This window comes from Stenella coeruleoalba (assembly GCF_951394435.1).
Source record: "Stenella coeruleoalba genome assembly, chromosome: 1".
In the NCBI taxonomy this organism is placed as follows: Eukaryota; Metazoa; Chordata; class Mammalia; order Artiodactyla; family Delphinidae; genus Stenella; species Stenella coeruleoalba.
The window spans coordinates 105,390,590-105,453,098 of NC_137169.1; the positions used below are offsets into that span (position 1 = coordinate 105,390,590).

General features: G+C 38.5%; 1 protein-coding gene across 1 annotated transcript; it reads right to left on the minus strand.

Annotated features, from left to right (window-relative positions):
• Positions 1-31,637: 31,637 nt before the first annotated feature.
• On the minus strand, positions 31,638-55,027 carry SEC22B (SEC22 homolog B, vesicle trafficking protein). The gene is made up of 5 exons (XM_079931520.1): positions 54,767-55,027; positions 46,253-46,362; positions 43,372-43,532; positions 41,629-41,775; positions 31,638-35,710 (listed from the first exon to the last, which is right to left on the minus strand). Exons 1-5 carry the CDS (start codon positions 54,839-54,841, stop codon positions 35,556-35,558), a joined length of 648 nt encoding a protein of 215 aa, XP_079787646.1. The 5' UTR covers positions 54,842-55,027; the 3' UTR covers positions 31,638-35,555.
• Positions 55,028-62,509: the final 7,482 nt, after the last annotated feature.

Below are 62,509 nucleotides of genomic sequence, written 5' to 3' on the forward strand. Positions count from 1 at the left end.
TTTTCCAGGATGGGTACATTTTTGTCAGCAAAAGGGACTAAAATATGCAGAGGGCGTGTGTGGGCAGGGAGAGAAGACCTGAGTGGGGCACCGCAATGGGGAGGAACCCAAAGCCATGGGGAGAAGGCAGGAAGTGAGAAGAGAATATAGAAAGTGCAGGAGAGCGGTCAGAACACTGATCAGCATCACGGTTTGCCTGCCTCACAGGTTTTCTGAGGGCTTCTCAGAAACATGTGTTAGAAAAGGAAAGCTGCCAGGACAACCCGGTCTCCTCCAGGACCAGTTCCCCACCAGGCACCAGTATCCAGCTTGGAACAGATTCGGGGAGGAGAACACAAGAGGAAGCTTGAAAACCATCAAGAAGGCATAAGCGTGAGGGCATTTTTGGAAGGTGGATGTAGAAGGTTTGTCAACTAGGAAGCCCTATAACATGATCATTAAGAAGTCCTACATAGAGTCAGAGAAACGTATTTTCAAATTCTAGCTCTGACACTCGTTCTCCTGTAAGATCTTGGGTACCGTTACTCAGTCTTTCTAAGCTTCAGTTTCCTTGCCTGATAATAGGGGTTGAATATGGGTTGATGTGAGAATAAAAATGAGGTGACTTATGTAAAGAATTAACTGTAGTGCCTGGCATGAAGAAATCACTTCATTCATTCACTCATTCATTCATTCAACAAAAATTAGTATTTACTGTTCAAGGGATGGTACTGAATGCTAAGTATAAGGTGGTAAACAAAACTGACACGGTTCCTGTCCTCATGGAATTGACACTCTGGAGAGAAAGGTAGATATTTAAGCAAATTAACGTATAATGAAACGAAAGCCTGTGATTACAAACTGTAAAAATATTTTGAAGAAAAAAAATGATTTCTAAGACCAAGAAGTGGGAAAGCAGATTTAGTTTTGTGGGGATGGGGTGGGGAGGCCATTCAGGAGGAGCAGCCTGAGGAAGTGATAGGAAGCCGAGACCTAAAAGTCAAGCTGGATATAGCTAGATGGAGGGGTGGGGAAGAGCGGTCCAGGTAGAGGGAAGAGGCCCTAAGGAAATAAGAGCTGGTGCATTAGAGGAGCTGAAGGAAAAGTCAGTGTGACCAGAGTGTAGTGAGCAAGGGAGACAGGGTACACATGAGGTGGGAGACAGAGGCTAGATCCGGCGGGGAGTCAGTGGATCTCTGGGGATGCCTATTCTTCAGAGGTGGGTGGAGGAGAGGGCGGCCAAAGAGAGACTAAGAGAGGTGGGAAAACCAGGAAGTGTGAGAGGTGCAGAATATCGGAGAAGGAAGGGAATCGAGAGAGACAGAGACAGAGAGCTAGCAGGAAGAGGTTTTAAAATTCAAAGGCTTAGGGCTTCCCTGGTGGCGCAGTGGTTGAGAGTCCACCTGCCGATGCAGGGGACACGGGTTCATGCCCTGGTCCGGGAAGATCCCACATGCCGCAGAGCGGCTGGGCCCGTGAGCCATGGCCGCTAAGCCTGCGCGTCCAGAGCCTGTGCTCCGCAACGGGAGAGGCCACAACAGTGAGAGGCCTCAGTATCGAAAAAAAACAAAAACAAAAACAAAAATCAAAGGCTTAGAGAGGTTGAAGAAGATGAGGACTAGATAGGACCAAGGGTTTAGCAGGTAGGAAGTCCTGAGACCTCTGAGGTAGCAGGTTCAGTGCGATGGTCGGAGTGAAAGCCAGATTGCGCAAGGTGAAGAGGCAGCATGTGGTGAGGAAGTAAAGGAAGAAAAGGAAGTTAGCGTGTGTTCTTTTTAGAAGTACTATGATGAAGGAAAAGAGAAAGTCGGGGTGATAGCTAAAGTGAGAATTTCTTCTTTGATCATTTTTTATTTTAGCTGGGTAATGTTTGAGCATTTTTCTAGGCTGAGGAGAAGGATCCAATGGTGAGAGATTGAAGCCAGGATGAGAAAAGAGGACTGAGTCAGCTTTCAAGAGGCCTCATCCCCATGGATATTTAGCCTGCAGTAGAAGGTGGCAGACTCTGGTGTCTTCATGGGGCCATGGACCTAAACAATGTGATTTCAGTCATAGAGATGGCTAAGCAAAACTCTGTAGAAAGCATTTCTATGTTTTCTTTAAATGAAAATTATAAATCAAAATAGTCATATTTTTAAAGTTTGGATTTTAAGGTAATAGGCATTTAAAGTAAAATTTCAAGAAGCGTCTATCCAAACACAATTAAGAATTCACTCCACTGACACTTTAGTGCTATTACTATCCCCCTTAATGTAATGTTGTTTTTATTTTTTAATTTGGTAGAATTATTTCTTTGCAATTACCTGGATCATTTCCTTGGGTCAAAATCCTCCTAGGTCAGCCCCAGATTTCAGGTCAGTTTGGCATCAACAGCTGTTTTAAAATTTTTTAAGTCTTAATTTCCCAGTTGCTCATAATCTTTTTTCCCTACCTCAACAGGAGATGAAAAGACAATGGCCTTGCTGGGTTGATAGACTCAAGAAACAAGTTTCACTTTACCTTCCCAGCTTCCTTCTCAGCTGGGAATGATGCGCATTCTCCATCTCACTTCCTCCCTTTTTCATATAGCAGAATAAAAAAGATAAATGACCAATTTTTATTGTTTATATCAAAATTAAATATGCACATAGTTTAAAGACTTGAATAGTTCTACATTACTAAATAGCAGCCCCCCACTCCCCAGCCCCCCTTCTCACTCCTCAGAGGAAATCACTTCTAATGCTTTTACTAATCCTTTTTTTTGACTCACCATATCTCTAAATAGCTCCTTCATCATTTAATCTATTGACTTTCTAATGTGGGAAATGGGGATTTAGCTTTCACCCCTTCCATACCCCCCCCCACACACATATATTTCCTGGACTTATATAGCTATATCATTATTAGGTTGATACACAGTATTTACATTATTTTGACCAAATAAATACTACTCACACCTGTGTTGTATAATAAATTATAATCATTTTCCTGAAAACATTTCGCTTTCTCTGGAGTTAATAATTGCCTAGATTTCCTATGCATGCCACTAATTTAATCCCTACTGTCCTCCAGTTGTTTAAGTCCCCTCTCAATTCCACCTCTTCCTCTTTCTTGATTCACTCCACTGTTTGGCCGGAGCACATCCTCCAGTAGTTTCCTAAGAAACAGTGCAGGAAAGATAGAACAGCTGCCCTCAGTGCCTGCCCATGTTCTCTTGGTACCTACTAAATCCAGGCATTCTAAATTACCAGCACGATGTCCCTTTGCATGAGGGCTTTTTCTGGCCAGTGAAGGTTTGCTTAGGAAGTATTGGTGAATTAACCCCCTCCTCCCTACGGGCAGCCCTTAATGAGAATTGGTAGATAAATATCCCAGCTTCCTCAGCCCTGAGTGGGGGTAACATTGAGGCATGATTTCTACACTGGCCTCCCAGAGTTCCCCAAAGGAATCAAGTTACAGCTATTCACAGTAACTTGCTGGTTATATTGGTTTCCTTGTTTCACTTCCCTACTGCCCTTCAGGTGTTTGCTGGGATCATCTCCAAAATAAACTACTTTTGCTCTTTATCTTCCATTTCCCATATCTCATCTCTCTGCTTTATTTTCTACCTTCCAAAGCTTCTACTGAGCTTTTTTATTTCTGCAATCATATTTAAATTTCTAAGATCTCGCTTTTGTTCTCTAAATGTTTCTTTAAAAAATAGCCTTCCATTCTTATTTCGTGTGTGCACTATCCCCTCTTATCTCTCTGAGGATATTAATAATTTTTTGTTTTCTTATCCTCTCAGAGATGCTGCTGTTTCCAAATGATCTTTAGGGCATTTCTCTCCAGTGTGTCAGGCTCCTAGAGAATGCTTTCCTATCTCCTGGCTGGATGCCAGGATTGTACAACCTATGTAAGGGAAGAAGGCAGGGGGTCTCTAGGTAATGTTTTTGGTATTTTGTCCTTTCACACAACTGTGCCTGGTCCTCTCTCTGTCTTGCTCTCCCAACAGAAGAAAAAAAAACCCTCTGTTCTTTGGCCACTGCAGGGAAGGGGCCGTCCACCCAACAGCAGCAAGGGAAAAAGGGGTCTAGGGACCTCGCTGCTTCTTGAACTGAATTTCAACTCAGCCTACTGTTTTAACCACAACTTTACTCACAAAAGTACCTGGTGTCTCCAATTGCTGGGTACATGGAGGATTGAAATGTAAAGCAAGTTGCCGTAGCTTTCTCTTCTGCTGGCTTAGAACTCAACTTTCTCTTGATTCAGATATCACACATTTATCTACGTTCCAGCTATTAAAGTCATCCTGCTGTTGTCCCTTTCACATTCTCTTTGTCTTTGTAGGTTTATCCTTTTACCTAAGTTTTTATTGCCTTACATACGCATAAAGAAACTCTGGAAACACACATGAGAAACTAGTAACAGCACTTACGTATGAACAGGAAGGAGGTGGGTCCTGGGCCAATGGGAGACATGGATGAGGGAAACATTTTGGTCTGTGCCTTTTTACATTTTTTGGCTTTAGAACCACATGAATGTGTTACTTCATCAAACATTAACTTTTGGTTGAGTTCTAGGAGGGATCAGAACACAGTGCATGAGTTTAATCTGCTGTCTTCAACCAGAAATCTCAAGTGTTGTTTTTCTAAATAAGCAGCTTTGATGTTGAGACCGTAAGAAGCTTCCCACCCAAAAGGCCTTCTAAGCAAAAATATGGGCAAATTTGACTCCATAAAAATTAGAGATTTCTGCGAGGCAAAAAAAAAAAAAAGAAATTGGGTAAAGTGAGCAAGGTCAGAAAACCAAAAAAAAATTGGGAAAAAATATTTGTAACAAATATGAAAAAGGGCTAGTTCCCTTAAAATATGGAGTTCTTACAAAATAATTTAAAACAAATCAAAATCCAATTTAAAAAAACAGGCAGGGTTTCCCTGGTCGCACAGTGGTTGAGAATCCGCCTGCCAATGCAGGGGACACGGGTTCGAGCCCTGGTCTAGGAGGATCCCACATGTCGCGGAGCAACTAGGCCCATGAGCCACAACTACTGAGCCTGCGCATCTGGAGCCTGTGCTCCACAACAAGAGAGCCTGCAATAGTGAGAGGCCCGCACACCGCGATGAAGAGTGGCCCCCGCTCGCCGCAACTAGAGAAAGCCCTCGCACAAAAACAAAGACCCAACACAGCCAATAATAAATAAATAAATAAATAAATTAAAAAAAAAAAAACAGGCAAAGGGCATGAATAGAATACATAGGTAAATAAATAGTACATATAAGAAAATGCTTTTTCTTTTTATATATAAGAAAAATACTCAAACTCACTTATGGTTTAAAGAATAAACATTAAGACAATAAGAAATCATTTTTTACCTATCAGAATGGCAACACTGTAAAAATCTAATAACACACATTCATTGGGTGAGAATATGGGGAGACATGGAGTTTAAAGCATTTTAGCAGGATTAAAAATTGATGCAATCTCCTTGTAGTATAGTTTGGTGCTATCTGTCAAAATTAAAAAGTTATACCCTGTGACCCAGCAACTTCACTGTCAGAAATTTATCCTATGAATGTGCTTGCACTGAGCATTAAGACATATTTAAGACATATTTTCAGCTTCTATAAAGGGGGGTTGTCTCTGTAACACATCAGGGCCCATAAAGTGGGGTGTGTCCCAAATACAGAAAGTTTAGATAACGGGTTGTAGCAAAGAAAAGAGGGGTAGGGGAGGAAGAGAGTTTTCCATCAATTTTCACTTCGGTTTGGAGGAAAGTAAGAACTTCTCTCCTGGCTCCCATCTGTCGTGCTCACTTTCCTAGCTGGGTCTTTGCATGCACCGTATTTAGAACCATAGGTCTTCAGAGTAGAAAGGTCCCTATAGGTTATTTGGTTTAACAGCCTTGTTTTATCGTCGAGAAATCCAAACTCAACTTAAGTTTGGGCAAATTCAAGTTGCCCAAGATGACTAAATGAGAGTTTTGATGATGTGATTAGGGCCTCCCAGTCTGGGCCTCTACCCTCTGTAGAATCTGTGCATACTCAGTACTTTAGCAAGGGCTCTAATGAAGTATAAAGATGCAGATTTGTTTCTAGCAGAGCCTCTTCTTGAATAGCACGTGCCACTTGTTACAACTATTGTTGAAACATTTGTATAGAACTTCTAAGCTTTATTTTAAAAACAATTTTATCTTTAATTATTAAAATAGTTTATTAAAAACAAGCTAACAATATAGAAGGATTTAAAGTAAATGATAAAATTTCTACCCTCTTCTCCACTCTCCTACACCCTAGAAATAATCAATGTTAAAAGTATGGTGAGTATCTCTCAGTTTTTTTTGCTGGGTATAAACACATATATTTATATTTATTTATAGATATATACAACATACAAAGTCTTTTATAACTTGCTGTCTCACTCTACGTATATAATGGACATTGCTGAGACTGAATGAAAGCGGCTGCATGTCAGTAGTTACTGGTGGTTTGGTAAAGCCCCTCATAGAAACACAGTGTCTGAGGGGGGAATGTCATGCACCATGGAAGGCTGGGGGTAAGGTGATGTTTTTGGTCCAGTGGGCCTCACGCTGCCCCTCAAAGTGTAGTTGTCTCATGTAGAAAACCACCAGCTTCATCTATATTCACGGCTGCTTCAGAGCGTGAAGGGACCTCCATAATCCTGTAGTCCAACCTCATTTGTAGGTAAAGAGCTACTTTCCCGAGAGGAGAGGAGGGAGAAGTGGTTAGGGGCCTCACCCAAGAGCACCCAGCCAGGGAGAGTGACAGAATTGAAACTTCTCCAAGATCCTTGCTCATTGTATTGTGCTGTGTTGTTTTCTGAAGCTTTAGGAGGAAGAGGGAAGGCAGTGCTCAGTTTGAAAACATTCGGATGCTCAGACCACACTTGATTTCTCAGACAGCAGAGCTGGTGCTCCACATCTGACTTTGTGCCCATGGTTCTTCCATGATGTTTTACTCTTGCCTGTTGTGTGCATCAAACTACCATTAAGTATCTTCTTTGGGACTTTCAGCCTTGCACTTTTAATTAATTAATTAATTTATAATTGAAGCATAGTCGATTTACAATGTTGTGTTGGTTTCTGTTGTACAGCCAAGTGATTCAGTTCTATATATACGTTTATAACTGAATATGTATATATTTTCATTTTCATATTCTTTTCCATTATAATTTGTTACAAGGTACTGAATATAGTTCCCTGTGCTATACAATAGAACCTTGTTGTTTATCTATTTTATATATAGTAGCTTAGATCTGCTAATCCCAAACTCCTAATTTATTCCCCTCCCCCTTTCCCCTTTTGTAACCATAAGTTTGTTTTCTATGTCCATGAGTCTCTTTCTGTTTTGTAAATAAGTTCATTTGTATCATTTTTTAGATTCCACGTGTGATATCATATGATATTTGTCTTTCTGCATCTGACTTACTTCACTTAGTATGATAATCTCTAGGTCCATCTATGTTGCTGCAAATGGCATTATTTCATTCTTTTTTATGGCTGAGTAATATTCCATTGTATATATGTACCACATATTCTTTATCCATTCATCTGTAGATGGAAATTTGGGTTGCTTCCATGTCTTGACTATTGTAAATAGTGCTTCAGTGAACATTGGGGTGCATGTATCTTTTTGAATTAGAGTTTTCATCTTTTCTGGGTATAGGCCCAGGAGTGGGATTGAAGGATCATATGGTAAGTCTATTTTTAGGGTTTTTTTTTTTTTTTTGGCCATGCTGTGTTTTATATGGGATCTTAGTTCCCCAACCAGGGATAGAACCTGTGCCCCCTGCAATGGAAGCATGGAGCCTTAACCACTGGACCTCCGGGGAAGTCCCTATTTTTAGTTTTTATACTGTTTTCCATAGTGGCTGCACCAATTTACATTCCCACCAACAGCAGTATAGGAGGGTTCCCTTTTCTCCACACCCTCTCCAGCATTTATTATTTGTAGACTTTTTAATAATGGCCATTCTGACCTGTGTGAGGAGGTACCTCATTGTAGTTTTGATTTGCATTTCTCTAATCGTTAGCGATGTTAAGCATATTTTCATGTATATTGTATGTCTGTATGCCATCTGTATGTCTCCTTTATAGAAATGTCTATTTAGGTCTTCTGCCCAATTTTTGATTGGGGTTGTTTGTTCTTTTTGTTATTGAGTTGTATGAGCTGTTTGTATACTTTGGAATTTAATCACTTGTCAGTCACATCGTTTGAAAATATTTTCTCCCATTCTGTAGGCTTTTTGTTTTGTTTATGCTTTCTTTTGCAAAAGCTTATGTTTGATTAGGTTCCACTTGTTTATTTTTGCTTTTATTTCTATTTCAGTTTTGTACTTTTCAACCTTCTCATAGCACTTGCACTCTTTACTTCTCAAACACAGCTTAATTATTTGCTCAGGTCTTGGCAGAATATTGAACAAGACATGGGATTATAGCAGATGGATGACAAAAGGAGGGGAAAAAGCAAAGAAAGACAGCCAAGTTCATACAGATGCCAAATTCATTTGTTTGGGGAATGGTTAAGTGCTAGATACTGAGGATGAAGTTGGGATACAAATCAGAAATAAGCACATCTCTTGCCCTTGAGGGGCTTACATTCTAGAACAGTTACGTCCAAATTCTTTTCATCATTCCACTCCATCAAAAATATTGAGCATGCACTCCCAATAATTGCATATTTGTTAAAAATTATATATGTTATACGGTACTAATCTTTAAATATTGGTAAAGCTTAATTTTCTTAGTATTTTAAAGAATAAATCAAAGCAAGTGTTCACATATTTCCTTCCCACATCTCACTGTATCATCTTAGGCAACCCACTTTGGAGCTCACTGTTCCAAGGGGAAATCAGATGGACACTCAATAATACTGTAACATGAGAGAGTGTGAAGAAGGCTCTAATAGCAGGGTAAACAAAGTATTCTCAGAGCATCAAGGAAGCACTGCCAAAGGAAAGGAAAGTTGAGAATATTCGAGGACTTCTGACCTAACCCCTGAGCCCAACTTCCCTGGGCTTGGGCTCGGGGTTAGTGCCAGGCTTCATTTCCTAGCTGGTGTCTGTGTAAAGACTGCTTGATGAAAAAGCTGCACATGGAAGCCTACCTCACCCCCGAAGCATCCATTTCCCAGTACCAGAGCACGTGAAGGCTTAATAAATAACATGTCATTCTGTGATGCTAGGGACAGACCATTCTGACCCGTGGCCCAGAGCCACCTTCAACCATCGACACTCAGCAGCGGAGTGGCAAGTGCCCTAGAGGTGGTGTAAGGAGGCTGAGCTGAATCCTGACTCTCTTACTAACCAGTTGTGAGACTACGGCCCTTTAGCCTCTCTGAGCCTTAATTTCTTCATCCGTAAAAAGGGTACAATAAATGCCTCCTAGGGGATTAACAATTTCTACATTTGTTGGGTTTTTCATTGTGCATAACACGTACCATCCCATGAAATCTTCATGAAAATATGATGAAGTAGATGCTATGGTTGTTCCCGTTTCACACGTGTGGAAACTAAGTTGTGGAGAGAGTAGATACTTTGTCCAAGTTCACACAGCTACGATGGGCAGAGCCTGAGTTCGGAGGCTTGTTGGACTCTAAAACCTATGCCCTGCCCGTTCTGCTCAGCCACTGACCTCACAACGCTGCCTGGAGGGGCAGATGAGTAACATGGACTCTGAAGTACACACAAGGTACACATAGGGTAAGATTTAGTTCTCGTCCTTAAGTCTAAATTCAAAATACGTTTTTCTGCATAGCCCTGAAGGTCAACCAAATAGAATTTGGTTAGAAAGAAGAGGTGGAGAAAGAGAACTTTAAAGTTAACTTCCCTACTTTTAGCCCCTTACAACAGTGTATGATAATCTGGAAAGAGCACTAGAATAGGAACGAAGAGACCAGTTCTGCCCCAGGCTTAGTCTCCACCTTTGGGTACATCATTTAAGCTGAGTTTACTCGTCGATTAGGGGGTCCTAGTAAATGAGCTCTACAGAGTCTTCTTATTTGACGAGACCCATACTCCAATCTAAAAACACTCTGCAATGTGGACTCTCCCTGCTCTCCGGGGAGAGCACTGGAGAGAGGCCTGAGGACGGGAGGCGCTGGCCAGGTCAGCCAGGGCTTACCCAAACAAGGCCATGGGGGCAACAGAGAGGGTGAGTGGGCACTCTAGCCAGAGCTCTGGTGGGCCGGGCCAGTAATTTTAAGGAAACATTGCAGAGAAAGTTTCTGTTGTGGTTGTTCCCTCTGTTTACTTTGGGCAGTTCTGTCATTTTTTAACTGACCCTTCCCAGATGAGATCGTCAGTTTTCAGCTGAGTAAAGTCAGAGCCTTGAAACTGATGGAGTATTTGAATTCTCTGTGGCTCCGTTGTTAGAGGGAGGCCAGGGCAGCTGACCCCCCTCTCTCACCCCCGTTCAGGGAAGTGAAGCCAGGGCTTCAAACTTGCTGACAGTGTCCGGCAGCCTGCAAACCCAAACATCCTCCTCTCCTCTGCCTTGGTGTAGCAATGCGAAGAAAACAAAGCCACAAGCTTTCCAGAGCAGGGGAAGGCTCCAGCCATTCCCTTCCAGCCTTTCCCTCCTGGCTTCAGCTCACAGCCATGTGGGTACAAGGTTATAGTTACAGTTGAAAACTGCTGACATCTACTTTTCAGTCACTACTTTTAAAAAAAACAAAACAAAACAAAACCACATACATACACTTTCCTTCATGGCTTAAAACTTCACATAGTTGATTCAAACCCAAAGGTGAATATTTATTTTGTTTTGCTTTTCATATTTTCTTAAGTTTGAACAATATGAATGTGACGGTTTAAGAGTCAAAGAGAAGGAAAACTCATCTGCTTAGTACTTTTCCTAAACTTTCCAGTTTCTTTTGGCTTCTGAAAAACAAAGAATAGACTCTTTTATGCGCCTAAGATTAGAAACATCTGGCCATCACATTTGAGTAAGGCTGGGCCAAAGTGGGGCAAAGCCAGGTGGAATGGCTTGCCTCTTTGAATTATGAAATTCTAAGCACTGATGGCACTAAAAGTCACTAAATTCAACCTCTTCATTTTACAGTTAAGGAAACAGGCCCAGAGAGGTTAGGATTTGCTTAATGTCACACATCTGGTAAGTGTCAGAGGTGAAACCAGACTCAGGAGGTAACTGGGAGAACCTTACCCCCAGCCTACCACTCTGTTCACATACCCATGCATAGGGAGGACTTGATTATTAAAAAAATAAAATGAGGGCTTCCCTGGTGGCGCAGTGGTTGAGAGTCTGCCTGCTGATGCAGGGGACATGGGTTCGTGCCCTGGTCTGGGAAGATCCCACATGCCGCGGAGCGGCTGGGCCCGTGAGCCATGGCCACTGAGCCTGCGCGTCCGGAGCCTGTGCTCCGCTACGGGAGAGGCCACAACAGTGAGAGGCCCGCGTACCGCAAAAAGAAATAAAATAAAATAAAATGAAATATTCTTAATCCCTCTATTTGACATACCCAACTATTTCTACTTTTGTATCCACCCAGTTCTTATCCACTGGATATACAGTCTTCCTCAAGAGAAGATAGGAATTTAATGTTCATAGAGCACCTACTATGTGCCAGGTGTTCACTTATAGTTTCTCATTGAATTTTTACAACAGTACTACGAGGGAGGCATTATCATACCTGGTTCACAGAGGGTGAAACCGAGAGGTTACATCCACTTGCCCAAGGTCACACAACTAGATAGTGGCAGAGTCAAGATCTGAGTCGAGACCTCTCCAATTCTGCAGCTCCCAGACTGCACTACTCCCACGCCACACTGCCACTGCCGCCATGCACCATGGTGCATGCACCACGTCACTGTTTATATCTTTATATTTTACCACTTGCAAAATTACAAACTAGTTTTGATAATTACTGTTTTTATGGAAGTATTCACTCCTTCAACAAATATTTTTTAGACAGCTACTCTGTTCAAGGCAAGTCAAGACACTGACAATATGGTAGCGAGCAACATACGTAAATCCCTGCTCCCATACAGCACAGATTCTATGGGAAGAATAGGACAGTAACCCAAATATATAAGTCAGATAAGTGCAATGGGGAAGAATAAAGCAAGGAAGGGAAATAGGAAATGCTGGGAGCTGGGCGTTGGGGGCAGAGAGCAATTTTAAATAGGATGGTCCAGGGAAAGAAAGTCTCACCTATGACATTTGAGCAGAGAGCTGAAGGTGGTGAGGGAACAAGCCAAATGGATATCTGGGAGAAGAGGGAAGAGTGGGTTCAAAGTCACCAAGGCAGGAGAAGGCCTGGTGTGTTCAGGAAACAGTAAGGAGGGCTGTATGTTCAGAGTGGGGCATGAAAGAGGAAAAGTAGCATCAGATGAGGTCAGAGAGTAATGGGGGCCAGAGCAGGTAGGGCCTGGGACCAGCAAAAGGCATCAGCTTTAAATGAGAGGGGAGCCAAAGTTTTTACATAGAGGATTGACATGTTTAAGTTTTTAAAGGGCTCCAATGACTATTGTGTTGAGAGCAGACAAGGGAGTGGGGTGAAAGCAGAAAAATGAGTTGGGAGGTCACTGAAATAATTCAGGTGAGAGATTATGTGGCTTGAACCCAGGGAAGTAGAGAATGCAGTGCAAAGTGATGCCATTCAGGGTATATTTTGACCATGGAACTGGCATGATAATCTACCATATTTACATGCCATGATGTCATAAAACATTTATTTTAGAGATTTAGGTTGTCTCAGCTGGTGCTATTATAGATAACATCCTCATTAACATTGCCACTCACAGCTTTTTCATGTTTTATTTCCTTAGGATAAACTATCAGGAGTTGGATTCCTGAGGCAAAGAATGTGATCATCCTGACACCTCTTGTTACATATTGTCATATTCCATAGTGGGCTCCTCCCACGGTACCTTAAAGATCTTTTATTTTAAGTGCTCCAGAATTCCTCTCCCACTCCAGCATCTCCAACCCTCTCTTCCAGTATGGTTTTCTTCTTTTTCTCCCTCCCCTCCCTCCTCTTTTGGGGAACTTATAAAGGGGAAGGGGAACAAAGATGGACAAAGGTTAGGGCTGGCCACAGAGAGAGGTAAGAAAAGACGGGGAGGAATTTCTTCATTTTTTCTTGTCTTACAGCCCTAAGAAAGGGCCAGCTGCTTCCCTTAGTTAGATGAGAATCTTCTTCTGTAAGAATCAACAAACTAACAATACTGCTTACTTGGAGATCTTTTTTTCTTCTGGGGAGATCAATGGACTTAACAATTTCAATTATCTTTCACAATGTCCCCTGGTGCTAGATCAAACTGCCTCTTCTGAACAAACATTCCTCTCACTAGGGTGGGAAGTTCACCAAACTTTTTGGCTCCCTTATTCCCCTCCTCCATCAGTTTGGTCCCCCTTTCAAAGGACCACCCTGCTTTACACAACTCCAAAATGTACTTTACTCAGTCCTTCTTATCCAATTTCATCTTGAGTATGGAAGAAAATGTTTTAAATAATTTAGTAAAAGTGGGGACTGATTTTAGGATCAGTTTGTCAATTTCAGCTGATCCTAAAATTCATATGGAAATGCAAGGAACTCAAAATAGTCAGATGATCTTGAAAAAGAAAAAAGTTGGTGGACTCACACTTCCTGATCTCAAAGCTTACTGAAAAAACTACAATAATCAAGACAGTGTGGTACTAGAATAAGGACAGACATATAAATCAATGAAACAGAATTAAGAATCTACAAATAGACCCTAACAGTTCAACTGATTTTTTTTTTTTTTTTTTTTTTGGTACGCGGGCCTCTCACTGCTGCGGCCTCTCCCGTTGCAGAGCACAGGCTCCGGACGCGCAGGCTCCGCGGCCATGGCTCACGGGCCCAGCCGCTCTGCGGCATGTGGGATCTTCCCGGACCGGGGCACGAACCCGCGTCCCCTGCATCGGCAGGCAGACTCTCAACCATTGCGCCACCAGGAAAGCCCTCAACTGATTTTTGACAAAGAGGCCAAGACAATTCAATAGGGAAAAAATAGTCCTTTCAACAAATAGTGCTGGGACAAGTGAATATCTACGTGCAAAAGAATTAATTTGGACCTCTACCGAATAACATACACAAAAATTAACTCAAAACGGATCACGGACCTAAATGTAGGAGCTAAAACTATTAGATTTGTAGTAGAAAACATGGGAGGAAGTCTTTGTGACCTTGAGTTAGGCAACAATTTCTTAGATATGACACCAAATGCACAAGCGATAAAAGAGAAGATTGATAAATTGAACTTGATCAAAATTAAAAACTTTTGTGTTTTAAAAGAGGACTGTATGAAGAAAGTGAAAAAACAGCCCATAGAATGGGAGAAAATATTTGCAAATCATAAATCTGAGAAGGGACTTGTATCTAGAACTCTTACAATTCAATAATAAAAAGACAAATAATCCAGTTTAAAAATGGGTAATTACCATAGACATTTTCCCAAAGAAAATGCTTATGCAAATAGTTAATAAGCACATAGAAAGTCATTCAGGAAATGCAAATGAAAATCACAATGAGATACCACTTCTCACTCACTAGACTCGCTATAATAAAAAAAAGGCAGACATTAACAAATTTTGGTGAGGATGTGGAGAAATTGGAACCCTCACACACTGCTTATGAGAAAGTAAATAGTATGATGCAGTCACTTTGGAAAACAATGTGGCAGTCCCTCTAAATGCTAAAAATAGAGTTACCTTATGACCTAGCAATTCCAATCCTAGGTTTCTATCCAAGAAAAATGAAAACTTATGTCCACACAAAAGCTTGTACATAAATGTTCATAGTAATTTTATTCGTATAATAGCCAAAAAATGAAAACCACCTAAAAGTTCATCAACCAATGAATGGATAAACAGAAAGTGATATAACCATACAATAGAATATCATTTGGCAATAAAAAGGAATGAAGTACAGATGCCACATGCTACAATATAGTTGAACCTCAAAAACATTATGTAGGTGAAAGAAGCCAGTCACAAAAGACCACTAATGTGTGGATCTCATTTATGTAAAATGTTTAGAAGAGGCAGATCTATAAAAAGAGAAAGTCGATCAGTGGTTGCCTAGAATTAGCGGGAGCCAAAGGGTGAGGAGGGGAGTGAAAATAGTGAGTGACTGTTAACTGGTATAAGGTTTCTTTGGGGGATAATGAAAATGTTCTAAAATTAATTAAGGTGATAGATGTACAACTCTCTCTCCTTATATATCAATACTATAAACCACCGAATTGTACACCCCAAACATTTGAACTTTACAGTATGTAAATTATATCTGAATATGGCTATTTTTCATTCATTATTGGAAAAAGACACCAGGTTGTTCCGTTCAATGCCCTCAAAAAATTTGTTCATGTAATGCATGAAGGAGCTTGCTATGGATTGGCCTGAGGGGTTGCTAGTAATAAAAGCTGGAGGTGGAGAGGGGCCAGGGGAAGAGGAGGATGGACTAAGGAATGGAGGAGGGACGGTAAGGAATCAGTGAAGAGATGCGCCCAGAAATGAAGGCATAAATCATCTCAAGGTTGGAAAGCCACACGGGAAAGGGAGAGGAAATGTGGGAGTGGAATTGGTAGGATATCTTTACTGCAAACTGTGTAGGCACGGGGGTGGGATGGCTCAAGCAAAGTTGCAAAGCAAATAATTATGAGGATGAAGACTGATTCGCTGAGTATATAAAGCTGTGTAGAGCTGATGGGAATTGTTCGATAAAAGGAATCATGATTGCTGTGGCCAAATTTGTTTCAAAGCAAAATTACAATGTGATCCTGTAAATAGCCAGAAAAGATAAGAGGTTAACCCTTCCTACAAAAGCTGTGGATTAACATTAGGTAACTTCTAGGAAACTGCTCCTTTGTCTAAGCAGAAATTCATGTCTATAATATTATTTGTCCATTCCCTTGCATTTCAAGAAGGGTATTTTTAGTTTCTAAAAATGTTTTCCCTAAATTACAGCTGTTTGGAGAGATGTTGGATCTGAATGTGTCCATTTTTTAATAAGAATTTAAAATAATAGATAATAAAATAAGAAACAAAAATAATATTATTTAATATTATTATTTCTAATAGTATTATTTGGTAGCAAAGTATCTAGTAAGACACACACATGCACACACACACAGACACCATCCCCCAAGGTTCAAAGCATGACAAGATACAAATCATACCACTATTTATTAGCCTCTTCCTGTATGTCTTGGCCCTGCCTACTCAAGAGCCCATCTTGTCCTCACAGCTGTCATATAGGGTAGAAGACACAGAGACAGAACAGCTGTGACTAGGGCTTACTCATCTGTATAGTCACTAGATGATGATAGTTGTAATAATCAACATGTTTAAAAGGGCTTTGCAGTGTTCAAGCTACTACTGTGGATTTGATTTTAATTTAATTGTAACCTTCATAGAAACTTCTTTTTTTCCCCAGAGGAGAGAATCAAAGTTTAGAATGCAGTAACTTGCTTAAGATCTCTCACCACTTTCTCCTCAAGTATGTGTACTTCCCTAAACCTCTCAATTAAAAAAAAAAAATGAAATCCATTATTTACTCCGTATGTCCTCTAGCCAACCTCTCTTCTTTCATAAGTAAGCTTTTGCAAAAAGTAGCTCACATTCCCTGTCTCCCCCTTTGCACTCATAGTGTGAATTTTCCTTGTCTATGGAATGGAACGTATTAAGGCAGGTCACCGGCTGAAAGATGGTACCTGGGGAGCAGAGTCACCCAGCTCCTGCAGCTTGGATCACACATAATTATTAAACACAACTTGAGGGTTTAACAAGAGGAATGTCCTTGACCACTGAAGAAAGTAGGCAACCTCTGGGCAGGCACTCAGTCTTGGGAAGCTTGCAGAATTCTCCTGAGCTTCAAGGAGCTTCCCATTCTATGGCTACCTTTCCCTCTCCTCCTTTCTGAGAGGAAGGGAGGAAAGAAGGAGGCAGGAAAGGAGGGAAGGAGGATAGTTTCAAAACAAAGTCATCTGACTACAATTCCATTCCCTTTTTCCTTGACTAGGATCCCTTCCAACTCACTGCTGTTGGTGTTGCTAAAACAGGCCACATTTTTATCACCTGTAGCTCTGGCCTTGTGAGAGAAGATGGTCCATCTACTCAAGAATTGTTTCCCTCACCTCCTATCAAAGTGCCCATACTCCTCCATTTAAATTTCATTGATGATCTAGATCTTGGAAGATTTTCTGGGTTGAAGAGAAGAAAGAAGCTGAACACGACCGGAGAGGTGAGACTGTTGCAAGGGAAGGGGGTACACCTCAGGGCACGTTTCACCTGCTTCCCAGTGCTGCCCACACTCGGTCCCTGTCACTTACAGGATAGGAAAGTGTGATGCAGAAAGGTCAATGGGTAACTTAATGGTCTTGGGTACACAGTAAGTTCTCTCTCACCTCTCAGCTGCACTAACCATACTTCCTGTTCTGTTATCTGAAGTGTGAGTCTGGCACTCTGTGAAGACACAAGTGCCCACTTCCAGCCAAGCAAAGCAGACTTTCTTCCAGACCAAGATGGTCACCCCTGGTCTCTGTGCTCTCCCTCTCCAGCTGCAAAAGTGGGGCCCAGCTCTCGCCTCCCGAGATTCTGAGGTAATGAGTAATGAGCTGCTGTGAGACTCTGCAATTCCAAGGAGTTCCCAGCCTTACCAGTGATTAAAATCTAGACCTAGTTACTACGCATTTTTCCATACTTTTCAACCCCTTCCCTATAATTCTGGCTGCTGAAGAATTAGTATCTCCTTTGATAGCAAAGATGACAAGCATAAATAGTCAGGGTAGGCATGGGCTAAATCATAAAGTGGAAATATATCTTTGATGCTCTCCCCTCCTTCCCTTCTTGTTCTTCCTCTACTGAAGTCAGGAAAGAATCTAAAAATAGTCATTTATACCTTAATGTGAACTTAAAGCTCTCTAATTATATCTCATGGGGGCTTTATCTTCAGTTATAAAATAAAAAATTTTGGCCACTACTAACACAGCCTTTCAGCCAGGTAGCAAAGGTATTTTCAGGGAACATGGGAGCCTACCTTTGGGAATCACCCCAGGTAGAGAGCTCCTTTGAAACACTCATATACCCTGGATCTTCCTGCTCACAGAGCTGGACCATGTGGGGAGTTTGAGATAAATGGACCACAGTCATTCATTTTAGGGACTTTCCCCCAGCCTCTACCTCTCTGGTGGCTTTTCTGTCCTCACCCGCCTTCTTAGGCCAGTACCTGGTGACACTCATGGTGACCCAGGAAGGCTGGATCACGGGAAGTGGAGAACGGGCCGTGCTGATGATTTATTAAGCTCTGTGGCTTCTTACTCCTCCACAAGGCTCCTCATCAGAGGGTGCGGCTTGGGTCATGCTGGGCACTCAGCAGCTTTGTGGTGGGTATCGGTTTGTGCTTCCTCCCCCTTGCTTTCGATTCAATGCTTTCCTGTTGCAGTCTGAGCAGTTCTATTTAACCACAGCCCCACAGCAGCTACCGCTGCATGCAAACTGGATCCACTGAGGGGCAAGTGTAGGGTAACCAGAGGGGAAGGGTTGAGAGGTAAGAAAGGAGAGTAGTAGAAACCAACTGGAAATGAACAAAAAATTCCAAAGATAGAATGTCATGATGAATAATAATCAAGGAAACATTCCAGTAATTTAAAAAATATGTTCCAGTTCACATGGAGCTATGGAAAAACTCAATCCTGATCTAAGTTAATTAGTTCAAATACATTTTCATTAGAACACACCCTTGGATGTATTTTTCAGAGAAATAAGAAAAACATCAGATGAGATAAGGTTAGTTTGGGTTTTAATTCAAGAACTGATTTAAAATTAAGTATCCAAATTCAGTTCTGATTGAGGAATAAGATAAATGACAATTTGGGGGTAGAATTTAGACTGGATATGTTTGAGGTCCTATAATAAGAGTGTTCCAGGCAAAGGAAAGAGCATTTGTGAAGGCCAAGAAGCAAGAGGAAGTACTGTGTATTTGAAACATTGGAATCCAGTGGGAGTGGAGCACAGACTGATGGCAGGTAGGCAGGCTGCCGATCATGAAGGGCTTATAAGCCATGCTAAGAAGTTTGGACTCTAGCCTAAGGACAGTGGGAAGCAACTAAATGATTTTAAACAAAGGAGGTGAATTTATCAGAATTACATTTATAAAAAAACTTTCTGGTGACTGGTAGAAAACAATCCAAGGGGAGAAAAACTGGAGGCAGGAAACTAGCAAAGACTTGCAAAAATCCAGAGGTGATCACTTAGGTCAGATGGGGATGAGGGTAAGTGGGTAGATCCAAACAAACAGATTTTACTGGACTTGGTTATGGATTGAATGTGGAGGGTGAGCAAAAGAGTAATCGAGGATGAATCCTACATTTCTGGCTAGAGTATCTGGATGGGTGTTGTGGCATATATCTGGATAAGGAACATTAGAAGAGGAGTAGTTTGAAGGAGTGAGTTCATATGGTTTTAGGAGTTTCCAATTGGACAGATTCTAGAAGGCAGTTGATACGTAAGTCTGGAGTTCGGTGGAAGGAGAGATTTGGAAGTCATTGGCATATAGATCTCAACTAAAGCCATGGAAGGGGATGTGACTTCTCAGAGAATGTGTAGAAGAAAGAGAGGCTGACATAAGATGGGGTCCTGAGGAACACCAACACTTAAAGGTTCCTAAAGAAAGACGAGCTTGCAAAGGATACTGAAGACCCATGACGAAGGTAGGAAAATAACAGTGTGTGGAAACCAAAGGAAGATGGTGGGTCCATCAAGGAGGTCAAGGAGCATCAAACGCTGTGCAGTCAAGTAAGATAGAGACTGATGTATCCACTGACTGGATTTAGTAATATGGGGGGGGGGGCGTTACCGTCCTTAGTGAAAGCCCCTCCACCCTTCAGCACAGTGGGAGCCAATGCTGGATTAGACTGGGTTGAAAAGTGAGGGTGAAATGAAGAATTAGAAACAACAGGGTAGACAGCTCATTCCGAGAGGCACACAGACTACTCCCTCTGCCTCAAAAGCCCTCCCACACTGTTCCTACTTGGTAAAATCTTGCTCATTCCAAGGATATGGACGAAGTGAAGGGGATTTATAAACAAAAATCTGAGATATATTTTTTTTCCAGAGGCAAATTCAGCCAGGGCTGGGAGTCAGGAAGTGAGTGACTTATTCTGTGATCACCAGACAAGAACTTTCAACCAATAAAGAAGAGGCCTGTGCACTCCCTGGTGCCAGTGTGGGGGTGCTGGTCTACCGTAAGCCCAGAATGTGATGCAATTCTTAGGAACAGGAAGAGGTTTAGCTGGAATGGAAAGAGGACTCTGACTTGGGGAAGGCAACAGAGGGGGCAGAGTGAGAAACAGGAATTTTTTCAAAGTGTAGAGCCAGAAATGAACCGACAAAAGCAGAATGAATTGAAAAGCTGTCACTGAAAGCCTTTCTACCCCATCTCTGATTGTGGTAAAGCAGACAGAAAAAGCATCAGTTTCTGAACTGGCTCTTCTATCATTCATTAGGAAAGAGAAAACACCCACCCCTTGGGACTCTCTTGACATATGAGGCATCTCCCTGAACTTTCCTCTTTAAGCAGAGAGCAGCTAGTCTGCTTACAGATGAGAAAATTTATCTGTAAAATGGGGAGCATGGCTATCAACCTCACATGAAAACAAGTATGAGACTACCTTATATGCTATTAAGAACAGTTCGAAAAAAAAAAAAAGATCAGTTCAAATGTTAGCTGCTGATGTTCTTAGAAGGTATAAAAGCAGAAGGATATTTTAAAACAAATTTAAATAATAAAAAATTAGAAACAGGTGATACAGATAACATTTGCTCCAAATGACACAGACACACTATATAACAGACATTTAGACACCAGTGGAAATCATTCTTTGGACTTTTAGCCGGGCATCTTAAATGGAAAGAATCAGGCTTAAGAATCAGGCCTAAACATCTTACTTTCATCTTATTAAAAACATTTTTATTTAAAAACCGGTGCAGTGTGAGATCTAAAAATCTGGGGTTAAATGGAAAAACTGGCTGGAGGCGGGGGTGGGGGGTGGGTTCTGGCTACACAGGTCAAATCGTTAAAATGAGATTAAAGAAACAGCCCCGATTATTTTCTTCAGAGGTTACAGAAAAAGAAAATATTATTTGAAATGAGTGAATGTTTGTTGTGGCATTTATAGTATCGGGATTTGCCTCATCTGTCACCTAAAACCATCATTGTTTAAGGGCTGTTGTTCTCTTTACAGTACAGTTGTTTTCCTCTCAAGGAAACACTGCTTTACTTTGAGGAAGTGGCAGACTCCTCATATTGGAGTTTTGCTGCCCTCTTCTGGAAACACTAAGTCATGGCCTGAGAAATGGACTGTGCTAAAGGATCCTAAATACTGCAGTACAGCCAGACTGCAGTATCAAGAATAAAATAATTATGGAACTGGGTTGTTAGTTTTCAGAGGAACAGGCAGGGCTGCACTCATAACGAATGCTTTCCTTGATCAGTTAGAATAATAATAATAGTAATACAGTACAGTATTTACAGGTCACTTCACAGTTCATAAAACCCTCAGAACTATTACTGCATTTTTACCTCCTTTTATACTCAAATAGTTCATGTGAAGTAGGTAGAGCAGATACCATTCCCATTTTTTCAACCATGGGAAATTGAGGTACATAGTGCCTAAATAACTTACCCAAAGCCTTACAGCTGCAGAGTGTGAGATGATCTAGAAGCCAAGTCTTCTGACTCCCAACTCAGTATTTTCTACCCTTTCATATCCACAGACCACAGCTGCATGTGATGTCAGTAATTTGTCTTTGTTGCAGTTTATATAAATCTCTGTACTTCTTCAGCAATGTCCATTTTACACTATAGTGTTCACCTAACTGATGAAAATAAATATGTATATGATTCTAGCAAGGCTATGGTTATTGTAGCAAAAACAGTAACAACAAAAAACCCCCAAATATAGCCACATAAATACCACAAGCAAGTGGATGGGCTAAAGCAGAAATTCTTAAACTTTTGCTTGGAAGTTCTTTACAGTCTTTTTATTTTTAAAGAATCTTTAGCAAGCACCGTTTTGTACTGTTAACTCCCAACTCTACTACTGGGGAAAATCGAGTTTGAGAAAGACGGAAGAAAAATCAGAGTGTCAAAATGAAAAAAAAAATCAAGAAAAACCAATTTGAAAGTCAAATTAGTTTATTCTAAAGTTCCAGGTGTGCAAATTAACACACTCTGAACATTTATGCAAATAGCCAAATAAAAGACATACAAATGATAAGCTCTTCAGTCCTCACTACCTCCCCCTGTGTGCCCAGTTCAACATACCTCATTGCCTACCTACACTATTTGCAAGGGAATCCTTGAGAGAAGTCTGGCAGGTGCAAACTGCCATCGGTTGGTCAAAACTAAGTCTTAAACCAGTTTCTTATCTTTAGCATGGTAAAATATGCCTTACTCTGTATGGCATATGGGTCAAGGTATTTATAGCTGAACTGGAGTCACTTTTTCAGATGACAAATTGGTAAGGAGTTAAGTGACATGAAAAGCTCATTTAATATTATCCACACAACATACAAGCAACCATAGGCTCTGTGGTCAACTGGACACATTTCCAGACTGAGATCTGCCAGTCTGACTTTTGTGCTTTCTCTTCAGGTCTAATTTGACTCCATGCCTTACTCTTCACCCTTTTACCTTTCAACTGTTTCTGTCCTAAAGAACCAATTTCATTTGCTATATTATCTTTCTTCCTCTTCCCCAATGTGTTTACTATATATAGATAGAATCTTCCTGTTGGTCCTCTATTTTGTTCTGACTTCTTTTTAATGTGCCTCTCTCCTTTCCAATTCCCGTATTAGGCCTATACCATTTTACCCCACTTTGTTTTCCCCTTCCATTCAAATTACGTGTATATCCATGACTTAAAGCACAGCCCAGTTCCAGAAAACTTGTGCATAAATTTTTGTAATCCAATGTACTCATTCTGCAATTATTTGCTGAGTACCTCCAACGTGTCACTGTATTGAGTGCCAAGCACTCAAAAGACATGAATATCAATTTGTCTCTACCTTAGGGACTTCACATGGTATACAGCCAAGGAGACAAACGAGTACACGTCAACCACTATTTTAAATTGGTAGGTTCTATGCTGGAAATATGAACACGTTGCTATGGGAGGATGAAACCACAACATCTCCCAGGTTGATAAGAAAGAGGATGTGAGAACGTTAGAAAGGCTTTACAAGGAGGTGTTAGAGCTGGGTCTTTGAGAGATGAGCAGAACTTTAGTAGGTTGAAAGTGAAAAGGAAAGGGGTAAAGTATACACACAAAAAAATTCTGGAGAGAAGGTCCCAATGAGCCAGGGCACAAGGTAAAGTGGTAATCTGACTGATTAGAGAAAGCCAGAGAATTTGGTGTGGATGAAACAAAACAGGTGGTGGGGAGTGGCAAATGAGTCTGAAAGGATACGAGGTCACACTGTGGAAGGCAGACTGGAGTATGTGACCTTTTATTCTATAGGAAATGGGGGTGCGATTGGCTCTTTATGAAAGTTTATGGTATTAACATTGTAGTAGTACTGGGCTGAAAGAGGGACGTGTATAAGGAAAGTAGTAAGAAGGCTACTGCAAGAGTCCAACTTAAAGTTAATGAGAGCTTGAATCTAAGACCAAAAAGAAAGGAAGTGATGAATGAGAAATATCTTGGCCGTTAAGAAAAACAAGTTTTGGTTAACAGTTGAGAGGTGGAAGGAGAAAACAGAGGAGTCAAATGCAATTCATGACTTGTAGCTCAGGTAAAGGAGTTGCAGGTGATGTCTGAAAATCAGAAATACATTAGAAAGCACAGGTGAGGTTTTAACTTTGAAAGTAATGGAATGAAGGTAATAAGATGTTTTAGGTGCACTTAAGTTTTATGGGATACTCAAACACAGATATCCAATAAGCAGCAAAAAATTGGATCTAGATCTCAAGTTTAAGGATAGACAGGTATATTTGGAGCTATCAGTAATACAAGTGATAGTTGAAGCCCTAAATATAGAAGACAAACTAGAGGAGCTTCTTCTTGAATTCTTGCAGTGTTTGAAATATTTTAAATATTCCTTAAAGCAGGGGCATATCTGCATTGACTAATAAGAGAACACAGTATATTATGAAATCAATTAAAGGTAAGATAAATTAAGATCTAAAAATAACGAGTAAGTATAACAGTTAATTTTAAAGCTCTTGCTTACAGAAGTAAAGTTGTAGTAACATATTAACTGCTAAGTAAAAGCAGCATCTAGGGAAATGAAGTAAAATGGAGAGGAATAGGAGTGAGGAAAAAGTAGGGGAAAAAGAGAAGAGAATGGGCAAAAGGACATAAGAAACAAAGGGGAGATTTATTTTAAAAAATCACTTTGCTAAACCTTAAGTGAATCAGATGTAGAAAAATTTGAATTAACACTGAGATCAAATGTAAAAGTAAAGGAACAAATAAAATAAGACGTATTACAGGAGATTAGCTCAAGATGGAGGAGTAGAAGGACGTGAGCTCACCCCCTTCTTAAAAAACACCAAACCCAAAACTAACTGCTGAACAACCATTGATAAAAAACGCTGGAACCTACAAAAAAGGATATCCTACATCCAAAGACAAAAAGGATGCCACAGCAAGATGGTAGGAGGGATGCAATCATGATAAACTCAAATCCCACACCTGCCGGGTGGGTGACCTACAAACTGGAAAACAATTATACCACAGAAGTTATCCCACAGGAGTGAAAGTTCTGAGCCCCATGTCAGGCTGCCCAGACTGGGAGTCCAGCAATGGGAGGAAGAGTCCCCAGAGAATCTAGCTTTGAAGGCAAGTGGGATTTGATCACAGGACTTCCACAGGACTGGGGGAAACAGAGACTCCACTCTCAGAGGGTGTGCACCAGGACCCAGGGGAAAAAAACAGTGACCCCATAAAAGACTGATCCAGACTTACCTGCTAGTAGTGAAGGGTCTCCTGAGGAGGTGGGGGCAGCTGGGGCTCATTGTGGGGACAAGGACACTGCCAGCAGCAATTCTGGGAAGTACCCATTGGCATGAGCCCTCCTTGAGGCCATCATTAGCCCCACCAAACAGCCTGTAGGCTCCAGTGCTGGGTTGCCTCAGGCCAGACAACCAAGAGGGTGGGAGCACAGCCCCATCCATGAGTGGACAAGCGGATTAATGTTTTACTGAGCACAGCCCTGCCCACCAGAGGGACAAGATCCACCTCCACCCACCACCAGGCCCTCCCATCACGAAGCTTGCACAAGACTCTTAGACAGCCTCATCCACCAGCCTCACCCCCTTCTGCAGACAGCAGAAATGAGAACTACAATCCTGCAGCCTGTGGAATGGAATCCACAATCACAGAAAATTAAACGAAATGGCAAAGGTATATGTCCCAGATGAAGAAACAAGATAAAACCCCAGAAAGACTAAGTGAAGTGGAGATAGGCAAACTTCCAGAAAAATAATTCAGAATAATGATAGCGAAGATGATCCAGGATCTCGAAAAAGAATGGAGGCAAGGATCGAAAAGATGCAAGAAATGTTTAACAAAGACCTAGAAGAACTAAAGAACAAACAAACAGAGATGAACAGTATAAAAACTGCAATGAAAAATACACTAGAAGGAATCAGTAGCAGAATAACTGAGGCAGAAGAACGAATAAGTGACCTGGAAGACAGAATGGTGGAAATCACTGCCACAGAACAGAATAAAGAAAAAAGAATAAAAAGAAATTAAGACAATCTAAGAGACATCTGGTACAACACCAACCATACCAACATTCACATTATAGGGGTCCCAGAAGGAGAAGAGAGAGAGAAAGGACCTGAGAAAATATCTGAAAAGATAATTGCTGAAAACTTCCCTAACATGGGAAACAAAATAGTCACCCAAGTCCAGGAAGTGCAGAGAGTCCCAAGCAGGATAAACCCAAGGAGGAATATGCTGAGACACATAGTAATCAAACTGACAAAAATTAAAGACAAAGAAAAACTATTAAAAGCAACAAGGGATAGGGAGGGTGGGAGGGAGATGCAAGAGGGAGGGGACATGGGGATATATGTATACATATACCTGATTCACTCTTTTATACAGCTAACACAACACTGTAAAGCAATTATACTCCAATAAAGATGTTAAAAAACAAACAAAATAAAAAACAAACAAACAAAAAAAGCAATGAGGGAAAAATGACAACATACAAGGGAACTCCCATAAGAATATCTGCTGATTTTTCAGCAGAAGCTCTGCAGGCCAAAAGGGAGTGGCACGATATATTTAAAGTGATGAAAGGGAAGAACCTACAACCAAGAATACTCTACCCAGCAAGGCTCTCATTCAGACTTAACAGAGAAATCAAAAGCTTCACAGAAAAGCAAAAGCTAAGAGAGTTCAGTACCACCAGACAAGCTTTACAACAATTGCTAAGAGAAACTTCTCTAGACGGGAAAGACACCAGCAACTGAAAACAACCTTGTACATATATAGACTGCTATATCAAAACCTATGGGATCAGCAAACCCCAAAACACAATAGATACACACACAAACACACACACACACACACACACACACGAACAAAAAAAAAAAAGGAAAAAGAAAAGAAAAGGTAACTCAAACACAACACTAAACATGGTCATCAAATCCCAGGAGAAGAGAACAAGACAGGAAGGGAAGAAAAAAGACCTATAAAAACAAACCCAAAACAATTAAGAAAATGGCAATAGGAACTTGCATATCGATAATTATCTTAAATGTAAATGAATTAAATGCTCCAAGCAAAAGACACAGACTGGCTAAATGGATACAAAAACAAGACCTGTATATATGCTGTCTACTAGAGACCCACTTCAGACCTCGGGACACATACAGACTGAAAGTGAGGGGATGGAAAAATGTATTCCATGCAAGTGTAGATCCAAAGAAAGCTGGAGTAGCAATACTCATATCAGACAAAATAGACTTCAAAATAAAGACTGTTATAAGAGACAAAGAAGGACACTACATAATGATCAAGGGATCAATCCAAGAAGAAGATATAACAATTACAAATACATATGCACCCAACATAGGAGCACCTCAATATATAAGGCAAATGCTAACAGCCATAGCAGGGGAAATCAAAAGTAACACAATAATAGTGGGGGAGTTTAACACTCCACTTACACCAATGGATAGACCATACAGACAGAAAATTAATAACGAAATACAAGCCTTAAATGACACATTAGACCAGAGGGACATAACTGATATTTACAGAGCATTCCATCCAAAAGCAGCAAAATACACATTCTTCTCATGTGTATATGGAACATCCTACAGGATTGACCACATGCTGGGCCACAAAGTGAGACTCAGTAAATTTAAGAAAATTGAAATCATATCAGGCATCTTTTCCTACCACAACGCTATGAGATTAGAAATAAACTACAAGAAAAAATAACTGTAAAAAGCACAAACACGTGGAGGCTAAACAATATGCTACTAAACAACCAATGGATCACTGAAGAAATCAAAGAGGAAATCAAAAAATACCTAGAGACAAATGAAAATGAAAGCATAATGATCCAAAACCTATGGGATGCAGCAAAAGCAATTCTAAGAGGGAAGTTTATAGCAATACAATCTTACCTTAGGAAACAAGAAAAATCTCAAATAAACAACCTAACCTTACACCAAAAGCAACTAGAGAAAGAAGAACAAGCAAAACCTAAAGTTAGTAGGAGGGAAGAAAATCATAAAGACCAGAGCAGAAATAAATGAAATAGAGATGAAGAAAACAATAGCAAAGATCAATGAAACAAAAACTGGTTCTCTGAGAAGATAAACAAAATTTATAACCCTTTAGCCAGACTCATTAAGAAAAAAAAGGGAGAGGACTCAAATCAATAAAATTAGAAATGAAAAAGGAGAAGTTACTACTGACACCACAGAAATACAAAGGATCATAAGAGACTACTACAAGCAACTGTATGCCAATAAAATGGACAACCTGGAAGAAATGGACAAATTCTTAGAAAGGTACAATCTCCCAAGACTGAACCAGGAAGAAAGAGAAAATATGAACAGACCCATCACACGTAAGGAAATTGAAACTGTGATTTAAAAACTCCAAGAAACAAAAGTCCAGGACCAGGTGGCTTCACAGGTGAATTGTATCAAACATTTAGAGAAGAGTTATCCTTCTGAAACACCTATCCTTCTGAAACAGTTCCAAAAATTGCAGAGGAAGGAAACCTCCCAAACTCATTCTATGAGGCCACCATCACCCTGATGCCAAAACCAGACAGACACCACAAAAAATAAAATTACAGGCCAATATCACTGATGAACATAGATGCAAAAATCCTCAACAAAATACTAGCAATCTGAATCCAACAATACAGTAAAAGGCTCATACACCATGATCAAGTGGGATGTATCCCAGGGATGCAAGGATTTTTCAATATCTGCAAATCAATCACTGTGATACACCACATCAACAAATTGAAGAATAAAAACAATATGATCATCTCAATAGATGCAGAAAAGCTTTTGACAAAATTCAACACCCATTTATGATAAAAACTCTCCGAAAAGTGGGTATAGAGGGAACATACCTCAACATAATAAAGGCCATATACAACAAACCTACAGCTAACATCATACTCAATGGTGAAAAGCTACAAGCATTTCCTCTAAGATCAGGAACAAGACAAGGATGTCCACTCTCACCACTTTTATTCAACGTAGTTTTAGAAGTCCTAGCTACAGCAATCAGAGAAGAAAAAGAAATAAAAGGAATCCCAACTGGAAAAGAAATTAAACTCACTGTTTTCGGATGACATGATACTATACATAGAAAATCCTAAAGATGCAACCAGAAAACTACTAGAGCTCATCAATGAATTTGGTAAAGTTGCAGGTTACAAAATTAACAAACAGAAATTTGTTGCATTCTTATACATTAACAACAAAAGATCAGAAAGAGAAATTCAAGAAATAATCCCATTTATCATCAAAAAGAATAAAATATCTAGGAATAAACCTACCTAAGGAGGTAAAAGACCTGTACTCCAAAAACTATAAAATGCTGCTGATGAAAGAAATCGAAGATGACACAAACAGATGGAAAGATATACCATGTTCTTGGATTGGAAGAATCAATATTGTCAAAATGACCATACTACCCAAGGCAATCTACAGATTCAATGCAATCCCTATCAAATTACCAATGGCATTTTTCACAGAACTAGAACAAAAAAATCTTAAAATTTGTATGGAGACATAAGAGAACCCGAATAGTCAAAGCAATCTTGAGAAAGAAAAGCAAAGCTGGAGGAATCAGGTGCCCTGACTTCAGACTACACTACAAAGCTACAGTCATCAAAACAGTATGATACTGGCTCTAAAACAGAAATATAGATCAATGGAACAGGATAGAAAGCCCAGAAATAAACCCACACACCTATGGTCAATTAATCTATGACAAAGGAGGCAAGGATATGCAATGAAGGAAAGACAGTCTCTTCAATAAATGGTGCTGGGAAAACTGGACAGCTACATGTAAAAAAATGAAATCAGAACATTCTCTAACACCATACACAAATATAAATACAAAATGGATTGAAAACCTAAATGTGAGACTGGACACTATAAAACTCCTAGAGGAAAACATAGGCAGAAGAACACTCTCTGACATAAATTGCAGCAATATCTTTTTCGATCTGTCTCCCAGAGTAATGGAAATAAAAACAAAAATAAACAAATGGGACCTAATTAAACTCAAAATCTTTTGCACAGCAAAGGAAACCATAAACAAAACGAAAAGACAACCCACAGAATGGGAGAAAGTATTTGCAAATGATGTGACTGACAAGGGATTAGTCTCCAAAATTTACAAACCGCTCATGAGGCTTAATATCATCAAAACAAACAACCCAATCAAAAATAGGCAGAAGGGCTTCCCTGGTGGCACAGTGGTTAAGAATCCGCCTGCCAATGCAGGGGACATGGGTTCGAGTCCTGGTTCGGGAAGACCCCACATACCATGGAGCAACTAAACCCGTGCACCACAACTACTGAGCCTGTGCTCTAGAGCCTGAAAGCCACAACTACTGAAGCCTGTGCGCCTAGAGCCTGGGCTCTGCAACAAGAGAAGCCACCGCAATGAGAAGCCCGCACACTGCCATGAAGAGTAGCCCCTGTTCTCTGCAACTAGAGAAAGCCTGCACGCAACAACAAAGACCCAATGCAGCCAAAAATAATTAATTAAAAAAAAAATGGGCAGAAGACCTAAATAGACATTTCTCCAAAGAAGACATACAGATGGCCAAGAGGCACATGAAAAGATGTTCAACATCACTAATTATTAGAGAACTGCAAATCAAAACTACAATAAGATATCACCTCACACCAGTCAGAATGGCTATTATCAAAAAATCCACAAACAATAAATGCTGGAGGGGGTGTGGAGAGAAGGGAACCCTCCTGCACTGTTGGTGGGAATGTAAATTGGTGCAGCCACTATGGAGAACAGTATGGAGGTTCCTTAAGAAACTAAAAATAGAGCTACCATATGATCCTGCATTCCCACTCTTGGGCATATACCCAGAGAAAAACATGGTCTGAAAGGATACATGCGCCCCAATGTTCATTGCAGCACTGTTCACAATAGCCAAGACATGGAAGCAACCTAAATGTCCATCAACAGAAGAATGGATAAAGAAGATGTGGTACATATATACAGTGGAATATTACTCAGCTGTTAAAAAGAATGAAATAATGCCATTTGCAGCAACATGGATGGACCTAGAGATTGTCATACTGAGTGAAGTAAGTCATACAGAGAAAGAGAAATACCATATGATATCACTTATATGCAGAATCTAAAAAAAAATGATAAAAGGAACTTATTTACAAAACAGATTCACAGACTTAGAGAATATGGTTACCAGGGGAGAAGGGTGTGTGTGGGGGGAGGGATAGTTAGGGAGTTTGGGATTGCCATGCACACATTGTTCTATTTAAAATGGATGACCAATGGGGACCTACTGTATAGCACAAGGAATTCTGCTCAATATTCTGTAACTACCTAATTGGTAAAAGAATTTGAAAAAGAATAGATACATGTATATGTATAATCAAATCACTTTGTTGTACACCTGAAACTAACACAACATTGTTAATCAAATGTACTCCAATAGAAAATAAAGTTTTTAAAAAATGTGTTACAAACCAAGGAGAAAAGGCAAACAAGAACCCGAGAGCAAAAAATATTAAAAAATAAAGGGAGAAATGACAGATAAGTAAATGAATAAGAGAAGGAAATAATAAAATGAAATTATATTTTTAAAAAGCCAACCTTTTCCAAAAAAAGACAAAAACAAATAACTTGACAGGACAAAGTGAAATGGTGCTTAGGACAAACACTTCTACATCATAATTTAGGAATAAACAGTATATGTAGTGGTTGGGTGTCTAGCAGTCCTGGATTTGAACCCAAGTACTTCAACTTGCTATGTGACCTTGGGCAAGCTGGGAAAATGGTTATGAGGACTGTAATAATACATGTAAAATGACTGACACATATGCTCAATTAATGAAGGTTATAGGTTAGTCCAGTTTTGATTAGTATATGGAAGTCAAATTTCCAACAATTTTTCTAATCTAAGACATGGATTCAATTACAGCACTTGAAATAAACTTTATTAGAATGGAGTGATTAAATTGCTCAAGATAGTTTTATACTGTTGGGTCAACGCTGTCTGTAATGATTAATAGGATGTGAGACTCAATTTGCCCCTTCTACCTCAAACTATGTCACACATGCTACAAATTTTTCTTTGGGACTTTTAAAAAGTACAAGCTATTTATTTGGTCCAATTAGTTAATGTGCATTTACAGTAGTAACATCTTTACAACCACTGCTCTTTGCCTTTTTGCTGAGCTAAAAAGACAACCAGATGGGGCTCAGTCAGTTCTGCTAAATACACTAACTAAAAGCCTTAATTGTGTGTCCACCAACATTCAAGCCCTTAGGTCATGAAAACTCCCAATAAGATGGGAATTTAAATTGAGATGTTTTCTCATACATGTATTATTAAATACTATGTATGAAGAAATGATTATCCATTTGCCTTCTTAACTTGCTTTTGCAAGACTTCCTACTGATAAAAGTAGAAATAAAAAATTTAAGATCCTTGATTTTGAGGAACTGGACCAAATATTTTTTTTCTGTAGAACAAGATCCAAAAATATTTGATAGAATTTTTTTACACAATTTTTTAAGAATGAATCTCATCCACAAAGTTAGTTCAAACTGTAGAATTTTTCTAGTTCACCTCAGCTGTACAGTTTTCAAGGTTTCTGGATTCTTTCCTTTGAGTTTCCACATCCTCTATATTTGGAGTTCTTAGCTGGGGGGGATCATGGACCACCAGGTCATGAACAGGCTTTATAGAGTTCTTGAAAACCCTGACATAGTATGTGATACTTGGTATACATGTACACATGAACATTGTTCTGGGGTAAAGGCACATACCCTTCACCAGATTTTCAAAGGTTTTCCAAAAAGCTTAAGAACCAGTTAGACATTTAAATGAAGAGATGTACATACAATGGGCCAAATATTGCTATGTTAACACTTGTGAGATTTCTTAATTAAAACATGTTATGAAGTTCAGTGCCATAACCAAAAAAGCTACTTCTAAAGAGTAGTTCAATGTCTTTATCTCCTAGTGGTTCACACAATCCTCAACCCACTGCAATCTGACTTGTGTCTCTCCTGCCCTGGAATTACTCTGCTTGTATGATTACGCTCCTAATTGTTAAATTCAAAATACATTTTGTGGTACTTGTTTGATTTGACCTCTTGGTGGTATAGTATGGTGGAGAAAAGCACAGACTCTGGAGTCAAACTGTCTAGGTTCAAATCTTAGCTCTGTCACTTGCTAGCTCTGCATCTTTGGATAAATTACTCAACTCTTCTGTGCCTCAGTGCAGTAAAGTTTCTTCATTCACATGGTGTGAACAGTATTTACTTCAAAATGTCAACATGAGAATTAAAATAAGCTCCTAACAAAGAAAGCATTGTGTAAATATTTCAGTATGTGGGATTATTCCTTTCTTGAAAATAACTTGAAACCTGTCTATGTCTCATTCTACTCTGATGGCTCCTTAGTTTCATCTCCCTACTTTCAGGCTTATTCCTCTCTAATATATCTTTTATAGCATGGCCAGAATGATCATTTGAAGTTATAAATCTGATGCCATCTCTTGCCACTGATGTTAGTATAGTCTGAATGACTTGCATGACAGTGTACCGTCTACTTCTTCTTCCTCAAGTCTCAGTTGCCTACACTTAACCTATGAGTTAAGTTAAACCAAGCTATATGATCCCCCAAATGGGCCTCAGTCTTTTAACTCATGACTCTTCACAAGCCGTTGACTCCGTCTGGGAAATCTCCTTCTCTTACCACACCCCTTCCCACAGTAAATTAGGTGTCCTTTTTTAATGTGCCCCCGATAACCCTGAACAGTATTTATCACATTCTATTTTAGATACCTGTTTGATTGCTGGTTCATTTCATCTAGTCAGATCTTCCCACTTCCTCCAATAAGGAACAGAAGCAGAAGTCATATTATGACAGTCCTGTTCTTTCATTTTCTACCATCATAATCTTAAACTACTTTCTTATCCCTTTGTTTATCATCCCCCACCCCAACTCATTTTTTAATTAACTCACTGAGTTTAGGTAGAAGTGTATCTATAGAAGAAGATGTGCACGTAAATTAACTAGATAACAAAACTTCACACTAAAGGGAACATTCTAGAAGTATTTATTTCATTGCTGACTACTTGGTTGCAGCATGCAACTCTCAACGAGCTGCCACTCTCCACTCCTACAAAAGTACCAAATGCTATGGTACCAATACTTAGGTTTTCAGCCTTTCAAAGGCTTTTATTACCAATATCATTACTTAGGATAAGCCTTTTAGGGACTTCAAAGCACTTATTCGCTATAAAAAGTAACTTCTTATTTCATGCACAAAACTCCAATTGGCAGACATAGGTCCAAAATGGAAAGAAAAAAGTTTTATTCTAGTTCTGTAAATTATCAGGAATAAAATAAGCATTTCTCCTTGCCTTGTTTTAAAGAAATAGAATTTTTTTTCTCTATCAGGAATCAGAACAGTAGGTTTGATGATCCTGAGTTATAAAATTGCTTACTGGTTAAAGTTCTTTCCAAAGATTTTAAGAAGTAGGCTCATTTTCCTGTACAATTTAAAGAAATGTTTGCAGTATGTGTAGTAATTATAGGTTATATTGTAGACCCTTGTGACAATATTTAAAAGGCCTACTCTCCCCATTTAAAAAAATTCTACCTCAGAAGGTAAAAGGAAATTCCCATTATCCCTGAGCAAAAAAGGGAAAAATCATAGGTACTTTTATTTGTTAATAGAAGCTACTGTAAATGAGTTACCTATTTCTGGAACATTCTCAGAGAATTACATAACTGAAGCAGATACAAGGTGCTCTCAGATTTTCTCAGATAAATGTGTTTAGTAGTTTGAGTAGTTGCTCTGAAAATTTTCAATTTAATTAACTATGCAACTGAATATTTTCCATTTTGAAATTTGAGGATATCCTGAGAGGGACATGAAACTATTGGACATAGAGGAATTTAAAAAATGTTAGCAAATTGTGGCAGGAGGAAGAGTGGGGAACATCGTAGTGGAGAAAAAGTGAGAAAAGGGCAGGACAAAGCTGTAGTCATGAGCCGGCCTCTCTTTGTCACTAAGTCAGGGGCCTCTGGCTATCAGTACGCTACATTCACTCTTAGATTAATATAAACCAGATGCGGAAAAATAAAATTAAGAATGTCCCAAACAAAACATTTAAGTCTTTTAAGGAGTAAATGACAGAAAACATTTTAGCTTCTTAATCACGGAGTGCTATAATTTCAAGGCATCAATATAATTCATTTAACCCTAAAGCAATTGTGCAATAAGCAAAACATCATAAATGGAAAACAACAAAGGTTAACTTCCTACAGGGGCCAACAGACAGGATCTCTTGCAGCACAGCAATTAACCTTCACATACTGGAGTCTTGTTTAAAAGGCCATCAACAACTCAGATTCCTGAAAAATCACAAGTGTCACCAACAAACGGAATGTTGATTAAACAGAGTCCAAAAACTTTCCAAAGGGCTGCCTTCTCTGAAGGGATTTCAGACTGTTGCTAGCACAGGTTGGTTAAGCCAAACCTCACTGACGGCTCCATTAGAGATGAGAATGCCCAGTCAGTGCTGTTTTAAAAATGTAAAACACTGGGAGGGAAAAAAACAAATAAAACAATCTACTGTTCCCTAACATATATGGCTTAGCACCCAGAGAAAGCCTCTGCCCCCAAAAGACACTTTCTACATAGGGCTAAGCTTCATTAAATGAGGCGTAATCTTTCATTTTCAGGACATGTCTTTCCTTGCAAGGTCTTTAGAGGCAGAAGTTCCACTTGGATTCTAATACGCATCTCTGTGAGCTCAGCTTCCTGAAAACATACACCTGCTGGGTTCTAGGTTCTTCCTTGCCAGTGACTGGATTCACTACTTCACAGCCACCAGAATCTCACATACACTATTAACATGATGAAAAATACAGCTACTGCTGCAAGTTTGGCGTAAGTGGAACGCATGTTCAAGTACTTCGCATCCTGGCGGTATTTCTTGGACAGACTGGACAAATTGTTAGCCTTCGAATCCAATGCTGTCAAAAAGGAAAAAAGGATAACATCAATTAGTCCCTTATTTTATCAAATGTATTAAGACATAAAAATAACCAAAATGAGTGGCACTATTTCAAACCATGAAGCTTAAATTATCATTTTTATTTTTAGGGGATGGTTGCATACACTGATTAACTCGTGATCCTGAAGCACTGTAAAATCTACAATGCATTTTAAAATTATCAGATCAATTTATGTTCAAATTCTTGAGGCTGTATGCAGGCTCTGGCCTCAGGCTCTGGTTCAAATCTCAGCTGTACCAGTCACGTGGTATTGGTCAACTCAGCCTCTCTAAGACCCAGCTTCTTTTGTCTATAAAAATAGGGATTATATAGTAACAATAAACATATCATAGGATGCCTGTAAAGTAAGCACAATGCCTACATACAGTAAACACTTGACAAATGTTAGCTGACCATAACTATCTTCATAATCTCTTAATGGTCTAAATCATATTTGCTCATATTTTGACAAATGGTAATCCAGGTAAGATAAAAGATGCAGGTAACCAGAAAATTCAAAGAACCAGACATTGAGTATTAAGCTATATCTCAGTGGTGACTGCTACCAAATTTCTAAGACTTTCCACATAGTAAAGACTATTATTATGAAGATAAAGCTATCAGAAATTATATTTAACAGATATAGGAAAGCTGTATTATAATGAAAATACAATCAAAGGTGCTAGAAAACCACCAATATCTACTAAATTAAGCTTTTTAGAATCTTAGGCAAAGTTTTTCTTTTTTCCTATAAGGACACTTGTAATGTCAGTATCTTCTTTTAATTGTTAACTGAGCACTTAGAGAAACAGTCAGATATACACAAGCTAGACTGGGCTTAAAATATATGGCATGTTTTTAATAATAAAAACAAACTCTCAGTTTGGCATAAATAAATTCTAATAAAACTTTTTACTTCTTTAAAATTCTGAAAAACTATATTGCAATCTGAATTTATTTGTTCTTCCTTGGAGAATGCTTTTGGAATATTTGGAGTTGCTTAATAGAGACTGGTTTTGATTGAGAAATGTGGCATTACTTAATAACACAGGCATGCCAGCCATTTCCAAATTAGAACTCGTCCTGTAAGAAAAGCACCTAGTGCAAAAAGCAGTTAAGGGATGAGAAATAGCCATGACAATGCTGCAAGGAATCTTTCCAGCCTGTCTACTAGAATGTACAATCCATTGGACAGAGGTTTTTAACTACTACTGTGTTTATTACTATATTCCCAGTGCCTAGAATGTGATCTGGCATATAGTCAGTGAAAAATACAGTGAAAAATCAATAAATAAATATTTGCTACATGAATCTAAATCTGCTGAGAATAACTGGGCAAGGAAATAAATATTAGGTCATATGAAATAATTAATAGTTAAGAGAATTCCTTTACACTGGAACATTTGGAAACACATAGTATCACAAAGACAAAGTTATTGCTTGGAGAAGTCATTTAGCAAATATTCATGTTATGGGCACCATGAGAAGTGCTAGAGGATACAATTATGATCAAAACATACATGATCTCTATATTTGTGGAATTTACAGTCTAATAGGGTGACATCTTTGGATAAAAAATAAAACCTATGGCTTAAAAGAAACAGGTATATTTAGGCAGTAAAAAAGGCATAATTTGATCTTGTTAAAAGAACCCACAGGAACTATTCTTGGGTCATAAATGCAAAGTTGATTAGCTCTAAAACTTTAAAACTTAGAAGGAGAAAAAGGTGTAAAAGTTGGACTCTTATTATACAGAAGCTTAAAGAGGAAGAGAACATTTTTTGAGGTGGCCTAATCTTTCCACTGTCTTCATATATGCTCTGTTCAGCATATGCTTTTTCTTCCTCTTAAAATACCACTCTTCACTCCTTCCTGATCTATCAAAACTCAAGAAATCTTTCCTGTTCATTTATCTACTTCCTTCTACATTTTTATAGCTCTTATTGTCTACAGATCTATATATAATGATTTAACACTGTCATTCACTGAAGATGGACAAGGACTCCAAAAGCCAACAAATTCTGCCAGGTACTAGCAGTGTAACTTTTATAGTAAGCTACTTTTCTGAGTCTTTGCTTCTTTATCTGTGAAACCAGTTTGATATCACCCACTTCACATGGGATTACTCTAAAGAATAACTAAGATATATGTAAAGTCCCCCTACCATATTGCCTAGCACAATGTAAGTGTTCAACTGATGTTTGTTCCCTTATACTATCTATAAATTACTCTGTGACAATCTTTCTTATCTTCCCAATCACATGAAGTTATTTAAGGGTAGAATTGTACTTCTTTTTTAATCAGCATATCAGCTTTGTAGCAATCAGCAAAGCACTAGAAGAAAATCCGTTACACTTTTGATAAATTGACCAGTATATAAAATTTGGATTTAAGAAAAATTCCTGTGCTGGTTTACTTTATCCCAAGTAGAACCTGTGAGTCTGTAATGATGAAAATTTACACAGACTCACAAATCCAAAATCTGATGTTTAAAGAGTTTGAAGCTATATGCTGGGACAACTGCTGACTACAGACATAAAGGTTAAAATCTGCAATTCATAATAAAGGAAAACCCATTATTCATGAATATGTACAAGGTTGAATTCAAAAAATACACATTAAGGAAACTACTTGTGATAATTACTGTGAAAGAAATAAAAGAAGTATATGAAATAGATATGAAACACATAAATACTACTTTTAAAAAGTATATGCTCTATATGACAAACCCACAGCCAACATCGTCCTCAATGGTGAAAAACTGAAAGCATTTCCACTAAGATCAGGAAAAAGACAAGGTTGCCCACTCTCACCACTCTTATTCCACATAGTTTTGGAAGTTTTAGCCACAGCAATCAGAGAAGAAAATAAAATAAAAGGCATCCAAATCGGAAAAGAAGAAGTAAAGCTGTCACTGTTTGCAGATGACATGATACTATACATAGAGAATCATAAAGATGCTACCAGAAAACTACTAGAGCTAATCAATGAATTTGGTAAAGTAGCAGGATACAAAATTAATGCACAGAAATCTCTGGCATTCCTATACACTAAGGATGAAAAATCTGAAAGTGAAATCAAGAAAACACTCCCATTTACCACTGCAACAAAAAGAATTAAATATCTAGGAATAAACCTACCTAAGGAGACAAAAGACCTGTATGCAGAAAATTATAAGACACTGATGAAAGAAATTAAAGATGATACAAATAGACGGAGAGATATACAATGTTCTTGGATTGGAAGAATCAACATTGTGAAAAAGACTCTACTCCCCAAAGCAATCTACAGATTCAATGCAATCCCTATCAAACTACCACTGGCAATTTTCACAGAACTAGAACAAAAAATTTCACAATTTGTATAGAAACACAAAAGACCCCGAATAGCCAAAGCAATCTTGAGGATGAAAAACGGAGCTGGAGGAATCAGGCTCCCTGACCTCAGACTATATTACAAAGCTACAGTAATCAAGACAGTATGGTACTGGCACAAAAACAGAAAGATAGATCAATGCAACAGGATAGAAAGCCCAGAGATAAACCCATGCACATATGGTCACCTTATCTTTGATAAAGGAGGCAAGAATGTACAGTGGAGAAAGGACAGCCTCTTCAATAAGTGGTGCTGGGAAAACTGGACAGGTACACGCAAAAGTGTGAGATTAGAACACTCTCTAACACCATACACAAAAATAAGCTCAAAATGGATTAAAGACCTAGATGTAAGGCCAGGAACTATCAAACTCTTAGAGGAAAACCTAGGCAGAACACTCTATGACATAAATCACAGCAAGATCCTTTTTGACCCACCTCCTAGAGACATGGAAATAAAAACAAAAATAAACAAATGGGACCTAATGAAACTGCAAAGCTTTTGCACAGCAAAAGAAACCATAAACAAGACCAAAAGACAACCCTCAGAATGGGAGAAAATATTTGCAAATGAAGCAACTGACAAAGGATTAATCTCCAAAATTTACAACCAGCTCATGCAGCTCAATAACAAAAAAACAAACAATCCAATCCAAAAATGGGCAGAAGACCTAAATAGACATTTCTCCAAAGAAGATATACAGACTGCCAACAAACACATGAGAGAATGATCAACATCACTAATCATTAGAGAGAATGCTCAACATCATTAATCGTTAGAGAAATGCAAATCAAAACTACAATGAGATATCATCTCACACCAGTCAGAATGGCCATCACCAAAAAATCTAGAAACAATAAATGCTGGAGCGGGTGTGGAGAAAAGGGAACACTCTTGCACTGCTGGTGGGAATGTGAATTGGTACAGCCGCTATGGAGAACAGTGTGGAGGTTCCTTAAAAACTACAAATAGAACTGCCATATGACCCAGCAATCCCATTACTGGGCATATACCCTGAGAAAACCATAATTCCAAAAGAGTCATGTACCAAAATGTTCATTGCAGTTCTATTTACAATAGCCAGGAGAAGGAAAAAACCTAAGTGTCCATCATCGGATGAATGGATAAAGAAGATGTGGCACATATATATAATGGAATATTACTCAGCCATAAAAAGAAACGAAATTGAGTTATTTGTAGTGAGGTGGATGGACCTAGAGTCTCTTATACAGAGTGAAGTAAGTCAGAAAGAGAAAGACAAATACCGTATGCTAACACATATATATGGAATCTAAGAAAAAACAAATGTCATGAAGAACCTAGGGGTAAGATGGGAATAAAGACACAGACTTACTAGAGAACAGACCTGAGGATATGGGGAGGGGGAAGGGTAAGCTGTGACAAAGTGAGAGAGTGGCATGGACATATATACACTACCAAACGTAAGGTAGATAGCTAGTGGGAAGCAGCCTCATAACACAGGGAGATCAGCTTGGTGCTTTGTGACCACCTAGAGGAGTGGGATAGGGAGGGTGGGAGGGTGGGAGACACAAGAGGGAAGAGATATGGGAACATATGTATATGTATAACTGATTCACTTTGTTATAAAGCAGAAACTAACACACCACTGTAAAGCAATTATACTCCAATAAAGATGTAAAAAAAAAGTACATGCTCACATTAAACATTTAGGTAACAGTTAAGCATTAAGTAAACATACATATTTTTAGGTAAATTAGTACACACACATATATATAACACATTATGTGCTAAAAAACATTACATATGTAAGTGCTTTCAGAATTGGAAGGACAAAAGAGATTAATGCATTGTGGGATATAAGGATCAGGTAAGGCTTTTTTGAAGAGGCAGTTCTTATCTAGATCCTAAAGAAGGTCCAGGATGATGAGGACACTGACCTGGCTGAGGCAGAATGTTTGTGAACTAGAGAGGATGAGAGACGTTTGCAATCTCCTTATCTTCCATTATAGAGAACACAGTGCCTTGCACATTACAAGTACTCAGTTAATAATGACTGAATGAATGAAAATTAAGTTGAGATGAGACTAGACCTTATCTTGTAGTCACAGGTTTTAAAAGTTTTTCAGCAGAGGAATGCCTTGGTGAAAATGGCATTTTATAACATTTGATCTGACAGCAGTAAAGTCTCCCAAAGTGGCTACTCAGCAAACTATTGCAATAAATCTTTGACAATTTCCTCTCATTCTTCTTTTCATTTCCCTTAAGTGTTTCTGTAAATATTGATTTAATTTTGTAAATATCTTGGAAACAGTAATTGCTTCTGATATGGAATGAGACTACATTGTTCCAACTCAATAGAAACTAACCACACTAGGAAGAAACATATATATTGGAAGCTTGCAATGTAATCCATTTTTGAAAGATGAATTCTTAACAGTACTAGATAGAATCTGACAGCATAAAATGTACTCCCAAATAAGCTATCCTTGCCTATGGATTAAGAGCCACTTATTCATAAGACTCATACTGCTTTTAGAGACCTGAGAGAGCTTCTCCCCGTTGTAGCACTTCTTCAATATTGGCCACCATGATCCTCTGCACATCTTGCAATTCAGTGTTGATGGAGCCTAGGTTTCTCCGAGCACGACTGTCAATGTAAAGCTTCTTGGTTTTCTGAATGTAGGTATCTAGAATGATGAAGAAAAGTTACTGTTAACAACTTCTTTCGTGTCCATCAAAGAAGTAGGAAAGAGTAAATTCTGAGTTTAGTCCTGGATCTGCAACTGTTCGTGATTAACCAAGCTTTTGAATGAGTATCAATGGGACAGGCGTTTCCCAAAATACTACTACAAAACTGCAGGCTCATTCGTTTTTGCCAATGTCTATATAATGCAAAACTATGAAAAGAATGATTATTAAAGATTATATTTTCAACTCTTAGAAAAACTGTTAAGATGTGTGTGCTTGATACCCTTCATTTGCCTCTAGATCTCCTCTCCACCCTTCTGGGCCTGCTTTCTGCCTGCAGGAAGCTGACCTGCATGGATTACATCAATGGGTTCTTTGCCCTCTAGCTTCCAGTTAGGTTCAGCCAATGGGGGAGCCCCAAGAGTACGGAAGAAGGGGAGTGGATAGTGATATCAAAGTATTTATTCCCCTAGCTCCTCCCTGAGAAGTCATCTTGGGCTGGCAGTATACCTCTACCAAAAGTTACTGCTCCTCTCAAATGGGCCTTTTCCATAAATTTTCTCCTTCCTAGTTCCAGAAACTGCTTTCTCTTATCCATTCAGGCTTAGGGTTGATAACAATTACCATGCTACTGGTCTCAGGTTACTGTACCTTACAGTTCATCTATAACCCATTCATATCTCTGTATATAAATTCTTTAAGCTAATTTGAGTATACCAACTATTTCCTGTGTGACCTTGATACAGCAGTCTTATTTTTTTATTGGGTTTACTGAACCGCTATTGTCTAAAAAAATAAAATTTGCAAAACCAGACATTATAAATTAGCACTTGGAGAGTTTATAGTTTTGAAACACTGGAATGCTTTGCTAGATTTCTTTATTTCTAAAAAGCAAGAGGACCCATTTATCTAGCAAACTCAAAACATTTCAGAAATTCAGAGATAGTAAAACCAATTTTTTTTTAACTAAAAATGTCAGTGATGTAGTCTAATCATACTTGTTCTCACTTCCTCTACTTAAAGGCCATTTCCTTTGATCTATTGCCATCAGACACTTTACCAGATCTGACCAGTAATGAGTCTTTCTATAATTCTTATACAAATATGGACACCCATGCTCACTACTTCTGCATGTAGTAAATGTTATGCCCCAATGCCATATATCCTCTAGTACTTAAATTAGAGGATCTCGTTCACCATTCCTTCTGATTTCCATAAAATGAGTCTCAGTGTGAGTATGTGAGTGTGTGTGTGGTGGGGGAGGTGAGGAGGTTGGGTTGGGGGGAAAAAGAACTGTTATTACATGTCAATCTAGATCTTTAGACACAGTTTTTTACCCAAATGAAGAATCAAACTAAATAACAAAAAAGAGCAAAGGGCAACAAGTTCTATGAGGAAAAAATCAAAAGACCAGAGAAAATGACTTATGAGAAGGAAGCCTCATTCATTCAAAAGGACAAAAGACATGGACTAGGAGGGAGAATCCAAAACTTCAGTAGGTAAGCATAAAGAAAAAAAAAATGTGTCAAAATTATATCAATAGCTTCTGCATATCGACTACTCCCTTGATAGAAAGGTGATGCGCAAAAACGTACCGAACTCAATAAAGGAATAGGGTCTAGACACAGTTGGCACCTTCTTCCCATGCTGTTCATCAAACTCTGAATGTAAATCTTCTAGGTAGGCAAAAGCCAACTTTTTAGGGAAGGCAGCTTCACACAGAACCAAATAACACACCCCCTGTTCAATAATGTAGCTGCAGAGACAAAAGAAAAGCAAGAAAAAGTTGTTTGTAGATTAACAACACCTCCAACAATCTGAAATAGACTCTCAGTGCCATACAAATCTTTGTTTTGTTTTTTTTTTGGCCATGCCACACAGCTTGTGGGATCTTAGTTCCCCATCCAGGGATTGAACCTGGGCCCTTGGCAGTGAAAGTGTGGAGTCTTAACCACTGGACCACCAGGGAATTCCCTATACAAACTTTTGAAAATATTCTTGCCCAAGCCCTTTGAGGCTAACTAAATCAGAAAGTCAATTTCAAACCAAAAATCACTGGAATCAGAAAGCAAACATCTTCCCATTATTAGAAGTATATTCCAAAAGGAGTATTTAGACATATTTATTCATTACATAATTCTTCAACTAAAATATCTTAATACATAAGACTTTTTCTTGAAAACTTGGAGTTGTGACTCCATCTACCCTTTGATTATGTGTGGTAAACAAGTATATACACATTTAAATTTCTTCCAGCTGTAAGAAAAATAGTGGAATTGGAAATTTTTGTAGATATTTAAAAGTTGGAAGTTAATGTCATAATATTTACTGGGTACAGAAAATAATATCAGGACTAATAATATTCCCGAATTTCCAGGATAGGAGAACTCTGTATTGACTGCAAATTGTTCAATAACAGAACTGACTCCTCTTGCGAGAGTGAGCTCCCTGGCAGTCTGGAAGAGGCTATGTGACTACATGTCTGAGATAGTTTTGGAAAGAGGTTAGGTTACTCAGTGGTATTCAAACTTTTTAGCCATAGTACTCTTTATTTCAGCAAAAATTATATCCAGAAGACTAATATGTACAGCAAATAAAATGAGAAGTTCTTTAGCTTAAGTAGGAGTTTAAGGGCCCAAAGCATTACACATACCCCCACCCCTGTCCTTTCTATGTCTTTCCTAAGGCATCCTATGACTCCACAGAGCATAGTTTATAGTCTATTATATTATATGATCTCTCATGCCCTTTAAAATAATAATAATAACAACAACAATAATAATAATACTGCTGTCCTATTTCTTGCTTGGGCACCTAAATTAACCAGTCTCCTTGCCTTCAGTCTAGACCATCTTCTAAACCACTAGCTTTATTCCTAAAAAGTAAATATGATATTGCTTAAAAACTCTAGAGGTTCCCTACTACCTATAAAATAAAATCATACACCGTGGTATAGTATTTGGAGCCCTCCAAAACAAGTGTAGGCTGCTTTCCATCATATATCCTGCTTTCTATCATATATCCTAACACACCGAACAACATGTTGTTCTCCAATAAGCTAGGTTCTTTCACATGCTCGTGGACTTCTGCTTATTTTGTTTTTTTCTAACTATAATATTATTTTATGTACCTGGAGAAACCTTCTTCATTTTCATATGCTCAATTCTACTATAATTTTTTCTGTGAAATTTCTCTCTATTCTCCCTCCCTCTTTCCCCTTTCCTGAAACTTACTCTCTATAAATGGGAATTTATTGCTTCCCTCTCTCTGCTCTACAGCACTTCTTGTCCTAAGGTATTACAGTATAGTTGTTTGTGTATATGTCTCTCTCTGCTAATAAGAGGATAAGGTAAAACATTACAGGCAAGACTTAATACACTGTCTGACAAAGAATAAATCTTTAATAAACAGTTCTTGGATGGAAATAAAGGAAGAGATGAGATTATAAAGAACCAAGCAGAAGAAAATCTCTCTTCAATTCCATGAGATCTTTCTTACATCTTTTTTGTTCCTAACCCATGGTAGAGATAAAAATACTATATAATGAAGTGCCTCTAATATTTTTTGATATTGAAATACCTTACAAAACTTAATATTCACTACTTTATTAACCAATAGGCCAGGGTTTTGTTTTGGTTTTGATTCTTTATACTTGTTTGCTTGTTCTTGATGAGTAAAGCGTTTGTTTGTTTGAGTTAAACAGAGCAGGTTCTTCCCAGGTCTATATTATCTTGGTATCTGCGTTCCTAACATGGTAAGGATTATTTAGCTTATTCCTTTTTATTTTCACCTGATCTTCCTGCCCTCTCTTTTCTTGTTAAATCCTTCCTGTTTTATCAACTTCAAACTTGACATGTATTAAACATTTAATACCAATTATTTGTAGATAATCTGAAATCCAATAAAGTTGCTTTGATCCCTCTCTCAGCTGTATGCATTGTCTATAACCACTGATTAGATGCCCTTAAATTATCTTTTATAATTTTCTTTTTTCTAAATAAAAACTAACACTTATTGACTATTCTCTATGTGCCAGACAAGATGTTAAGTGATATACATGGATTCTCTCATAATCCTCACAAAACTATGATTCCCTATTTTATAGAGGAAACTGAGGCCCAGAGAAGTACATGTGAGTTGCTCAAGGTTACACTGTCAGTAAATGTTTGAGCAAGGGTACTAACCTACATGTGTCTGGCTCCAAGAAGCTCCCAAAGCAAAAGTTACCTATTACTGCATGATATGTATAGCATTTACTAGACACAGGATAACAGGTTGAATTATTGTATGGAAATTGAATAAAGAAACCAAGATTTCAGTTTTGCAGAATTAGAGCCAGGAAAGTTGCTTCCATGGAGCAACTATAGTTTTAAAGTTACCTTTACTTTTAAAAAAGTTCCCATTCTTATCAGGTGTTACTTGTATTTACTGTATTTCATATTTAAATAATCACAAAGAAATCAGGACTATACTCACTGAAAAGTCATGGCACCAGCTTCCAAGGTGCATCTGGTAGGGGACTGTTCATTCAACTTTCGAAAGAGTTGTTTAGCCTGACTCTGGTACTGTTGAAGGTCCCGGCCAGACTGAAAGAAGACACCTTCATTTAAGAATTTTCCACCAAAAAAGCAGTACCAATTTGTGAGAAGCATCATATTTTGAGGACATTATGTGAATACGGTCCTTCATGTACAGGTTAGTAAGATTTATTTTAACAAAATAAAAGTGGCCTATTTTAGAGAAAAAAGGAGGACCAAATCCCGAGTTTTTCAACAAAGTCACAATAGTTATTTGCTAAAAAGCAAAAGTGTACTCCTTAAGGCACTCTTTCAATCCAGTGTTCTTTCCACTATTAGGTCAGTGCCCTCCTCCTAACCCATTTCACTTGCACAGTTACTGGCAGAGAACTGTACAACATGTTCCATACTCAGGGGAAAGTCCTGGGAACAACAGACTGAATGAATCATCTCATTTTTGTGCTGAAATATCAAGCAAAATCTTCCATAAAGTGTTACAGTATTGAGCATTTAAGCAAAACTGTGTGCACCCATGACTGCAAATTATTATGAACACTATAACTGCAATTAGGTAAAAATGAATAAGAGCAAGGACAAAGATTGGAAAGTCCAATATCCTTTACTAAATAAATCTATTTGGTTCCTGAGTTTGGATAGCAAAAGTCTGGGTAGCAAGGGGTATGTTCATACAAAAATGAAAATAATAACATTTGGATGATAGAGTTACAGGCAATATTTTCCTAAACAATTTCTAAATGATTTTACAATATTTTTTAAAGAGAGGAAGAAGTCTACTGGGGGAAACAGCAATGTCATTTCAAAAGGAGAAAATCATACCTCAATAACATACTACATCCAAAATGGAAAAGAAGTGCATGAAGAATGGGAAGCAAATATACATTATTTATTCATCCACATACTGGGGGAAACAAACAAATAACTTTTGCCATGTGATGGGAAGGAATTATTTTATTTTGGATTATTTAGTTTGAATTGAAAGATCTAACACTGTCTCTCCTTGGTAGATGTTTAATAACTAAATGTTTAAATAGAAAAGTGTTTACACAGGGTTCTCCTAGGGATTGGACCTACGGTAGAACTATGAGAAAGTACAAAGTGAAACTTAAAATTCCAGATGGTGAACCACTGAGCTGAGAGTAAAATCAGTCAAGGAAGCAATGATAAAATCGTGTAACTGGCAGATAAACAAATGTACAAGTATAGGATTCTAAGCTATATTTAAAATAGTGAACTGGAAGTGCAAATCAAAACCACAATGAGATATCACCTCACTCCTGTTAGAATGGCTATTATCAAAAAGACAAGAAATAACAAGTGTTGGTGAGGATGTGGAGAAAAGGGAACCCTTGTGAACTGTTGGTGGGAGTGTAAATGGGTGCAGCCACAATGGAAAACAGTATGGAGGTTCCTCAAAAAGTTAAAAATAGAACTACGACATGATCCAGCAATTCCACTTCTGGGTATTTATCTGAAGAAAACGAAACACTAATTTAAAAAGATATATGCATCCTATGCTCACTGCAGCATTATTTACAATAGCCAAGATATGGAAATAATCAAGTGTTCATCAACAGACAAATGGATAAAGAAGATGTGGTATATATACACAATGAAATACTATTCAGCCATTAAAAAAGACTGGAATCCTGCTCAAAAAACAAGCTCATAGATAGAGAATGGACCGGTGACTGCCAGAGGGGAGGTGGGTCGGGGAGTGGGCGAAATGGGTGAAGGGAATCAAAAAGCACAAACTTCCAGTTATAAAATAAGTCATGAGGATATAATGTACAGCATGGTGACTATAGTTAATAATACTGTATTGCATTATTTGAAAGTTGTTAAGACAGTAAAACTTAAATGTCCTCATCACAAGAAGAAAAAAGAATAAAAATTTTCATAACTGTTTTTTCATGATGGAGGGTAACTAGACTTATTGTGGTGATCATTTCACAGTGTCTACAAATATTGAATCACTGTGTTGTACATCTGAAACTAATATAATGTTATATGTCAATTATAACTCAAAATAAGATAAAATAAAAAAAATTAAATGGTGAACTGGAAATTTCAATATAAATAAGGAAGTAAATAAGAATGAGGTGAACCAGGGGAGTTAGGCAGAGACCACTAGAAGTATCGATTTGTAGTTTAGCACTGTTTTTATGGCAACGATTTGTTATAAGGCTGTTCACTTGAGAAATACTCCTACATTAACATGTATATGTATATTGTTATATATTAACAATACTTTGTAATAATTAACATTATAATGTATATTAACATTATCATATTAAACAGTATTACTAATCTATACATTGTTTTTCTCGTGACTGGTCAGCCAGTTGGGGAGAGTGAATACCATCACATGCTTTGAACTAGTGCACAATATCCTATGTTCCTAAATTTGAGTGGTACTTGTCAATCTGTTGGCTTCACCAATGTTGTTATGTGGCATTCCGAAGATATCTGACCCCACAACAGTAGATTAAAGGGATGCAAACAAAGTTGGAGACGCTACTAAAGTGCCAAGAAATAATACCAACATAGATCAATGATTTTCAACCTTGGCTTCACACAAGAATCACCTAGAATTCTTTTTTTTTTTTTGCGGTACGCGGGCCTCTCACTGTTGTTGCCTCTCCGGTTGCGGAGCACAGGCTCCGGACGTGCAGGCTCAGCGGCCGTGGCTCACGGGCCCAGCCGCTCCGCGGCATGCGGGATCTTCCCGGACCGGGGTGCGAACCCGTGTCCCCTGCATCGACAGGCGGACTCTCAATCACTGCGCCACCAGGGAAGCGCACCTAGAATTCTTAAAATAACTACTCCTGCTCAATCTCCACATCCAAATCAATTAAATCAGTGTCTCAGAGGTATTCATAAAATAACCACAACCACAAATGTTAATTATAAGTTTTTTGACAGCTAAAGGCAGGTGAGCACCTTAAAGGAACTAGTTAAAAAAATGCATGGCAAATAAAAAGAATGAAATTCTACCATTTGCAACAACATGGGTGAACCTAGAGGGTATTATGCTTAGTGAAATAAGTCAGAAAAAGACAAATACTGTATGTTATCACTTATAGGTGGAATCTAAAAAATAAAACAAATGAATGAATATAACAAATCAGAAACAGACTCGCAGATATAGAGAACAAACTAGTGGCTACCAGTAAGAAGAGGGGAGGGAAGAGGCGCAAGACAGCAGTAGGGGGGATTAAGAGGTACAAACTACTATGTATAAAATAAAAAAGCTACATGGATATATTGTGCGGCACAGGGAATATAGCCAATATTTTATAACAACTTTAAAATGAAGTATAATCTATAAAAATATTGAATCACTATATTCTAAGTGTGAAACTAATATAATATAGTAAACCAACTACACTTCAATTAAAAAAAAGAAATGGCAAAAAACTGTCAGTGAAATGAAGATTAGCACAAATCCTTTGACTTTATAAGAGGCACTGTAAATACTACTGCAATCTGAGAGAAAGAGACTAACAACTGTACGACCTACAAGAAACTATGGCCAAAAGCATGCTACAATTTCAGGAATTTACAATGAACAAAGCAGTGACTGCCAATGTATAACACTGGGGACATATCTACATAGGAATTACAGCATGCCAACCAACATTTTACAATGCTGGTTCAGTTGGCATTACCATTCCTGGCAGCATGATGCTGGCACAGTCTTCCTGGTAGTTATTTTGACAATATGTATTAGAAATTTAAAAATTTTGCGTAATGTTTTCCAACAATTCCACATCTTCTAACACAACACTGTAAAGCAATTACACTCCAATTAAGATGTTAAAAAAAATAACATATGGTATATATTTATATAATGGAATACTACAGAGCCATTAAAATGATGCTGTGTAATATTTAATGATATGAGAAGATATTCATTATACACTAAGTGAAAAAAATTAGGTGGAACAGTATTACAGTATTACCGATTATTTGATTTTAAACACACACACAAAGATTAAGGTTAGACATCAAGTGGATATAACTCAAGTAGGGATTACTTAATTTTACCACTACTTTTAATGGTAAAAAAAAAAAATCACCATTAACTTTTTTGGTCCTTTTGTTTGTACATATTTACTCAATTTTCTACAATAATCAGAAATTAATTTTATAATGGGAAAATTATTCATTCATCCATTCCTATTTACTGCGTATTTGTACCCACAATATTAGGACTTGGGGCCAATAAGTGGAGGGGCTAGGATTTGAACAATGTTAGGACTTGGGGCCAATAAGGGGAGGGGCTAGGATATGAACCCAGGCAGTCTAGCTCTGAAGCCCCTGCTCCTAAGCATGCTATAACACCTGTATAATTAAAATTGCTTCAGTAATGGTAAATCCACCTTCTAGGTGATATCTTACTATTTAATATTAAATCTAATTCATAGGAAATGCTCAAGAAACCATATGGCAGCTCTGATTTAGATCTCACATAACAACATAATCATGGCTTTACAGATAAACCCTAGGTTCACTTTTAAGATTACAGTCACAAAGGGCTCACAGTCAGCCAGTCTATCTAAAAATAGTTAGATTAGATGTCCTAATTCTGTTTTCTACTTCATCTAGAACAGACTTGATGAAACTTATATACAGTATAATGAAGACAGCTGTTAGCAATCCAGTAATGAAGTAGATGTGAATGTCTACACAAATTCTGAAACTAATTTGAGATCATCAGTATATTTAGGATGTGGTTCTGTATACAAAATGCAGGAGGTACAGGGTAGTAAATTGCCACACAATCACAATCCTTTTTATTGCTGTCACCTATGACTGCTGAACAAGTAGTTGTATCAAATGCCATCTTTTGCCTTTATAAGAATGTTTAGCTAAGCTCTTATCATTTGTAAATTCCTGTTGAACTCTATTGATCAAAGGCCAGGGGCACCAAGAACCAACCATTTTCTTCTAACAGCAATAACAGTAAGGTGATTAATCAACCCTCAATGATTGGGCGAGTGCGCCAGTTTAACTGTACAAAAGACTATCTGCTTCTTGGGAGTTCCCTGCCCTGTAGGGAGTTCCCTGCCCCACCTGAAGAGAATATGGTTCATTTTGAGGTAGAACAGAAAGGTAGATAAAGAAATTGCAAACATCTAAAAAGGAGAAATACATCAGAAAGGAAGAAATAGATAGAATATCAGAGAGTCTAGGTTGGAAAAGAAAAGTTCATCTACCTGTCTTAGGCCTACATTTCTAGTTATAGCACAGAGGAAACAGTGCATAAGATACTCTATCTTTTTTTTTAAACGCTCTATTGTATTATTTGAATAATTGTTCATCTCCAGTGAGAAGACAGTTTGTACAAGGACTAGCATCTAGTAACCACCTAAGATATGGTATTTCTTATCAATGTAAATAATTGAAAGAATACATTGAATTATTTGGCCCGGACAATTAGGGTACTTAACTATAAAACTATTTGATCAAGATAGCCATTTCTTACAAAGTTATTTCCAGACTCCTAAGAAGTAAATACATTACTAAAATGTCTTAGAACAAGTGAAGCAGTTAGGTACTAAGCCTGTAGTGTAGAATCAAACAGATATTGATTAAAAAGAACAAACTAGTGGTTACCAGTGGGGAGAGGGAAGGGAAGAGGGGCATGCTAGGGGTAGGGGATTAAGAGGTACAAACTACTATGTATAAAATAAATAAGCTACAAGGATATATTGTACAGCACAGGGAATATAGCCAATATTTTATAGTAATTATAAACGTGTATAACTATAAAGGAGTATAACCTGTAACAATTGTGAATCACTATGTTGTACATCTCAAACTTATATAATATTGTGAATCAACTGTATCTTAATTTAAAAAAAATTTTTTTTAAACCAAAACAGTGGTTCTCAACCAGGGGTGATTTTGCCCCTCCTCCCCACAGGTGACATGCAGCAATGTCAGGAAATATTTTTGGTTGTCACAACTAGACGGAGGGTGGTGGCAGTGCTATTGGCATATAAGGTGTAGAGGCCAAGGATGCTGCTAGACATCCTACAATGCACAGGACAGTTTTCCCACAACAAAGAATTATCCATTCCAAAATGTCAACAGTGCCGAAGTTAAAAAACCCTGATGAAAGAACTATCAAATCACTATGTTATGTACCTGGAACTAACATAGTGGTTGTAGGTTAACAGGGAAGGAAGGAAGGGAAAAAAAGGAGGCAGGGAGGAACCCTGGTGAAAAATTCTGTTGTGCTACTTATTAGCTGTGCGACCTTAAGCAAGAGACCTATGCTCTCTTAGCCTCAGAGATTCCTTATCTATAAATGGGGATAATAATAGTACCTATCCTAATAGTTGGTATGAAGATTGAATGAAATCATGCATTTAACAGGCTTAACACAATGGGTGGTATGTAGTAGGCACTCTATAAATGTTCTGTATACTATTATAATAGTAAAAATAAGTCAAAGATTCATATTTTTGCAGATATTAAAAGTTTTGGAAAGACGTTATCATTCAAAGTCAAAATTCCTAAAGGAAATCACTATGGAATTACAATCACAAAAATATTTCTGTGTAAAATATCTTTCCTTGTCAATTAAACAAAGCAACCCATCTTAGTAAACTGATACCTAATTTGGAATTAAGAAACACACAGTAATAAATCAACTAATTTTTTCAATGAAGTATGAAGGCAGAGAATAAGAGCCTACTGATATATGGACTTTCAAATCCAATTTATATTCTTTGCCCACATTGGAATTCAAAGCAATAGCTGGAAAACTGACCAGATTTCTGTCCCTTTGGGAAAACTACTTCTTAATCAAACTACATATCCTTCAAGGAAAATTTCCCCCACACCATCTCCCTTTTTTCAAATCATGTTCCTGCATTCATTGTAGCAATTTCACTCCTTCTGCACAGTCCTGGAAAATGTTAACATTGGACAAGAGAAAAATATTTCACAATTGAAAATTCAGGGTATGCTATATTTTTCAAATTTTATCTCAACTTAGACTTTGTCTTGTGGAATAAATAGAAAATATTTCACTTAGCATGACCTGCTAAGCAACTTAGCAACTTCACAATCTGTATCATTACTCTCCTAGAAGTGAAAGTAAACATATTTCCAAATCAAACCTAAAACGGCATATAACCAAATAGAAGCTTTCCTAATTAGGAAACACTACCGTTGGCTTAGATGTCATTTCTTCTGGGAACACTTTCCTGAGGTCCAAAACTCAATTTAGATACCTTTTCCATGTTCAACCACAGTAACTTCTTCCTATTCCATGGCAGTTATACTACATTATAATTGTTAGTTATCTGGTTTCTCCACTAAACTGTAAGCTCCATGAAAGTAGGGACTATGTTCCCCAAACCCCTGCATTAACACCATGCTTGGCACATCTGATGTGTTTAATGAGGTTTTTTTTTTCATGAATATATGAATGAAAAGTTCAAAAAAATGTGCAAAATATTCATCTTTTTTTAGGCCTTGAGGTTTTGTTTATTTTTTAAATTACATTACTTGGGTTGTATGATAAAGTAAGATAAAGTTGAACACTTTAAATAAATTATATAAATTTCATTCTCAGCCTCCTTTCTTCAGGAACTTCCTGACCTTGCTCCAGGAGCTTGTCTCACACCAGAAATTTGCCTTGTGATTTTAAGGCACAAAGCCTCTTCCTCTCAAGCTATCTAGAGGTTTTGTTTTGTTTTTTTAATCAACGCAATACATTTTTGAGCACCTACTAGCACAAGGCTGCTATTGTAAAAGCTATGGGAAACACATAGATGACTAAGAGTTCTCGTTTGCCTGCTAGGAAACTTTGAAAGACAAAGGCAAAATTGTAAAATAAAGGTACAAAGCATTACAGGAATATAACACAAGGGTTATAATTCCAACAACAGAAATTTAGTAAGGCTTATTGGAGGTGGGAATTAGGCATAACTTTGAAAGAAGGTACAGTACTGAACTTCAAACAGGTGCATACATGTGGCAATAATACCTCATCTGCTTTCACTAGATGTCAGTAAACTAGGTCAAGGATCAGGTGCTACGAAAAGAGGACTTAGGAGCTGATTTTTCCCAGAACCTGTCAGTCAGCCTTATTAACAGCAAAAAAAAAGAAATCTTGAATTTTAACAAAGTCCCTAAAGAATTACAGAACACTGGATAATCACAACCAGCCAAACCTATCCCTTCTCCAGAGTGTTTTTCTAAAAAGAAACAGGTAACACAAAAATCTACCTCCGCCTTCAGGCAAGATTTATTCTAACAGAGATTTATTCTAACAAGACTTATTTTTCTCCACTGCCAAAAGAGGAAAAGCACTTCAGAGGGGTCAGAAACGCCTGGGAGGCCATAAGGGTCTCCCGCGTCCTAAGGAGGAATCCCGTGCTGAGAGCAGAGCGCTCTGACAGGAACTTGGGGTCCCGGGGATCTAGCAGCTCACCTGTTCGTCCTCCTGCATCGAGGCGGCCAACGGGAGCCCGTCCGCCACTCGGGCGATCATCGTGAGCAACACCATCTTCACAGGCTACGGAAACTCAACACTGGCCCGGACGGCCGTAGGTGCGTCTTAACTTGCTCCGCCGCGACAACAGTTATACCTCTACCTCAGTTCCCAAAGACCCAGCTGCTCGCGTCTCCGATTCCCGCTGAGGTGGCCGGAAACAAGCTCCAGAGCTCTCCACTACCGGTCCTCAGAATTGGCTTCCCACCGAGAACCACAGCTACAGCACACAAGTTCCGCCGTATCTCCTTCCACCTTCAGAAACTTCCAAGGCCCCGCCCACTTTTCTGGATTTCCAGCTTCGAATAAGCCTTGACGCGTGAGAGGGCATGGCACACAAACTGAAATAGAATTTTCTAGTTTCTGATACTTTAAGCTTGGGGAGAGGGCTGGGAATGAGGGTGGGAATTAATGGGTACTTAGATGAAGGGTATATGAAAAAACTGACAAGCTATATACCGGTATTTTCATATTTTATTTTTTATATTGTATATCCTGTACAAAATATTTTCTGTATTTGTATATTTCTAGGAAGAGATTTTTGTCTGTGTGTGTGCATGTTGTTTTGGGTTTTTTTTGCTTGTTTATGCTGTATCCCCAGGTCCTTGAACAGTTTCTGGTAAAAAAGTATTAATTGCATGTGTGAATAAATGAGCAAGTCACAGGACCTCAGAAATCACCTAGCTCAGTCACCCTTCCAAAAGCTGGGATCTATGGTGATAGGTAGCAGGACAGCCTTGCAAAACTTCCAGTAACTGCATTCACTCCCTATCAGAGCAACCTCTAGACAATTCCACTTGAGGAAGTGTTATCATCTCTTTTTTCTTTGGTGTCCCTATCTCTAAAATGAGAATATTATCTGCCTCTCAGGATATTTGTGATTATTTAGCAAGAAAGTGTAGGTGCACACATTTTGTAAACTAAAAAAGAAGTTATATAAATGTTGTATTTTATTATTTATACTAGTAACTACACCTTATTAAGCACTAATTGGTGTTTGCATTAATAGAAACACTGCTAAGTGCTTTAGGGATACTAGTTATTTAACCAAACAACTCAGCAATGTTATTTAATATTAGGTCCCCACTTTGAGTTGGAGAAAAAGCCTCAGAGAGTAATTTTTTTTTTTTTTTTTTTTTTAGAGAGTAATTTTTTTAAGGTGACACAGCTAGTAGTAATGGGAACAGGATTTGAGCTGAGGCTGAACTCCAAAACCTATGCTCTTAATCCTGATATGACTCTGTCTTAACATTTAACCATAGGTTAAAGAGTTCATGCTTTTGTTACCTTTTCTACAACTCTACAGGTACTAGGAGAAAACTAGTATTATTTCTGGAGAGGATTTTTGGAGGAAGACCTAATGATTGACTCCACACAAAAGATGAAGGACTGGGATCCAGACAAGACAAAAAAACTGATGGTGCTATTAACAGAGACAGTGAGAAAGTGAAACAGAAAGCAATCCTTGTGTATACGGGAGCCTAAGCTGGTAAAATCATATCTTACATTTAGAATAGCTCACAGATGTAACCTGATCTAACTTCCCTTCCAACCAGCCAACAAGGACATGTCTTCTACCACTGTCTCAAATTATGGTCACTCAGCCTCTGCTGCAACAATTCCAGTAATGAGAAATTAATAATACAAGTATTTTAACTAAGGGTATGGCAATGTGGATGAGAGAAGCAGAGAGAGAATGCACGGAGAAGCAAATTTGGAGCAAGAATCCCAGCCTCTTTCCAGTTCCTGAATCTAGGCTCTTCCCAAGGCCCATTGTTTGCCTGAAACCTGACAACAGCACTGTGAAATGGGTCAAATTCAAGAATCTTGGCGTTTGTAAACGTTGTACTGGGGGGAAAAAAAAGGTAAACAGAAATTTGAATATCAGAGCTAACAGCAAATTCTTACAACTTATCAAAGAAACCGAGTAAAGCACATATATCTATATCAAATTAAGCAGATAAAACAGAATGAGACTTTGCATTAAAGCAGAGTCAGAAGATTAGAGATTTTACAAGTGAGATCAAAGGAAGCAATAGTTAGAGGCTTGTGTCCATTTATTTTTAAACAATTCTTGAGTGCCTAATTAAATGCTAGACACTGAGCTAGGTGACGAAGATGAATAAATAACAGTCCCAGCAACCTGTGGCCCGTAACAATCCCCAGACCAAACACTGTCGCTTCAGAGAAGAGGTCCACAAGTAAACAGCAGCTTCTGTTTGAATTACATAATTGCAAAAATGAAAAAAGCATTTTTTAGGAGGTGACGCTCTTGGCAGACAAAAAAATAGATAGCCACTATATCTGGGCTGCTATCGAGACATATGCGCTAGTACGGCTGACCGGTTATTTAAAAATTGAAACGCTTTCTCTCAGATTAGTAAAAAGCACCTTCTCTAAGCTGCCTCTCTTCAGACCGCACCTCCTTCCAAACAGCGCCAAAACTCTTCGGGTTCCGCCTCAGCAATTCATTCAACTTAGCTTCTGATTGGTCGGTTTCCATGCCAGTCAGTTTCAAAACCTCCGCCTTCCAGGTGGCCATTGGCTACCTCCAGGAACACCAGAACGGCCCCGCCTTCCACCGTAGCGTCCGCCCTTCCGCCTCGCGTAGAACGCGCTTCTCCACGTAGGTCCTGACGTGGTTTGGAAGCAGCGACCCAGGTGCACGTAGTGATGCTGTCAGTGCTGGTGATTATTTTGAATTATCATACCTGACTGAACCTTCTTACATTGAGAGCTCCGTGAAAGCAGAAATGTATCTTGTTCAGTCTTCAGTTCGTTCACAGACTTGGTCCAGACATTAAAGTGAAAGTAAAGATTTGGGGGAGGAAGGAGGAAAAACGAACAAAGTGCACATTGTAAGTAATGTGAAAGCCCCTATTTAAAGTAATTACTACCTTAGAGACCCACTTCAAATATCGAGGCTTAGCAAAACTTCTCCCTGCCTTCTAGAAGCTACCTCATGAAACTGTCTTTCATCGTGTTTGTCCAGTTTCCCTACTTTGTCAGGAAAGCCAGGCAGAGACCAGGCCCACCCCTTGGAGTTTGAGAAGGTGGGGTTGTGAGGATAGTTGGAGTAGTTTTGATAGCATCTAAAATATTTTATTGAATTTAAAAGAAATTTTTAACATGTTTCTTTCTTTCTCTGTTAGCCTCTAAATCTTTTCAGAGCAGAAACAGTAGTCATTTGTTATTCCCCAGAGTCTAGTATCCTGTTCCTGGAACCTAGCAAATGCTCAATTAATGTTTATTGAAAAAATGACTGAATGAATGGCATGCGCATGGATTGAGACAATACTTCATTAGTTGTATAGCATATGTGTACAGCATAATTCACAGTTGATACTGTACTAAATTTTACGAGGATAAAAAAGGTAAAACTTAACACTTATCAAAGAAACTGAGTAAAACATATCTAAATCAACTTAAGCTGCTGAAACAGAATGATACTTTCCATTAAAGCAGAGTCACAAGGTTGCAGAGATTTTAGAAGTGGGATCAAAGGAAGCAATAGTTAGAGGCTTGTGTCCCTTTTTATTTTTTTTTTGTGGTATGCGGGCCTCTCACTGTTGTGGCCTCTCCGTTGTGGAGCACAGGCTCCGGACGCGCAGGCTCAGCGGTCATGGCTCACGGGCCCAGCCGCTCCGCGGCATGTGGGATCTTCCCGGACCGGGTCACGAACCCGTGTCCCCTGCATCGGCAGGCGGACCCTCAACCACTGCGCCACCAGGGAAGCCTCTCCATTTATTTTTAAACAATTCTTGAGTGCCTAATTATATGCCAGACACTGAGATAGGTGATGAAGATGAATAAATAACAGTCCCAGCAACCTGTGGCCCGTATCCACCTCCAGACTGAACACTGTCGCTTAAGAGAAGAGGTCTGCAAGAAAAGAGGTCTACACTAAGTGAAGACATATCCATCACCATTCTCTACATTCATCCAGTTAGTTATTCAACAAATATTTATTGTTCAATTGGCTAGGAATAGCAGGCACTGGGTTATACAAAGGTGAACAAAAGGAACATGTTGTTTGCTGGTAGAGGTTACATTTTTCTAACAGAGACCTGGTTCTGTCTCCCATTATCCCCCAACCCACCTCCATCTCCATTGCTTTCCCACCACTCAGTCTGGAATAATAAAAGCCTTGGGTAGTTCTTTTTTTTTTTTTCCCCCTGAGTGTCTACCCAGCTTGTCCCCTCAGACCTGCAGCCCTATTCCCTTTCTGTGGAGTCCAAGTGGCTTGAGTTCTAGCAGCCATGACAATTTCCTGATTGTAGCTGCCGTTGTCCCAACAACTTCAAGTGTTGTTTAGCTTCCTCCTCTTATAGTCCTTCAGCTCCTGCTTCTTTACTCTCTTCTACCCATACTGGTATTTCAGAAACGAGTGAACAACTTTCTTTCTGAGTGATTTTCTTTACAATCTTAAGGGTCAGATATTTCAGTTATTACTAATCTTTGTTATCCTTCCTTATTAAAAAAAATTATTAGCCTGACTTACTTGGCTCTACGTGCCATAAAACCTAATCCAATATGACATTAAATGTGACTAAATGGGGAACAACCTAACTTACTGCCATTTCTTCTTTGTGGTAAATTCTGTCCTTTCCAAAGACGCAATTTTTGTTAATCTGTCTTTTGTGGTCATCCTCCCCCAGCTCCCTAGCCCATCCTTTCACTCCAGCACTATCTGATATGGGACCTTTTTCTCCCTACTTTGTTAGGGAGTATGATCCTCTGGTTCTGGGAATCTGACAGTCAGACCCAAAGGTCTATGTGCCATTTCTCGAAGGAGGCTTACCTCCTTTGGAGCCCTTAGGCAGATGATAACCAAAATCCCAGAAGCAATTCCTTTTTTAAAAATCTGCTATTTATGCAACCTGTTGCTTTTTGAGGACATGACAATGGCAGCTTTGGGTTGGGGTTTTAGGGTATCAAGACAACAATCCTTTCTTCCTCTTATAAGTTGATATCAAATTGGGAAATAGACATAGGAACCAAACAGAGAAATAATAATACTACTTTTACTACTGATCAAACTAACTGGGGAGCATGGATTTAGATCTGTGATGACTCAAAGGCCTTACTAACATTTTACCCCAGAATTAGGCAGACTTACCCATCTAGCTTAGAAACAGCAGGTCTTTGCTAAAGAGGCAGTCAGACTCTTTACCACACAGAGAGAGCAAACTAGAATGTACCTGCACTGAGGCCAGCATCTTCTCAAAAATACTCACCTATTACTGGATACAGCCCTACACAGAGAAGGACCTAGGCCCTACCAGGGGACAGAAGTGATCTTAGCACCTTTGGTTCCCTCTAGTTTAATGGCTGGAGGTCATAGACTTCCAGCTGTTCTCTCTCTGCTAGCCTTTAGCTGGGATGAGGTTGTATTACAATATACATTTTGTGGAGGATTTGAATTTTTTAAATTTTGTATGATACATGCCTTTTTTACTAGTCTCCTTATTCTGACTGTGTGTTTTATGTACCCCAGTTTATGGAAAAGTTCTTGCTCCAAAAATAAAATTATTAGATTTTTATATTACTCTGGGGATAGGAAGTGTATTTTTGTTGGCATCCATCATTTTTGTTACCACAAATGGCAAAACTTCAGCTTAAATTACTACAATTGAGTTTGGGTTTTTAACAAGTTTTATGTTGCTATTTGATTTTTTTTTAATATGCTCTATGAAAAAAGATGATAAATACTGCTTAGAAAACCTAAAAATACCCATAGGACAGAAGCCTCAGTTGAACCTCTGAAGTGCTTCAACACTCTGGGAAGCAGGTATTATGTATATTGGATGATATTTGAGTGCTGCCAGAGCTCTTATAAAATTTGTATAAATTTTAAGCCACTTTTTTTGAAGAGTGAACAAAAAGAACTCAAGAAGGTAGTTTACATCCATGTTAGACTGGATACAAATACCATTTACCACATTTATGTAAATGCACCAGAGGCATTTTGTGTTGTTGTTTTTTTAAGTTGGTCTTTGTAACTGTTGAAATTTGTCTCAAATGGAATTTTCTGGAGGTTTTGTTTTAGGGGAGGAGATGCTGGTGGGGACACAATTTTTTCCTGAAAATACATGGATCAAATTACAAATGAAAGGGCATATTACTACTGCCCATAGAAATAAAAAGGATTATAAGGGAATACTATGAACAATTATATGCCAACAATTTAGATAAACTAGATGAAAAGGACACATTCCAAGAAAGACACAAGCCACCTAAACTGATTCAAGAAGAAATAGGAAACCTGAATAGGCCTATAACCAGAGATTAAATGAGTAGTAGTAGTCATAGTAGCAGTAATAGTAGTAGTAGTAAAACTTCCCACAAGGAAGAATTCAGGTCCAGAAGCCTTAACTTGTGAATTATAGCAAATGTTTAAAGAACACTAATCCTTTGCAAACTCTTCCCCCTACCAAAAAAAAAAAGAAAAAGAAAAAAAGAAAAACAAAAATAGAAGAGAGAACACCTCCCAAGGCATTTTATGAGGCCACTATTACTCTGATACTAAAACCAAAGACTTCACCAGAAATGAAAATGACAGACCAATATGACTTACACAAAGATAAGTAGCAAAGTAGTAGTAAACTATTCCCAGCAGCATATAAAAAGGATTATACATAATGGCCAAGTGAGATTTATCCCAGGAACACAAGGTTGGTTCAACATATGAAAATCAATAAATGTAATGTACCATACTAATATAATAGAGGACAAAACCCACATCATCTCAAAAGCAGAAAAGCATTTGAGAAAATCTAACACTTTTTCCTTTTAAAAACAATCAACAAACTAGGAATAGAAGAGGTTTTCCTCAATCTGATAAATTACATCTATGAGAAACCCACAGCTAACATTATACTTAAAATGAGGGACTGGGGACTTCCCTGGTGGCGCAGTGGTTAAGAATCCGCCTGCCAGTGCAGGGGACACGGGTTTGAGCCCTGGTCTGGGAAGATCCCACATGCTGCGGAACAACTAAGCCCGTGCACCACAACTAGTGAGCCTGTGCTCTAGAGCCCACGAGCCACAACTACTGAGCCCGTGTGCCTCAACTACTGAAGCCTGCATGCCTAGAGCCCATGCTTTGCAATAAGAGAAGCCACCACAATGAGAAGCCTGCGCATGGCAACGAAGAGTAGTCCCCGCTCACTACAACTAGAGAAAGCCTGCGTCAGCAACAAAGACCCAACACAGCCAAAATTAAATAAATAAATAAATTTATATTAAAAAAATTTAAAAAGTGGGAGATGGAAAGCCTTTTTCTCTAAGATTGGGAACAAGACAGAAATGTCCACTGTCCCCAATTCTCCTCAACATTATATTTGAAGTTCTAGCTAGGGCAGTTGGGCAAGAAAAAGAAATAAAGCCAACAAAATTGGAAAGGAAAACTCTAAATCTGTTTGCAAATGGCTTGAACTTGTATATAGAAAATTCTAAGGAACCCCCACAAAAATTTATAATTAATTAGTGAATTTATCAAAGTTGTAGGATACAAAATCAATATGCAAAATCAATTGTATTTCTGTGCACTAGAAATGAAGAATCCAAAAATAAGAATTCAATTCCATTTATAACAGCATCAAAATAAATGAAATATTTAGGTAAATCTAACAAAAGAAAGATTTATGCACTGAAAACTACAAAACATTGTTGAAAGAAATG

Excerpts from the sequence above, each read along its gene's own strand:
- SEC22B (XM_079931520.1), bottom strand. The coding sequence starts at position 54,841 with ATGGTGTTGCTCACGATGATCGCCCGAGTGGCGGACGGGCTCCCGTTG. Across the intron at positions 46,363-54,766 it reads CGATGCAGGAGGACGAACAG|TCTGGCCGGGACCTTCAACA; the intron begins GTGAGCTGCTAG and ends GTCTTCTTTCAG. Across the intron at positions 35,711-41,628 it reads ACGGGGAGAAGCTCTCTCAG|CATTGGATTCGAAGGCTAAC; the intron begins GTCTCTAAAAGC and ends CCTTTTTGACAG.